Here is a 61,561-nt window from a genome sequence, read left to right as displayed (position 1 = left end):
CCTTTGCCTTGTTAGCCTTCCCCAAATCAATTACCTCAAACCTCTCTGTGATTGAACTGGGGGATTCCCTCCTTAAACCTTTCCACCTCTCTAAATCAATGTCAGTACTGAGAGAATGCTGCACTGTCGGAGGTTCTGTATTTCGAATGAGAGGTTAAACTGGGATCCCATCTGCCCTCTCATAGGTACATATTATATTTATAGCAGAGAAGGCTATTCGGTCCATCATGTCTATGCCAACTAAGAACAATCCAATCTAACACCACCTACCAGCGCCTGGTCTGTAGGGTACATCACCTCAAGTTTATATCCAAGATACTTTGCTGCACATAACTTTAAACCTCCTAATTGTCCTGAAGGAGCGATTCATGCTGATCGACTGACCATGGTCAGTGCTGCATGTCCTGGAATCAGAGACCAAAAATGTTTATGGAGGCTCCTAGTATGTACATATAAGTGGACTAAAAATGTGTGATATATAGTACTGTACCTCTTAATGAGAGATATAGTGGGAAGGGGTGTATGAAGAAGGACATTATTTAGACAACAAGTGGTCATAAACTGGAACTGACACCTACAAGAGTGGTGGAAGATCAATTGTTTTAAAATGAAATTGGATGGGCACTTGAAAGAAATAACCATGCAAGGATACAAGAATGTAGAGGACGAATTGGGCTGAGTGGATTATTCCACAGTGAGTCAGCATGGACTCAAATTGACAACTGGACTCTTTCAGTAGGAGAAATATATAACATAGCAATAGTATTACATAATGAGATGAAAAAAGAACTTTCTTACAGAACCATAAATTATATACTTAAAAAGTACCTTATGACAATATTAAACATATCTCTGTCCTATATTAATTTAATGTTCCCTTAAATATCGGCCATCTCTTGGGGAAACCATTCCTTTAATTGTAAACAATTAGGAAGGAGGCCAGCCTAATTTAGCCAGACAAATAAATGTGTCAAGTTGAAGGAGCTAAGGATGTCAATGTCTTTAAGAGAGAGAGAGCGAGACCTCGGCCTGCCTTCTCAGAGTCTGGAATCCCTCCCTGGAATCACTTCATTTCCCTTCAGTTCCTGCAAGTCACCAATTTATCCCCAGAATGAGACAAGAAATGGAAAGGGGGAAGCATTGATCTCCTCACAGATGTTGCCCAGAGGAGGAAGTTTTAGTCTGTAGCTCACTGTCCAACTTCCGCATTGTGACGTCCACAATGGAACTCTGCCTAAATCAGCCAATAGGAATCACTCTGATCCGCGGTGACGTTCTCGGGTTCCAGTCCGCAGGCCAGCGCGCGGACACGGGAGCCCCGCCCCCACCTATTGTCCCCGCTCCCCCGACTCCTCCAGCCATGGTTTCCAGGCAACCGCCTGACGGCTCCGGCCAGAGCGAGAAGCCACTTGGCGAATTCCCCCCTCCCCCCCCCCAACTGACTGCGGCGACTGCTTGGTCCTTAAAGAGATCGCTCCAGACAGCTCAGGTCAGCAGCGCTTTCTGCACATGCGTGCTGGGCTGGCAGGTGGGGAAGGGAGTTTAGTCTTTATTTTCTCTTTACCCTTTATTTTCTCCCACATCATTGAGTTTGATTTTAAATAGCACCACATTTGTTTTTAGCTTCACAAACGAGGATATCAATGGACTGGTCAGGTGGGCAGAGCAGTGGCAAATGGAATTCAGCCCGGAAAAATGTGAATTAATGCACTTGGGGAGGGCTAACAAGGCAAGGGAATACACTGTGAATAGCAGGACCATGGAAAGTACTGAAGGCCAGAGGGACCTTGGTGTGCATACCAGAGGAAATTGTGTGGGAACAGGTAGACAAACCAGTGAAGGTGATGCTCTGGCAAGGAACCAGTCGAGAGTAGTCCCACCAGCTGGGTGATAGTGGAGAAGTGCAGGAGGATTGTGTGGTCAACCATGTCGAGGCTGCAGACTGGTCTAGAAGAACAAGGAGGGTTACTTAACCTTTGTCACAGTCACAGGGGATGTCATTTGTGAAGAGCTGTTTCCGTATTGTGGCAGAGGCTGAAATCTGCTGGAAGGGATTCAAATACGGACTTCCGGGAATGATGGACAGATAATTGGGCTTTTTTTGGACAGATAATCTCGGACTTTGGAGAGGAAAGGCAGTTTGGAAATGGGGCTTTAGTTTGCAAGGACAGTTGAGACAAGGGTCTGTGTTTTAAGGAGGTGGCAATGGCAGAAGATTTAAAGGAAAGCGGGAAAACAACTGAAGAGAGAGAACTGTTAACAAGATCAATTTACATGGGAATAGGGTTGATGGAGCAGGAGGTGGGTCTCATGAGCAAGATGAGCCCTGAGAGGGTATGAGGGGAGATGGGAGAGAGCCTAGAGAAAGAGGGACGTTCTTGGATCGGAGGGGACGGGGGGGAGGGGGGGGGGGGGTAACTTTAAAGGCAATTTGTCCCAGTGAGCTAGTGGAAGGGTGGAAAGCAGCACAGGCAGCTGATCAGATTGTCTCAATCTTAGTGACAAAGAAGCTCCAGGAGCTCCTCACACTTGTTGTTTGGAGGTGAGGATGGAGGAGACAGGGGAGCAGGAGAGCACTTCAAAAGGAACTAACTTGTTTCAGAGACAATAAAAAGACTCAACACACTTTGTTTAAGACAAAGCTGATTTATTTGACTCCTATCCAGAATATTAACCACCATAACTATGGTGGAGTTTATTAACATCAGCAGAGACAGACCACAAAGAACATAATTCAATCCTGGATGTTATTTACAGCAAAATCCAATCACTCATGAACTTGCTTGGATCTGAGCAGGTTGTTGAATTAATGAACCCCTCCTCACACTCTGTGCAGGTGAATGGCCTCTCCCCAGTGTGGATTCACTGGTGTTCAGCAAGTTAAGATGATCTCCTGAACTCAGTCCTGCATTGAGAGCACCTGAATGGTATCTATTCAGCGTGAATCTGTTGATGGGACATGAGTCTCCGGGAGCTTTTATAGCATTTCCTGCAGTCTGGGCATTTAAAAGGTCTCACCCCAGTGTGAACCTTCTGGTGTCTCTGCAGGTTGGTTGAACTAATGAATCCCTTCCCACACACGGGGCAGGTGAACAGCCTCTCCCCAGTGTGTACTCGCTGATGCCTCAGCAAGCTGAATGACTGAGTGAATCCCTTCCCACATGCTGAGCAGGTGAATGGCCTCTCCCCAGTGTGAACGTGCTGGTGCGTCAGCAGGTTGGATGAACTACTGAATCCCATCCCACACTCGGGACGGGTGAACGGTCTCTCTTCAGTGTGAACTCGCTGGTGTCTCAGCAGGCTGGATGACTGAGTGAATCCTTTCCCGCACTCCGTGCAGATGAACGGCCTCTCCCCAGTGTGAGTTCTCTGATGTTCAGTGAGGTCAGATGATCGCCTGAACCCAGTTCCGCAGTGAGAGCGCCTGAACGGTCTCTCATCAGTGTGAACACGTTGATGGTACATCAATTCACCGGAACTTTTATAGCCCTTCCTGCAGTCTGGACATTTATAAGGTCTCTCCTCAGTGTGAACACGCTGGTGTGCCATGAGGTGGCATTTCCGAGTGAATCCCTTTCCACATCTGGTGCAGGTGAATGGCCTCACCCCAGTGTGAACATACTGATGCCGAAGCAGATGGGATGAACGAGTAAATCCCTTCCCACACTCAGAGCAGATAAACGGCCTCTCTCCAGTGTGAAAGTCCAAATGAGATTCCAGCTTAACAGGACAATTGAATCCCTTTGCACAGTCCTCACATTTCCATGGTTTCTCCGTGGTGCGGGTGTCCTTGTGTCTCTGCAGGTTGGATGAAAAGTTGAAGCTTTGCCCACAGACAGAACACGTGTTCAGTTTCTCTCCGCTGTGAACGGTGCTTTTTCCCTCCATGTTCACTATCTGATGATGATATTCAGATTGCGATAAACTGGGAGACTGTCAGATCCTGACATGATGTTTAGTTTGAGTTTCCCGACTGCAAATCCTCCTCTTCTAATACCCTGTGAAATTGATGTAAAACAGAAAAAAGGGCGTGAGTGAAAATCCACAAAAACACAAAGGCAGGTTGTGAAATTGAGCTGAATGAATCAGTAATTTGTGGGACCAGGACTAGGAAAAAGTGACCATGAAAACTGCTGGATTGTCATAAAACTTAACTGGCTCACTAATGTCCTTCAGAGAAGGGAACAGGCCTCCCAGTCTGGGTCTACACAAGGTTCTGGCCTCTCTGGGGGGAGAGAGACGAGAGAGAGAGAGAGAGATAGGAGAGTGAGGGGGATAAAGGAGAGTGACTTTATGTATCCACAACTCAATCAGAACTTCAACAGAACTTCCCAAATCCTCAATCCAGAAGGGCCAAGGGAGCAGGTGTATGTGGATTGTTGTAAACCTAACTTGTTCACTAATGTCTTTCAGGGAAGGTAACCTGCCACTCGGTCTGCATCACCTCCAACTCCAAGTTCCCCTCCAATTCACAAACCGTTCTGACTTGTCCGGCAGCCACTACTGGATGAGCAGAAATTTCCTCCATTTACATATTGGAAAGACTGAAGCCATTGTCTTCAGTCCCTGCTATTCCACTCCCTGGCCGACAACTCCATCCCTCTCCCTGGCAACTGTCTGAGGCTGAACCAGACTGTTCACAACTTTGGTGTCATATTTGAACTCATGATGAGCTTCCAACCACATATCTGCATCGTCACCAAGACTGCCTATCTGCAACTCGGTGACATCGCCTGACTCCACCCGAGTCTAAAACCCTCATCCATTCCTTTGTTACCTCTAGACTTAACTATCCCAACACACTCGTGACCGGTCTCCCATATTCAACCTCCCTGTAATCTTGAGCTCATCCAAAACTCTGTTGCCTACGTGTTTCCTTGCATCAAGTCTTCTTCACCTATTACCCTGTGCTTGCTGCCTACAAAGGTTCTCATCTAAGCACCAAACTTTAAAATTCTCATCCTTGTTTTCAAATCCCTCTATGGCTATGATCATCCCAATCTCTGTAGTCTCCTGCAGCCCCACAACCCTTTGAGATCTCAGCACTCATCTAATTCCTGCCCCTTGAGCATTTCTGATTTGATTTGCTCCACCATTGATGGCTGTTCTTTCAGTTGCCAAGGCCCCAAGCTCTGCAGTTCCCCCTTAAACCTCTCTGCCTCTCCATCTCACTTTCCTCCTTTAAAATACTCCTTAAAACCTACCTCTTTGACCAAGCTTTTGGTCACCTGCCCTAATATGTCCTTATGTGGCTCAGTGTCAAATGTTCCTTTATAACACACCTGTGAAACACCCTGGAAAGGTCTATTACATGAAAGGCACTATATAAATACACATTATTGCCATTGATTTGGACATATATCACTGTTCCTTCATCATCACTGGGTGAAAATCCTGTAACTCCTTACCTAACAGCATTGTGGGAGCACCTTCACCACATGGACTGCAGTGGTTCAAGAAGGTCAAACATCATCTTCTCCACAGGTAATTGGGAATGGGTAATATCTGCTGCTGGTCTTGTTAGTGATACCAAAACCCCAAGAATAAATTTTCAAAATATGTATATGTATAATAAATTAAAAGCATCTATAGAAATATTTATTCCAAAAACAAAAACAATATGTAATCTTTTACATTCTTGGACAGTGTCCATTTAACAACCTGATCTCCCTGGAATCCACCTCCCTCGACAATTTCACATTGGAAATTTCTGGGTTCCAAAGAACTCAGGGTTAAATCCAGCAGCTTCTCCTTCATCTCCACTCCAGTTTAAACTAATGCAACAAAGGCTTTCAAAAGGGAATTGGATAAGAACCTGAAGGTAAAAGTTGGGCTATGCGGAAAGGGCAAGGGAATGCAACTAGCTGATTTGCTCTTGCAGAAAGCCAGCATGGGCATGACAGGCTGAATGGCCTCCTGTATTGTAATCACACAATGATTATGTGAATAAGCACCTACCATGGAGGCCAGGGGCCAAACTCTGCAACCAACACCCAATCAGTTCTTAATTGGTCCATCTCTGCTTTTAGATTCAATTCTGTGAGAAACATCTGCAATAAAACAAAAGGAAAATAATGCAGCCACTGGGAATCTAAAATAAAAAGAGCAAATGCTGGAAGTACTCTGCAGGTCAGGCAGTAACTATGGAAAGAGCAACAGAGTTAATGTTTCAGAGTGTGCAAAATGAATTATGGGGAATAAAAATGGACCAGAGTTTGATGGTCAATATAAGCTTAGAAGCGGAAGAGAAATGATCTCTCGTGAAGGAGAAAACAATTCCTGACTGCGGGGAAAAAAAGCTGGTAAATCACCCAGTGAATAGCTGGGTGGGGGTTTTTTGTGGGGGGGGGGGGGTGTGGTGGCAGCAGTGGAAACCTCATTTGGCCACAGTTGGTGGAAATAACAGCAAAATATCAAACATGGTTATCAGGGAGGGCAGAGGTGAAACAGAGCAATGGATGGACATGGATTGAGATCCACAATAAAGGAGTCACATCAGCCCCTGAGCCATGGAACCAGAGCTCAGCACTAAAAACTCTAAATTGTCAAGAATGCTCAATAACACTCACCTCTGAAACAATTTCACTGTTTTCAAATTTAAAATCTCCTGCTGCATTCTGAAGCTGGAAAGATATCAGAAGCACTGGAGTCAGAGAACAACCTGGCAGTCTTCAAATCTTCTAATACCCTGTAAAAGAAGATCACAAAAGTCATGTGTCAGTCGAGGTTCGACATTCAGAGGAGACAATTCTTTTGGTTTTCTTAATTTGACTTGTTGTTGTTAAATCCTCCCCTTCAGACCCCAAGGAAAAGGAGTTTCCAACATCCATCACTGTCAGTCCAGGATAAGAATTCACACCACTCTCCCCTGGCTGTGTTTTCTACCAGTGTGATACATGCACAGTTGTATGCTGATGGCAGACCCAGGTTAGCGACTGCCATCTTTATAGGGGGCAATGTGCGGCAGGGCATATTTGCTGTTCTCCCTGTCAGAAGGAGGAGAGAATATTGTGAATTTCTATCCTGAACTGACACTGATGGATTTTGGAAACTCCTTTTACAGGGATTTTGAAGGGGAGAATATGCAGATGGAAAAGTAAAATATTTTCCTTGTGGGATCTTTTACTACAGCCATGTTGAAAACTTTGTCTCGCCGTCACAATAATGTGCATGGATTGTAGATTGCTGTGAGTGTTAGACTATACTGCCCCTCCTCATTCTTCTCCCTTCTCCCACTCCAGGTTCCAGGTTGCAGGCTCCAGCTGTGAAGTCATTGGATTTCTGGAGCAGTGCGCATGTGCAGATGGGTATTGGTGGCCATCTTGGAATGACAGGAGACACAACATTCCCTCCTCCTGCTGCAAGGGACAGTGATGATCACGCATGCCCTCTGCTGCACATCGCTTCTAAAGATGGCGGCCGTGCATGCGTCCTCCTGCCCTTCACCGGCTGTGTTTGCTACCAATGCTGTGCATGCGCAGTTGTACTGTCTGACTCCGTTAAGGCATTACAAGTGGCAGGGTCAGCAGCAGCCAGGAGCAGAGATGCTTATCAAACAGTTATTAGGACATTTTCCCCTAAGTTTTGAAAGATATTTTAAGCAAATGCATACACTGTAAGAAAACACCAGGCAAGACCCAGTCTCCAAACCAGTAAAATCTGACATTGGGCCCAAAGTTGCCCCCACTTGGGAGTTGAGGGACAAGAAGAGTTGGCACCAAAGATGAATTGAGGCCTGGGCCAGATCAGCCATGATCTTATTGAATGGTGGGGCAGGCTTGAGGGGCCGAATGGCCGACTCCGGCTCCTGATTCTCATGTTCACAGCTCCCTCAAACCAGAGGAGGTTCCTCAGTGACGTCATGGGCCATTGTCCCGGCTCCGAACCAGAGACACCCACTGCGCATGCGCCCCTTGCCCCAAGATGGCGGCCGTTAACTAGGGCTTGTTCCGGGTAAAAGCGCCGGAGCTGCAAACTCGGGACATGGAGGTTCTAATCCAGGATTTCGGCCTACACCTAGTGTTTACATGAGACCTCACCTCCCTCCCCCCCCGGCTCCATTCCTCCCAACCCCCCCCCACCGACTCTCACCCTCTGAATAAAAGCGTCTCCCGCACTCGCAGGCCTCTGAGCAAAGTGACACTGCGCAAGCTCCAGATACAGCCAGCCACTGCGCCTGCGCACTGCGGGGGGGGGTGGGGAGAGAAATCCTGTCGAGTGAATAGGGCAGTCACATTCGCGAGGATTGCTGGGTAACAGCACCGCCATTGAAACTCCAAACAGGCCACAGGTTATTTTCTGCTACCCAACTGAGATGAATTAATTTAACAGGTTACACTTTGGGATCAAATCAATGAGCAGGACTCTGATAAAAAAAAGCAAAATACTACGGATGCTGGAAATCTGAAACAAGAACAAAAATTGCTGGAAAAACCCAGCAGGTCTGTGGAGAGAAAGACTGAAGAACAGACATACGGACTTGAAACGCTGACTCTGTCTTTCTCTCCACAGATGTTGGGAGTTTTTCCAGCAATTTTTGTTTTTGTTTCAGGAGGGCTCTGATCTGTTTGGGAAGCTATCAAAATATTTGGTCCTTGTAAAACATTGGGCAGGAAGAGAATCAGAAACTAAAACGGGACAAGAAACTGACTTTAACTTAGACAGGGAGAGAAGGAAGAAAGGAAACCCTGGGAGGTTTTGTGAAACCACCTTCACGATTGCTCATTAAATCTCTACACAGAAAGTTCTGGACACAAGGTTAATGTCTGTTATTCTGTATAGTTGAATTAGGGTGATTCAGATTAATATTTTGTCACGATGATTCTGATAATTCCAGTAGCTTTAGTATGTTATCTATGGTATGTAATCGAGAAATTAGGGAAACAAGCTCGTGTAGAAATAATTACGTTAGTCAGAAACAGTTGTGAGGATATTTCCTTCTCAAAGGGGAGTGTTGTAAGAGATGTATCTTTAAGAATATTACAGAATTATTATAGAATCAGCAGGTATTGCATAAGACTGTCTGACACAAGGTTGTTACTTTGACTTTGCTGTCTCTCTCTCTCACTTTGAAAAAACAGTTCTTAGCAGCCAGAGCCAGGGACAAACAGAGATAACAGCCAAGAAGAATCAAGACAAGTGTCTGGCAGGAGTTAACAGGTGGCATACCAAGCACCAGATAAACTGCAAGATGATCTTGAAGCAAAGTGATGGACAAGGGTGGAGGGGAGGGGGTGACACCATGGCTACCTCGCCTCAGGTTACTGACCAGATGGGGAATCGAACAAGTGATTAACATGGTGTAAACTACCAGCCCCTAGAAATAAAGTATTTTAACGGGTGCTCAGAGGGAAAGGGGGCAGTCCTCATTGGCAGAAACATTCCTAACTTCCTAACCCCTCAGTCAGCTCGAGAAGACAGAACAAAAGAGAAAGCAGCTGCAAACATCGAACAAGAGACTGCTGTCAAAACCACTCTCACCTGTCACGGGTCAGGTGTAATTTTATATCCATTTAGTTTATGATCATATTTAATCTGGTTCTTCTTAATAAACTACTTAATAATTAATAAACAACTTTAAAATCACTGAGGAACTTGAACACTTTTTTTGTTTAATCGATGACTCCCGAACCTTAATCTTACAGAGATGGGGATGGGGGAGAGGGAGAGCATTTCAAAAGGAACTAACTTGTGTTACATATATTTTAAATAATCAACACACTTTGTGTTTAACACAAAACTGATTTATTTGACTTTTGCTGTAGGGGACCCACACTAAGTCCAGTAGTTGAGAGTGATTAACAGGCTGGGTTTTGTGTTTATTGACCCTGGGAGTGCTACAGATACCTTCCCAGGATCCCAAGACCAGGAGAGACATTCTGGAAGGTATGGGGAGCTGGGAGTTGTCCATGAGAGTAACCAAAGGTATGAGAACTGAAATAATCTTGAGTTAGAAAGGAAACAAGACCCAAAAAAGCAGCAGTCAGTAACAGGACATCAATTATTCTCCTCTCATTTTAGAGAAATTAAGGACACGACACTCCATGTTTCAAACAAAATGAATATCTTGAGACCTGTCAAATGAATCAAACTTCAGCCCAGTTACGTGGTTATTAACATCAGCCCAACTGTCAGAATGAACCTGGTTGTCCTGTATGTGATTAACAGCAGTGGTAACAGCAAAATCCAACCCCTTTGTTCAATTGTGAACTCGCTAGTGTCTCATTAAGTGGGATGAATGAGTGAATTCCTTCCTACCTACGGAGCAGGTGAACGGCCTCTCCACAGTGTGAACTCACTGGTGTCTCAGCAGAACACCTGTGATTTTAAAAGTCTTCTCACATTTTGAACATTTGAAAAGTCTGTAATCAGTGTGAACAAGTTGATGTGAATTGGGGTGAGCTAGACCAGTGAATCCCTTCCCACATACGGAGCAGGTGAACAACCTCTCTCCAGTGTGTACTTGCTGGTGTGTCAGTAGGTGGGATGAACAGGTGAATCCCTTCCCACATATGGAGCAGGTGAATGGCCTCTCCCCTGTGTGAATGCACTGGTGCATCAGTAGATCCCTTGTAGTTTTAAAGCTCTTCTCAGTTAGAACATTGGAAAGATTTCCTATCAGAGTGAACTCGCTGGTGCAGCTTGAGGTTGGTCAAACAAATAAATCCCTTCTGGCAGATGGAGCAGGTAAACAGCCTCTCCTCAGCGTGAACTCGCTGGTGTCTCAGCAGATCACTGCAGTTTTAAAGCTCTTCTCACATTCAGAACATTGGAAAGGTCTGTTATCAGTGTGAACAAGTTGGTGTGAGCTGAGGTGAGATAGTCGAGTGAATCCCTTCCCACACACGGTGCAGGTGAATGCCCTCTCCCCGGTGTGAACTTGTTGGTGTTTTATGAGGTTCAGTGATTGTCTAAACACTTTCCCACAGTGAGAACAACTGAACTGTCTCTCAGTGTGAACAAACTGGTGCTTGACCTGGTCCTCTCATCTTTTAAAGCTCTTCTCACAATCAGAGCAGTTAAACAGCCTCTCATCAATGTGAACTAGCTGGTGTCTCAGCAGCTGGGATAGAAAATTGAATTTTTTCCCACACACAGAGCAAGTTAATGGCTTCTCCCCGCTGTGAGTCCTCTGGTGTATATGTAAGCTGGATGATAATGTGAATCCCTCCCCACACACTGTGCAGGTGAACGGCCTCTCCCTGATGTGACTGCATCGATGGATCTCCAGCTGGGATGGGTAATTGAATTCCTTCCCGCTGTCCCCACATTTCCATGGTTTCTCCATGGTGTCTGTGTCCTTAAGTCTTTCCAGGTTGGACAATCAGTTGAAGCCTCGTTCAAACACAGAACACAGAATGCGTGTATGGTTTCTCCACACAGTGAATGATTCTGTTTGTTTTCAGGCTGTGTAACTGATTAAAGCTCATCCCACAGTCAGTGCACTGGAACACTCTCATTCAGGTATGTGTGTGTCTTGGTGCTTTTCCTGTTGTTTGAAATCTTTCCCCACAGTCAGAACAGACAAACATTTCTCCTTCCACATTCAAAAGCCGATGATATTCAGGTCTTGATGAACTGAGTCATTCTGTCAGATTTTGATATGATTTTTGGTTCGAGTTACCGATCGAGTTACCTTCTAAAGCCCTGTAAAAGGAGATTACAATAAACATCACTGACAGTCCAGAACAGAAATTCAAAACAGACAATCCTAGTTCCTATGGAACATTTTTCCTCTCGTTCCCCCAAAGCTGTAAATCCCCAACCCACACACACACACTCCCTCCTCCCTAGGCTAAAATCCAAATAAGGTGTTGGATAATTAATTCTTTCAACAAATCCTACAGAGATAGCAAAATGTTCAATAATTCACTTCATTCGTGACTCGTGACAAAACTTTACACAATCAAATGTCTGAATGTGTGTTCCCTTGCTGAAATGTGGGTAAACCTCTGTCTAGACTTCAGCAGAAAACTCCAGAATCCCACCTCTCAAAGGCACTGCCCAACCACATGGAAGTAAATGTATAATGGAGTTCAGGAGAAAAGATAACATCTGCAAATAAGCTATGGAACAAATACACTATAAGACAGCCTGATCACCAACTGTATAAAACTCATAAATAGGATATAAATGATTGAGAGTTTAATGAACTCAAGTTGACAACATATGATCGAAAATGCACAGTGCAGTAGACCTTTCATTTCTATTCTATAAATTAAGGAGTCCTGCATTTTGTAACATACTGTAATGACTTTATGCTGAAATGATCATAATTGTGCAATCCTTTAACTGATTAATATTTTCACTTTATTTTAATATTGCCTATAACTACGTCATGAATGATGATTACTTGTTTTATTTGTATCATCATCACAATTCAGTACCTGCCACTGTGATGACGTTTCCATAAATCAATTATCTATCAAACCAAACCAATTATCTGAATCACCCTGACTGACCATACAGAATATCAGATGTCAATCTTGTGTCCAGAACTTACTGTATGGAGATTTAATGAGCAATCGTGAAAGTGGTTTCTCCAATCCTCCCAGGGTTTCCTTCCTACTTCCTTCTTTCTCTCCCTAACTAATTTAAACTCAGTCTCTTGTCCCGTTTTGGTTTCTGCTTCTCTTCCTGCCCAATGTAACCCTGAGCTCATTTTACAAGGAGCCATTTGTTAACAGTTTCCCAAAAAGAGATCAGATTCCTCATTGATTTGAGTCCAAAGTGTAACCTCTTATTTACTGTCCCCCCTCCCCCATCCTCTGACGTGAACCATCCTCCACTCGCTGACCCAGGATGGCGGCCGTTAACCTGGGCCTGTTCCTGGGAGGGAGAAGCCCCGCAGCTGCAAACCAGAAGCTGACAATTATTCCTCAGGGTTTCCGGATCCACAGTGTTTCCAAATCCTCCCCGTCCAGCTGCCGGCTCCATCGCTCCCTCTACGGTTGCAGAAGCGACAAACAAGTGGCTCTCCGTGGTCATGACTGACACTGTGCATGCTCCAAACATTGGGGAGCACTGAGCCTGTACACTGGTCTCCTGTGGTGTGGATAGGGGACATTCTCTACCATGGGGAATGCTGGGTAAAAGCCCCACCATTGTGATTCACAATTCAGGTTCTTGTGATTATTTTGTGGGAACGAGGTGGAGACTGACCATAACCCCAATAAAGTCAGGAACTTGACGTTCTGTAACCTACAAGGTTACAGACGAGAACTGGATAGTGGGATTGGGCTGGCACAGACATGATGGGCCATATGGCCTCCTTCAGTCCTGTAAAGTTTCATTTTCACTTTCCATCGTTGAAGATGTTGAAGACTGAGATTTAGACTGAGACAGAATTTTGGTCTCTCAGGGAATCGAGGATCATGGGGAACAGGCAGGAAAGTGGAATTGAGGCTGAAATCAGCCATGATCGTTTTGAATGGCAGAGCAGGTCATCCAGTCTAATCCCGCTCCTAGCCCTTATAGAAACAAAGAGACTAGGAGCAGGAGTAATCCATTGAGCCCTTCGAGCCTGCTCTGCCATTCATTATGATCATGGCTGATCATCCAGCTCAATAGCCTGCTCCCGCTTTCTCCCCATACCCTTTGATCCCTTTCACCCCAAGAACTATATCTGACTCCTTCTTGAAAACATACAATGTTTTGGCCTCAACTACTTTCTGTGGTAACAAATTCCACAGGCTCACCACTCTCTGGGTGAAGAAATTTCTCCTCATCTCAGTCCTAAATGGTCTACCCTATATCCTCAGACTGTGACCCTTGGTTCCGGACTCCCCCAACATCAGGAACATCCTTCCTGCGTCTACTCTGTCTAGTTCTGTTAGAATTTTATAGATTTCTATGAAATCCCCCCTCATTCTGCTGAACTCCAGCGAATATAATCCTAACTGACTCAATCTCTCCTCATATGTCAGTCCCGCCATCCCAGGAATCAGTCGGGTAAACCTTTGCTGCGCTCCCTCCATAGCAAGTACATCCTTCCTCAGATAAGGAGACCAAAACTACACACAATATTCCAGGTGTGGTCTCACCAAGGCCCTGTACAATTGCAGGAAGACATTCCTGTTCCTGTACTCGAATCCTCTGGCTATGAAGGCCAATATACCTTTTGCCTTCTTTACCGCCTGCTGCACCTGCATGCTTACCTTCAGCGACTGGTGTCCGAGAACCCAGGCCTCATTGCGCATTTCCCTCTCTCAATTTATAGCCATTCAGGTAATCACCTGCCTTCCTGTTTTTTGCTACCAAAATGGATAACCTCACATTTATCCACATTATGCTGCATCTGCCATGCATTTGCCCACTCACTCAGCTTGTCCAAATCACACTGAAGCATCTCTGCATCCTTCTCAAAGCTTACCCTCCCACTCAGCTTTGTGTCATCTGCGAATTCGGATACATTACATTTAGTTCCCTCATCTAAATCATTAATATATATTATGAATAACTGGGGTCCAGCACCGATCCCTGCGGTACCCCACTAGTCACTGCCTGCCATTCCGGAGAAAGACCCGTTTATTCCTGCTCTTTGTTTCCTGTCTGCCAACCAGTTTTCTATCCATCTCAATGCATTACCCCGAATCCCATGCGTTTTAATTTTACATGCTAATCTATGTGGGACTTTGTCGAAAGCCTTCTGAAAGTCCAAATAAACCACATCCATTGGCTCCCCCTCATCAACTCTACTAGTTACATCCTCGAAAAATTCCAGTAGATTTGTCAAGCATGATTTCCTTTTCATAAATCCATGCTGACTCTGTCCAATTCTGCTATTGTTTTCCAAGTGCTCAGCTATTAAATCTTCTACAATGGACTCTAGAATTTTCCCAAGTACCAATGTCAGGCTGACTGGTCTACAATTCTGTGTTTTCTCTCTATCTCTCTTTTTAAGTAGTGGGGTTACATTAGCTACCCTCCAATCTGTAGAAACTGTTCCAGAGTCTATAGAATCTAAGATGACCACCAATGCATTCACTATTTCCAGGGCCACTTCCTTTAGTACTCTGGAATGTAGATTATCAGGCCCTGGGGATTTATCGGCCTTCAATCCCATCAATTTCCCCAACACTATTTCCCTAATAATACTGATTTCTTTCAGTTCACCCCTCTCACTAAACCCTGTGTTTCCCAACATTTCTGGAATGTTTTTTGTGTCCTCCTTTGTGAAGAAAGAACCATTTAGTTGGTCAGCCATTTCTTTGTTCCCCATTATGAATTCTCCTGTTTCTGACTGTAAGGGACCTACATTTGTCTTCACCAATCTTTTTCTCTTCACATACCTACAGAAACTTTTACAGTCAGTTTTTATGTTCCCGGCAAGCTTACTCTCGTACCCTATATTCCCCTTCTTAATCAATCGCTAGGTCCTCTTTTGCTGAATTCTAAACTGCTCTCAATCCTCAGGCCTATTACGTTTTCTGGCCAATTGGTATGCCTCTTCCTTGAATCTCATACTATCTCTAATTTTCCTTGTAAGTCATGGTTTGGCCACCATTCTTATTTTACTTTTGCACCAGACAGGAATAAACAATGGCTGCAGTCCACCCATGCACTCTTTGAATGTTTGCCATTGCCTATCAACCCTCATCCCTTGAAGTAATGTTTCCCAATCCATCATAGCCAACTCACGCCTCATACCATCATAGTTTCCTTTATTAAGATTCAGGGCCCTAGTCTCAAAATCAATTACATCACTCTCCATCTTGATGAAGAATTAATTCATATTATGGTTGCTCATCCCCAACGGGCCACGCACAACTAGATTGCCAATTATTCTTTTCTCATTACATAATACCCAGTCTAGGATGGCCTTTCTCTAGCTGGTTCTTCAACGTATTGATCCAGAAAAACATCCCGTACACAATCCAGGAATTCCTCCTCTACGGTATTGTTACTGATTTGATTTGCCCAATCTATATGCATGTTAAAGTCACCCATAATTACAGATGTTCCTTTATTGCATGCCTCTCTAATTTCCTGTTTAATGCCATTCCTAATATCACCACTACAGCTTGGGGGTCTATATACAACCTCCACTAACATTTTTTGCCCCTTAGTGTTTCTCAGCTCTACCCATACAGATTCCACATCGTCGGAGCTCATATCTTTCCTTACCATTGCGCTAATTTCCTCTTTAACCAGCAATGCAACTCCGCTTTTTCCTTTTTGTCTGTCCTTCCGAAATACTGAATACCCCCAGATGTTCAGTTCACATCCCTGGTCAACCTGTAGCTATGTCTCCGTAACCCCAGCTATATCATACCTGTTTACATCTATTTGCGCAGTTAATTCATCCACTTTATTGTGAATGCTCTTCGCATTAAGGCATAAAGCCTTAAGACTTGTCTTTTAACATTACTTGTCCCGTTCCCACTATTTTTCACTGAGGGTCTGTTTGATTCTTGCCCTTGATTTCTCTGCCTATCACTTTTCTCATTCCCCTTTCTGTCTTTTGTTCTTGTCCTTGATTCCCCTTCCTCTGACTTCTTGCATAGGTTCCCATCCCCCTGCCATTTTAGTTTAAACCCTTCCCAACCACTCTAGCAAATGTTCCTCCAGGACATCAGTCCCGGTCCTGCCCAGGTGTAACCCGTCCCACCTCCCCCAGAACTGGGTCCCAATGTCCCAGGAATCTGAAACCCTCCCCTTCAGACCATCTCTTCGGCCACGTATTCATCTGACATATCCTGCTATTTCTACTCTGACCAGCAAGTGGGACTGGTAGTAATCCTGAAATCACTACCTTTGAGATCCTACTTTTCAACTTATTTCCTAACTCCCTATATTCTGCTCTTGGGACTTCATCCCTTTTTTTGCCTATGTCGTTTGTACCAATGTGTACCAGGACCACTGGCTGTTCACCCTCCCCCTTCAGAATGTCCTCCAGCCGCTCTGAGACATCCTTGACCCTAGCACCAGGGAGGCAACATACCATCCTGAAGTCTCGTTTGCGGCACAGAAATGTCGATTTATTCCCCTTCCAATTGAATTAATTATTGCATTCCCACACTTTTTACTCTTCACCAGTGCAGCAAAGCCAACGAATTTGGCTGTTGCTGCTTTCTCCTGAGAGGCCATTCCCCTCAACAGTATCCAAAGTGGTATATCTGTTTTGCAAAGCAATATCCACAGGAGATTCCTGCACTGCATGCCTAGTCTTCTTGCTCTGCCTGGTGGTCACCCATTCCCTTCCTGCCTGTGGACTCTTAGCCTACGGTGTGACCACCTCTCAATGATACTCTCCATCTCACGGATGCTCCAGTATCCCCAGCTGCCGCTCCAGCTCCAAAACCCGGGCTTCCAGGAGCTGCAGCTGGAGCCACACCTCTCACGTTTCTCTTCCCTTCTCTTAGGTTCTTACAACAGCTCTGCCTGCTTTCATCTAAACTCATTTATTTGACAGATACCCAGAATATTAAACTTCACCCCAGTTACAAGGGTTACTAACAGCAGCAGAAACAAAGGAATCATTAACAGCAGAACCCACCTCTGCAGTCACTTGTGAACTCGCTGGTGTGTCAGCAAGTGAGACGATCGAGCAAATCTCTTCCCACACGCAGAGCAGGTGAACGGCCTCTCCCCAGTGTGAACTTGCTGGTGTGTCAGCAGATTCGATGACTGAGAAAACCCCTTCCCACACACAGAGCAGGTGAATATCTTCTCCCCTGTGTGAACCCGCTGATGTGTCACCAGGTTGGATGATGAAGTGAATCCCTTCCCACACACGGAGCAGGTGTACGGCCTCTCCCCGGTGTGAACTCGCTGGTGTTGAATGAGGTGAGGCGACTGTCTGAATCTCTTCTCACATTGAGAACAACTGAATGGTCTCTCGTTAGTGTGAACAAGCTGGTGTTTAATTAGGTCCGGTGAGATTTTAAAGCCTTTCCCACAGTCAGAGCATTTAAAAGGCCTCTCGTCAGTGTGAACTCGCTGGTGTAACTGAAGGCTGGACATCAGAGTGAATCCCTTCCCACACACGGAGCAGGTGTACGGTCTCTCCCCAGTGTGAGTGCGTCGATGAGCTTCCAGCTGGGATGGGCAAGTGAATCCCTTCCCACACTCCCCACATTTCCACGGTTTCTTTGTGGTCTCAGTGTCTTTGTGTCTCTCCAGGTTGGACGATCAGTTGAAGCCTCATCTGCAGACAGAACATATGTACAGTTTCTCCCTGCTGTGAATGTTGTGACATTATTTCAGGCTGTGTAACTGGTTAAAGCTCTTTCCACAGTCAGTGCACTGGAACACTCTCACTCGGGTGTGTGTGTCTCGGTGCTTTTCCAGCCACACTGATGCTTGAAATCTTTTCCCACAATCAGAACAAACATTTTTCCTTCGACATTCAAAGACTGATGATATTCAGGTCCTGATGAATCGAGTGACTCTGTCAGATTGTGATGAGATGTTTGGTTTGAGTTTCCCATCTTCAAATCATCTCTTTCTGATATCCTGTAAATACAGTTGACAAAAGTTATCACCATCAGTCCAGGATAGAAATTCAGATCAGACAATTCTAGTTTCTATAGAACATACTTTCTTCTCTCAAGCACGTTGTCTAATTAAATGAAAAGAGCCCAAAATCAGCATCAAAGCCCCAACAAGAGTGAAGAGAACCTTCCTAACTAAACCAGAATGTTGTTTCCAGTGTCTCCGAGACACTCTGTACCTTAAGGTACCCACCAGTGGTGGAAAGTATCAGCCGTATGAGTGGACACCACATGCTCCCTCTCCAGAGCCACCCAGACATGGACAAGACCATGGAAGGGAGGCCAGAAGCCTCTAATGGGGTAGAAACAAAAAATTCTGGAAAAACCCAGCAGGTCTGACAGCATCTGTGGAGAGAGAAACAGTTAATGTGACAAGTCCATATGACTCTTCTTCAGAGCCAGTGAAGTTGATGAGAGCCAAAGTATTTGGGAGATTTGTCTTTGAGAGGACAGCCACATTCCTGATTCTGTACCGAGAGGCCCAGAATGTGCTGCAAACAGCGAAAGTGAAAGTTGTTGAGCTTCCTTTCCTGATCACTGTAAATCGTCCACGTTTCACTGACAGACAACAATATGCTGAGGACACAGGCCTCATAAACCAGCATCTTGGTGCTGAGAGGCAGCTTGATGTGAGTCGGCCAAATGGGGAGCCGCTTTCCTGATGTGTGTATCGAGTTCTGCATCAAGAAATAGATTGTCTGTCATTGTGGACCCAAAGTCACAGATTTCACTGGCCACTTCCAGTGTGATCAAGAACGGACACCCAGTCCCCAAACCACAGTTTTCTTGATGTTTACAGTAAGGGAGAACAAGTTACAGACACAGGAGAGACAGTCCATGAGTCTTTGTAGCTGAGTTTCTGTGTGAGTCACAAGCATGACATCATCAGCATCGAGGAGGTCTGTGATCGAGACAGGCTGTATTTTGTCTTCACTTTCAGTCTGGACAGATTGTGGAGTTTGCCGTCTGACCGAGTATTCAGGGAAACTCCTTCCATATCTGCAGGGAAGGCCAAGGTCAGGAACATCGAGAAAAAATTGCCAAACAAATTGGGGACTCGGACACAGCCCTGTTTCACTCCATTCTACACCCTGAAACTGTCAGAAGTGGAGCTGCCAAACTGTACAGTACAAGGTATGTTGTCATGAAAGGAGTCGATGAGACAGAGGAACTTTGGTGGACAAAGTTTTTGTTGCAATCTCCTCTGTCCCCTTTGTTTTTGTAAATTGGGATTATTTTTGTGTCATGCATGTCCTGTGGAACGGATCCGACCTTCCAGCAGAGTTCATGAATTAAGGGGAATGATCACAGATGGTGTTTTTAAAAAGGGACACTGCAGCCCCGAGTATCAGTGACATCTCCAGAATATTAAGCTCCATCCAGTTATAGGAGTTGTGAACATCAGCAGAAACAAACTTGACATTGTCAGACTATCAATCCTGAATATGATTAACAGCAGTGATAACAGCAGAATCCAACCCCTGCAGTCACTTATGAACTCGCTTATGTGTCACTAGGTTGAAGGACCGAGTGAATCTCTTCCCACACACGGTGCAGTTGAATGGCCTCTCTCCAGTGTGAACTCTCTGATGTGCCAGGAGAGCAGATGAACACCTGAACCTCTTTCCACAGTCTGTGCAGCTGAATGGCTTCTCCTCAGTGTGAATTTGCTGGTGTGACTCAAGGGCGGATGATACAGTGAATCCCTTCCCACATACAGAGCAGGTGAATGGTTTCTCCCCAGTGTGAACTCGCTGGTGTGCAATGAGGGTGGATGACTGCCTGAAACTCTTTCCACAAGAAGTGCAGCTAAACGGCTTCTCCCCGGTGTGAACTCGCTGGTGTCTCAGCAAACTGGATGACTGAGTAAATCCCTGCCCACACACAGAGCAGGTGAATGGCCTCTCCCCAGTGTGAACTCGCTGGTGTTCAGCAAGGGCGGATGAATGCCTGAAACTCTTTCTACAGGAAGTACAGTTGAATGGCTTCTCCTCAGAATGAATTCGCTGATGTGACCTAAGGCCGGATGAATGAGTGAATCCCTTCCCACACACAGAGCAAGTGAATGGCTTCTGCCCAGTGTGAAGTCGCTGGTGTATATTGAGGTCAGATGAAGACCTGAACCTCTTTTCACAGTAAGTGCAGCTGAACGGTCTCTCCTCAGTGTGAATTCGCTGGTGCAACATAAGACAGGATGTCTGAGTAAATCCCTTCCCACATACAGGGCAGGTGAATGGCCTCTCCTCAGTGTGAATTCGCTGGTGTGACATGAGTTTGGTTGTCTGAGTGAATCCCTTCCCACACACGGAACAGGTGAACGGCTTCTCCCCAGTGTGAATGCGTCGATGGATTTCCAGCTGAGATGGATAATTGAATCCTTTACCACAATCCATACATTTCCATGGTTTGTCCATGGTGTCGGAGTCCTTATATCTCTCCAGGTTGGACAATCAATTAAAGCCTTGTCCACACACAGAACACATGTACTTCCTCTCCCTGCTGTGAATGGTGTGATGTTTTTTCAGGTTGTATAACTGGTTAAAGTTCTTTCCACAGTTAGTGCACTGGAACACTCTCACGCGGGAGTGTGTGTGTCTCGGTGCTTTTCCAGTCACACTGATGTTTGAAATCTTTTCCGACAGACAAGTATTTCTCCTTCCACGTTCAATTGCCGATGATATTCAGGTGCTGATGAATCAAGTGACGGTTTTAAATCTTGATGTGAAGTTTGATTTGAGCTTCCCTCTGTAAATCTTCCCCTTCTAATATCCTGCAAAAGGAGTTTACAAAACGCTTAACTGTCAGCACAGCCTAGAAATTCAGAACAGACAACTCTAGTTTCAATGGACCATTTCTTCCTCTCGTTTCCCCAAAGGTGTAAATCCCCGTCCCACACACTCTCCCTCCTCCCTGGGCTGAAATCCAAAGCCATCTCACCATCTCCTCCATTTCTTTCCTCCACTCCCAGTTTTCTCCCTCCCTCTCCTCTGCCTGGGTTCAGTTCTCCAGCTCCTGTCTGCAGACTGACAATAAAATCAATGAGTCTTATTGGGGGTTTGGGGCCTCCAGCGGGTGTTTCCAAATCCTCCCACCCACCGCCTCGCTCTGACTCCGCTTCTCCGTGACAAACAGGAGCCTCTTCCCGCAAGGCCATCAATCGCATTGCGCATGCTCCAGACTCTTCGACACTGCGCCTGCGCACTGGTGTCCGGCCTCAACGGCCATACTACGCATGCTCCAGCTCGCAGGCCTAGCCTGATTGACAGCAGCTCCGGACCAATAGAAAAAGGGAACGAGACTGGAGGACCGAATTTGAGTGCCTGGTTCTTCAATCAATCGGAGTGAATGAGGGGCGGGACTGAGCCCGGATCTCCTTCATTGGCTGAAACTCTGCATCATTTTCAAAGCTAATTTGTCTCAAACTCCAGAAGAAAACTGGACCTTTCTGTTTGTAGCTTTAAACAGATGATAAAGTGGAGCAAACATTTCAACATTTGTTAGTGAAAATTGGGAACATGTTGAAACAATGCACAAACAATTCAAGGGTTGACTTAAAGTGATAACTGGGCAGACAGGGAATGTCATCATTAGAACAAGGAGAGTCCCTGGTTTCAATAAATGAGCCGACAGAGGAGTTAAGACAGATTACAGAGAAAGTCTTCTCTTTGACAGGATTTCCTTTTGGCTCTTTCACCATGTTCACCTTCATTGTTTTCCATTTCCCTCCTGGTATTTGACAAGATGTTCACCAAAACTCAAACATAACCATTAACACTCCCGCTGTCTTGTGTCCATGACGTCTTGTCAAATTTATCCTTGGCTCCCATCTGTCCTGACCTTCTACTTTGCTTCACCTGTTCGCACTGGGGAGAGGCCATTCATCTGCTCCGAGTGTGAGATGGGATTCATTCAGTCAAGCACCCTCATTTCACTCCAGCTTGTTCACACTGATAAGAGAACATTTAAATGTTCTGACAATGACCAAGAGCTTTAAATACAAAAGGGAACTGCTGAGCCACCAGCGCACTCAAACTCGGGAGAAGCTTTTTACATGATCCGTATGTGGGAAGCCATTTAATCTATTATCTACCCTGCTGAGATGATAGATTATCAATGAATTCACAAGTGACTGCAAGCCCTGGATTCTGTTCTTATTTCTGCTGCTAATCCACTGAACTGAGGGCTAAGCTAAGTTTACAGTTGGGGTTGATGCTGCTGTTGTTAATAACCATATAACTGGTTTCATATTCATATACATGTTGAATAAAGTAAAGCAGGAGGGGTCACTTTTTAAGAAGCTTACTTCCAGTAATGTAAACTACCATGATCAATCTTCATGTTGCATTGGTCTTCCCGAAATTTCTCCATCCCTCATCTCATAGCAAATACAGTATTCGGATCTGTTTCTGCTAAAGTTAATAAACTCTCAGTTATATGTGTCAATATTCTGGATAAAAGCCAAATAAATACATTTGGTGTTAAACAGATGGAATGATGAGTCATTTTAATATCTCCAATGCAAGTTAGTTCCTTTTGAAGTGCTCTCCCTCTCCCCGTCTCCTCCATCCTCACCTCCAATCAAAAATGCGAGGAGCTGATTCGCTTCATTGTTTCCAAGATTGAGACCATCTGATCAGCTGCCTCTGCCACTTTCCACCTTTTCACTCGTCCACTGGGCCAAACTGCTTCTCCAGATCTGACCAGCCCTAGCTCTGAACAAGCATCTTTCTTTAGTTTCTCTTCTACCTTCCTTTATACTTTCATGAGCTTAACTTGTCCAAGAGACACACTTTCTGCTCTGTGGTCTCCATTCCCACTAAACCGCTGTCCACCCAGAAGAGTTTTGGATGAGCGTAAGTTTATGGAGGGTGGAAGATGGGAGACTAATCAAGAGAGCATTGGAATAGCCAAAACTGGAGGTAACAAAGGCATGGATGAAGATTTCAGCAGCAAATTGGCTCAGGTGGGATGGAGACAATTGATATGACAGAGCTGGAAGCAGGTGATCTTAGTGATAGAGAGGATATGTTGTTGGTAGCACGATACTCAGCTCAGGTTCAAATAGGAGGCGAAGGTTGCAATTTGTCTGGTCCAGCCTCACAGTGTGGCAAGGAGAGGGATGGAGTCGGTGCTGGGTTTATGGTGGGATTTCATGGCCTGAGTGTTAATTCACCTCTTGGGCTGCAACTGCATAGACCTGAGTATTAATTCACCTCTGCCCCATAGGACTTCATTACAGAAACAGGCCATTTAATCCAATCTCAATTTGTTGATAAAAAATTCTGTTGACCAATTGGTTCGCCATGATGGTGATACAATGCAATATTTCTCAAGTGGCCAGAATGTGCCCCATCAATGACGACAGGAGCCCAGTGTGATTACTCAGCACCGGGTTGTACTCTGAGCATGTGCAGTACAAGGTGGATGTGGAATATGCCGATCAGGAGTTGGGAGGAGGTGACACCGAATTACAGAGAACACTGAGTCCAGAATCAGAACACCTGATTCACCTAGATAAAAGCAAAAAACTGCAGATGCTGGAAATCCAAAACAAGAACAAAAATACCTGGAAAAACTCAGCAGGTCTGGTAGCATCTGCGGAGAGGGATACAGTTAACGTTTCAAGTCCAAATGACTCTTCATCAGAACTAAGGAAAAATAGAAAAGAGGTGAAATATAAGCTTATTTGAGGTGGGGTGGGACAGGTAGAGCTGGATAGAGGGCCAGTGATAGGTGGAGATTGCCAAAAGATGTCATAGACAAAAGGACAAAGAGGTGTTGAAGGTGGTGATATTAGCTAAGATATGTGCTAATGGTGACATTAAGGGTAGAAAGCAGGACGAGCAAGGTACAGATAGCCCTAGTGGGAGTGGGGTGGGGGAAGGAATCGAAATAGGCTAAAAGGTGGTGATAAAACAATGGATGGAAATACACAAAAATAATGGAAATAGGTGGGAAAAGAAAAATATATATAAATTATTGGAAAAAGGGGAATCGGAAAGGGGGTGGGGATGGAGGAGAGATTTCATGATCTGAAGTTGTTGAACTCAATATTCAGTCCAGAAGGCTGTAAAATGCCTAGTCGGAAGATGAGGTGCTGTTCCTCCAGTTTGCGTTGAGCTTCACCGGAACAATGCATCAAACCAAGGACGGACATGTGGACACGAGTACAGGGTGGAGTGTTGAAATGGCAAGCGACAGGGAGGTCTGGGTCATGCTTGCGGACTGACCGAAGGTGTTCCGCAAAGCAGTCACCCGGTCTGCATTTGGTCTCTTCAATGTAGAGGAAACCGCATCGGGAGCAGCGAATGCAGTAGACTAAATTGAGGGAGGTGCAAGTGTATTGCTGCTTCGCTTGAAAGGAGTGTTTAGGCCCTTGGACGGTGTTTGAAGTTCCACATTCCCATCTACCCCCGATAACTATTGATTCCCTTGCCTAACAAGCATATATGTACCTCAGGCTTAAAAGTACTCAGTGACCCTGCCTCCAACTGCCTTCTGAGGCATATGAACAAACATACGTACAAGGAGCAGGATAGGCCATTCAGCTTATCGAGCCTGCTCTGCCATTCAATAAGATCATGGCTGATCTGATTGTAGCCTGAAATCTGCATCCTGCCTACTCCCAATAATCTATCACTCCCTTGCTTACCAAGAATCTATCCACCTCGACCTTAAAAATGTTCAAAAACTCCGCTTCCACCATCTTTTCAGGAAGATTGACTCACAACCCCCTGAGAGAAATTTTTTTTGCCTCATCTCCATTTTAAATGGGTGACCCCTAATTTTAAAACAGTGCTCCCTAGTTCTGGAATCATCCACAAGAGGAAACGTCCTTTCCACCAGGGAGATTCAGTTCATCTGCTCCATACGTTGGAAAGGATTCACTTGTGCATCCAGCCTCATCTACAGAAAAATTCAGTAGGTCTGGCAGCATCTGTGGAGAAAGAAACAGAGTTAATGTTTCGAGTCCAATATGACTTCTTCCTCAGTTCTGAATTGATATATCTAGAATATAAATCTAGTCTAAGCTAAGGTTACCATGACAACTATCAAAAATTGTTCTAAACCCCACCTGGTTCACTAATGTCCTTCAGGGAAGGAAATCTGCTATCCATACCCAGTTTGGCCTACCTGTGACTCCAGACCCAGAGCAATGTGGTTCACTCTTAACTGCCCTTTAAATTGGGTGAAGAAGAGGAGGAGGCGTTGCATTATTAGTTAAGGAGTCAGTTACTGCAGTTAGGAGAGATGATATCTTGGAGGGGGCATCGAATGAAACTTTGTGGGCAGAGCTTAGGAATAAAAAAGGGGCAGCCACATTGTTAGGTGTTTATTATAGACCCCCAGATAGTAAGCGGGAAATTGAGGGACAAATATGTGCAAAATTTGCGGAGGTGTGTAAAAACAATAACAATTGGGTAATTATATTAGGTGATTTCAACTTTCCCAACATTAATTGGGATGGACATAGAGTTAAGGGCTTGGATGGAGTGGATTTTTAGAAATGTGTACAGTTAGGTCAATATGTAGAGGGTCCAACAAGGGATGGCACGGTGCTGAACCTAATTCGAGGGAATGAAGCCGGACAGGTGGCTGAGGTGTTGGTGGGGGAGCATTTTAGTGATAGCGATCACAACATAGAAAAATGACAGCACAGGAGGAGGCCATTCAGCCCATCTTGTTCATGCCAGCCTGAGGACACCCAGGTGCCCTTTCTAATCCCACCTTCCTGCACTCGGCCCATAGCCTTGCAGCTAACAGCACTTAAGGTGCAGCTCCTGGTACTTTTTATAAGAGTTTAAAGTTTCTGCCTCTACCACCAACTTGGGGAGTGAATTCCAGACATCCACTACCCTCTGCATAAAAAAGTTCTTGCTCATGTCCCCACTACACCTTCTGCCACTTATCTTGAATCTATGTCCCCTGGTTCTAGAACTCTCCTCCAAACGAAACAATTTATCCTGTCCGCTCTATCTATTCCCCTCATAATTTTGTACACCTCAATCAAGTCACCTCTCAGCCTTCTTTGTTCTAAGGAAAATAACTCCAACCTATCCAATCTCTCCTCGTAGCTACAATTTTCTAACCCTGGCAACATTCTTGTAAACCTCCTCTACACTCTCTCCAGAGCTATTATGTCCTTCCTGTAATGTAGTGACCAGAAGTGCACACAATACTCCAGTTGTGGCCTCACCAGTGTTTTATACAATTCCAACATAATATCCTTACTTTTATATTCAATACCTCTGCCAATGTAGGAGAGCATTCCATATGCCTTCTTTACAACCTTGTCTACTTGAACTCCTGCCTTCAGGGACATGTGTACTTGTACGCCAAGATCTTTCACTTCGTCTACCCCTCTTAGTATATTCCCATGATATAGTTTATGTTTGTTATGGACAAAGAAATAGACAAGTTACAAAAAAATGTTTTGGATTGGGGGAGAGTGGATTTTAGTAAAATAAGGCAGGATCTGGCCAAGGTAGACTGGGAACAGCTACTTGTGGGGAAATCTACAGAGGAGCAGTGGGGGGCGTTCAAACAGGAAATGGGGAGGGTACAGGCTCAACATGTTCCCTCTAGGGTGAAAGGAAGGAGTACCAAGCCCAGAGAACCATGGATAACCAGAGATATTCAGGTTACAATGAGATGGAAAAGAAAGGCTTTTAGCAGGTACAAGGGGAGCAAATCAGCAGAGGCATTAGTGGAGCACAGAAAGTGCAGGGTGGAGCTTAAGAAAGCAATTAGGAGAGCAAAGAGGGGATATGAGAAAGCTCTGGCTGGTAAAAGTAGGGAAAATCCCAAGATATTCTATAAGTATATCAATGGGAAGAGGATAACAAGGGAAAGAGTAGGCCCCATAAGGGACCAAGGGGGAAATCTATGGATGGAGCCAAATGACATCACGAGAGTGTTGAATGAACACATCACATCTGTCTTCACCCAAGTGAATGAGGATGAAGGTATGGACCTTGGGGAGAGAGACTGCGAGGTTCTTGAGCAACTTGATATCAGGAGTGACAAGGTATTGGAGGTGTTGGCAGGTTTAAAAGTGGACAAATCTCCAGGTCTGGATGATTTGTGTTCCACGCTGCTGAGGGAGGCAAGGGGGGAGATCGCAGGGGCTCCAACCCAAATTTTTAATTCCTCTCTGGCCATGGGGGAGATGGAGGACATTGGAGAACAGCTAATGTGGTTCCAATATTTAAGAAGGGTTGTTGAGATTCATCAGGGAACTACAGACCAGTGAGTCTCACGTCAGTGATAGGGAAACTATTGGAGAAAATTCTGAAGGAGAGAATCTATCTCCACTTGGAGATGTAAGGTTTGATCAGGGATAGTCAGCATGGCTTTGTCATAGGGAGGTCATGCCTAACAAATTTGATTGAATTTTTTGAGGAGGTGACCAGGTGTGTAGATGAGGGTAGTGCAGTTGATGTAGTTTATATGGATTTCAGCAAAACCTTTGACAAGGTCCCACATGGGAGACTTATAGAGAAGGCAAATGCAGATGGGATACAGGGTGATTTGATAAGGTGGATTCAAAATTTGCTTAGTTGTAGGAGGCAGAGGTTGACAACAGATGGATGATTTAGTGACTGGAAGCCAGTGTCCAGTGGCGTACCACAGGGATCTGTGCTGGGTCCCCTAGTATTTGACATTTATATGTACGACATAGATGACTATGTTGGGGGTGGGGGAGGGGGGGGATGATTAGTAAGTTTGCGGATGACACAAAGATTGGCCAGGTGGTTAACTGTGAGGTTGAGTGTCTTGGGCTACAGGAAGATATAGACAGGATGGTCAAATGGGCAGATAAGTAGCAGATGGAATTTAACACTGAAAAGTGTGAGTTGATACACTTTGGAAGGAGTAACTTGACAAGGAAGTATTCAATGAACAGCATGACATTAGGAAGATCTGAACAAAGAGACCTTGGCATGTGTGTCCATAGATCTCTGAAGGCAGAGGGGCATGTTAGTGGGGTGGTGAAAAAGGCATATGGGACACTTGCCTTTAACAATCAAGGCATAGATTACAAAAGTAGGGAGGTCATGTTGGAGTTGTATAGAAGCTTAATGAGGCCACAGCTGGAGTACTGTGTGCAGTTCTGGTTGCCACATTATAGGAAGGATGTGATTGCACTGGAGGGGGTGCAGAGGAGATTCACCAGGATGTTGCCTGGGATGAAACATTTAAGTTATGAAGAGAGGTTGGATAGACTTGGGTTGTTTTTGTTGGAGCAGAGAAGACTGAGGGGTGACCTGCTCAAGGTGTACAAGATTATGAGGGATATGGACAGGGTGGATAGGGAGCAGCTGTTCTCCTTAGTTGAAGGGTCAGTCACGAGGGGATATAAGTTCAAGGTGAGGGGCAGGAGGTTTAGGGGGGATGTGAGGAAAAAATGTTTTTACCCAGAGGGTGGTGACGGTCTGGAATGCGCTGCCTGGGAGGGTGGTGGAGGCGGGTTGCCTCACATCCTTTAAAAAGTACCTGGATGAGCACTTGGCACGTCATAACATTCAAGGCTATGGGTCAAGCTTTGGTAAATGGGGTCACGTAGGTAGGTCAGGTGTTTTTCATGTGTCGGTGCAGGCTCGATGGGCCAAAAGGCCTCTTCTGCATTGTGTGATTCTGTGATTCTGTGAAGTCACTCAGCTATATTCAAGAAGGTGGCTCACCAGCACCTTCTCAAGGTTAATTAGGGATGGACAACAAATTCTGGCCTTGTCAGCGATGCCCATATTCCATTGAAGAATAAAGAGAGAAATCACATTCAGGAATGAACTATGTTCATTCTGACAGATGGAGATTATTGATTAGTTGGAATGAATTGTCGATTTCTCTTTGATAAGAGACCAATTGATGTCCTGTTACTGATTTCTCCTTTCTTACTCCAGATTATTTCAGTTCTCAAATCTTCAGTTACAAGCTCCCCAAACCTGCCATTGAATTTCCTTTCTCACTACTGTTTTATTACCTCATGTTATCCCTGCTGTCTGTCCCAAATCAATGCATTTCACTAACACATGTTGAAATGTTTGCTCCACTCCCACAGGGTTTCATTTGTTTAATGTCACAAATAGAAAGGTACAGTTTTCTCCTGGAGTTTGAGACAAATCAGCTTTCAAAATTGGCAGAGTCTCAGCCAATGATGCAAATCTGGCCTTAGCCCCACCCCCTTATTCACTCCAATTGGCTGGAAGACCACGGGGCACCCAATCCGTTCTCCAGTCCTGCCCCCTCTTCCTATTGGTTTGGAGCATTTTCTTTACTCACTTGCAGGATGCGGGGCGTCACTGGCTGGACTAGCAACTATTGCCCATTCCTAATTGCCCTTGAGAAGGTGGTGATGAGCTGCTTTCTTGAACAGCTGCAGTCCCTGTGGTGTAGGTACACCCACAGTGCTGTTAGGGAGGAGTTCCAGGATTTTGACCCAGCGACAGTGAAGGAATGATTATATATTTCCAAGTCAGGATGGTGAGTGGTCGTGTGTTTGGAAGGTGCTGTCCAAGGAGCCTTGGTGAATTTCTGCAGTGCATCTTGTAGATGGTACTGACTGCTGCCAATGTTCGTCGGTGGTGGAGGGAGTGAATGTTTGTGGAAGGGGCGCCAATCAAGCTGGCAGCTTTGTCCTGGATGGTGTCAAGCTTCTTGAGTGTTGTTGGAGCTGCTCATGGAAAGTATTCCATCACACTCCTGACTTGTGCCTTGCAGATTGTGGACAGGTTTTGTGGAGTCATGAGGTGAGTTACTTGCCACAGAATTCCTAACCTCTGACCTGGTCTTGTAGCCACAGTATTTATATGGCTAATCCAGTTCAGTTTCTGGTCAATGGTAACCCCCAAGCTGTTGATAATGGGGGATTCAGCGATGGTAATTCCATTGAGTGTCAAGGGGCAATGGTTAAATTCCCTCTTTTTGGAGATGGTCATTGCCTGGGACTTGTATGGTGGACATGTTACTTGCCACTTCTTAGCCCAAGCCTGTATGTTGTCTAGGTCTTGCTGCATTTGGACGTGGACTGCTTCAGTAATTAGGAGCTGCGAATGGTGCTGAACATTGTGCAATCATCAGCAAACATCCCCACTTCTAACCTTATGATGGAAGGAAGGTCATTGATGAAGTAGCTGAAGATGGTTGGGCCAAGGACACTACTCTGAGGAGCTCCTACAGTGATGTCCTGGTAGTGAGATAATTGACCTCCAACAACCACAACCACCTCCCTTTTTGCTAGGTTTGACTCCACCCGGGGAGAGTTTTCCCCCTGATTCCCATTGATGCCACACTCAGTCAAATGCTGTCTGGATGTCAAGGGCAGTCACTGTCTTCTCACCTCTGGAGTTCAGCTCTTTTGTCCATGTTTGAACCAAGGCTGTAATGAGGTCAGAAGCTGAGTGACGCTGGCGAAACACAAACCGAGTGTCATTGAGCAGGTTATTGCTAAGCAACCACTGCTCGATAGCACTGTTGATGCCCCTTCCATCACTTTATTAATGATTGTGAATAGATTGATGGGGTGGTAATTGGCCGGGTTGGATTTGTCTTGCTTTTTGTGTACAGGACATACCTGCCCAGTTTTCCACATTGCCAGGTAGATGCCAGTGTTGTAGCTGTACTGGAACATCTTGGGCAGGGGCACTGGAAGTTCTGGAGCACAAGTCTTCAGTATTCTTTCTGGAATATTGTCAGGTCTCATAGCCTTTGCAGTATCCATTGCCTTCTGCCATTCCTTGATATCACGTGGAGTGAATCAAATTGGCTGAAGACTGGCATCTGTGATGCTGGGACCTCTGGAGGAGGCCAAGATGAATCATCCACTCGGCACTTCTGACTGAAGACTGTTGTGAACACTTCACCATTATCTTTTGCACTGATATGCTGGGCTCCTCCATCAATGAGGATGGGGATGTTTGTGGAACCTCCTCCTCTGGTGAGTTGTTTAATAGTCCACCACCATTCATGACTGGATGTGACAGGACTACAGAGCATAGATCTGATCCATTGGCTGTGGAATCTCTTATCTCCGTCTATCACTTGCTGCTTATGCTGTTTGACATGCAAGTAGTCCTGTGTTGCAGCTTCACCAGGTCGACACCTCATTTTTAGGTATGCCTGGTGCTGCTACTTACATGCCCTCCTGCACTCTTCATTCAACCAGAGTTGATCCCCTGACTTGGTGGTAATGGGAGAGCAAGGGATATGCAGGGCCATGAGGTTACAGATTGTTTTCGAGTACAATTCTGCTGCTGCAGATGGCCCACAGTGCCTCATGGCTGCCCAGTCTTGAGTTATTAGATCTGTTCGAAATCTATCCCATTTAGCACGGTGGTAGGTCAGGTGAGAGACCAATGGTGGGAGCCTCTTTCTCTGCTGTCCTATTCGGGCTTCTATGATCTATAATAATATAATGATTCATAGTAAATACAATATGATAGAACCACAGAGCACAGATGGTGGCATTCAGCCCATTGTGCCTGTATTGTCCCTGGAAATGTTACCAATCTGTCCCACTCCCCTGGTCTTTTCCAATAGCCCTCCAAATCTTTCCTTATTAAGTAAAAGTCCAAATCATTTTTGATCGTTACTATTGGATCTGCTTCTAACAGTCATTCAGACAGTGTGTTCCTGATCATGATAACTCTTTGATTAAAATACTCTCCCCTCATCTTCACTTTGGACTTTTGCCAATTATTTTGAAACTGTGTTCTGTGGTCACTAACCATCCTGCCAATGGAAACAATTTCTCCCTAAACAGAGGAGAACTCCTAAAAAAAAAATCAACATTGCTATGAAATCATTCCCTAACCTCTCTGTTCTAAAGAGAACAATCCCAGCTTCTCCAGTCTCTCCACATAATGGAAACCCCTCATCCCCATTAACCATTCTGGTAAACATTCCTTACACCCTCTCTGAGGCTTTGACATCTTTCCTAAAGTGTGGGACTCAGAATTGAACCCAATATTTCACTTTAGGATTAGCCCCAGGTTTATAAAGATATTGGATAACGGACTTGTTTTTATACTCCATGCCTCTATTGATAAATCCAAGGTCCCCATTAGCTTTTGTCAAACAGTTTGATCAACTTCTCCTGTCTTTTTCTAGGATTTGTTCACTTACACTCCCAGGTTACTCTGTTCCTGCACTCTGTTTAAAATTGTACCATTTAGTTTATACAGCCTCTCCTCATTCTCCCTTCTCCTGGTACAGTGGGACCAACATGTGTGCTTTAACTAGCAGCACCAAAAAAACAACTTGACTAATTGGTTATTCATCTAATCGCTGTTGTTGGAATCTTACCTTGTGCAAACTGATTGTCATGAAACAGTAGTAACTTGTATTCATAGAATATGTTTGTTGTAATAAAACTTTGCAAGTTGCTTCAGAGGAGTTTCATAAAGCAGAATTAGACACCGAGTCACTCAGGTTGATATTAAAGTCGATGGCCAAAAGCTGGATTTGAGAGGCAGATTGTAACAAGCATCTTTAATCAGGAGAAACTCAGCAGGTCTGGCGGCATCGGCAGAGAAGAAAAAGTTGACGTTTCGAGTCCTCATGACCCGCTGATGCTGCCAGACCTGCTGAGTTTTTCCAGGTAATTCTGTTTTTGTTTTGGATTTCCAGCATCTGCAGTTTTTTGTTTTTATATCTTTAATCAGGAGAGTGGCCGAGAGGTTTAGGGAGGGAATTTCAGAGCTTCATCCACTTGGTGATCCATGTGTAAAAGTTGAATATGATTGCACTTTTTGTGATGGCGATTTAGAAATGTTTTGTAATGTTCTTTCAGATATTTTATGAATAAAGTATATTTTTCGAAAAAAAATTTCAGATCTTCATCACCTTACCCTCGTGTGGCTGTGGTGGGGAAGAGACTGTTATTCACCTCCTTCTGGAAGGTGCCTTTGGAAAGAAGGTCTGTAGAGAGATACAGTGGCTTTTGTCCAAATTCATCTTGAGCAATGCTGTGACACAGGACTCTGTGCTCTACGGGCTGTTCCCAGGGACACACGGTGAGACAAACATCAACTGCAGCTGCAGGATCATCAACTCGGTGAAAGATGCTCTTTGGTCTACCTGAAACTTGTTGGTCTTCCAGTACAAAGAGTTGTCCCCAGCCGAGTGTTGCAGACTGGCACATTCCAAGGTCTAGGACCAGAGGCTGAGGGACACACTAAAGATTGGGGCAGCCACTGCAAAGGCTCAATGGGGAAAGGTCACTGTCTAAGACCTTTCTGCCATAGTGCACCGAGATGCTGGGAATTGTATGGACCCCTTGGGCTGTACGGCTCACAATGAATATATGTAGTGAATACTAAATGTATTATAATTGTACCTCAGAGTGCAATATGATGTATGTCGATAACTCCAATACCATTGCACTTGTCTGTCTGTAATGACCATAATAAAATGACTGTAATATTCATTGATTGTATTGAAGCACCTTGCGATCCATGTGCAAAAGTTGAATCTGATTGCACTTTTTGTGATGGCCAACTAGAAATGTTTCATGACGTTCTTTCAGGTGTTTTATGAATAAAGTACATTTTTCAAAACAAGTAAATAAATTTCAAAGCTTCATACCTAGGCCCTGCCTAGGTTGGGTAATTAAAATCAGGGATGCTGTAAGAGGATAGAATGAGGGGAGTGCAGATATATCAGACAGTGTGAAACTGGAGATTATGGAGATAGGGAGGTTTGAGGTCATGGATGGATTTGAAAACAAGAATGTAAATTTTAAAATTGAGGCATCACTTGACCAGGAGCCAGTGTCAGTCAGTGAGTGATGGGTGAACAAGACTTGGTGTGAGAAAGCACATTGGCAGCAGATCTCACGTTTCCATGTAGGAGTGGGGTGAACGTGAGAGGCTGGTCAGAAATGCATTGGAATCGTCAAGTCTAAAGGTAACATGGGCATGGATGAAGGTTTCAGCAGCAGATGAGCTGGGATGGGGTGGAGACAGGCAACGTTATGGAGATTGAAATAGCTGGTATTCGTGATGGTTAGCTATGTGGTCAGAATGTCATCTTGGGTTCAAATTGGGCTTCGGTCTTCCCAATTATTAATTGGGGAAATTTCTGCTCATCCAGTACTGGATGTTAGATAAGCAGTTTGATAATTTAGTAACAGTGGAGAGGTAGAGCTGGGCATTGTCAGTGTACATGTGAAAACTAACACAGTGCTTTTGGATGATGTCACCTAGTGGCAGCCTGTAGATGAGGAATAGGAGGGACCAAGGATAGATCCTTGGAGGACACCATGTACAAGGACTTTGGAGAGGAAAGGGAGGTTGGAGATGGGGCAGTAGTGTGCAAAAACGGTGGGTTAAAGAGTTTTTTTTAGGATGGATGATGACAATGAATTTAAAGGTGAGACGGACAGTATCAAAAAAGAGCGAGCTGTTAACAATATCAACTAACATGGGGAGGATGGATGGCTAACAGTTTAGCGAGAATAGGATCAAGGGAGCTGAAGGCAGGTCTCATGGACAAAATGAGCACTGAAGGAGATAGAAGATAGGAGAAAGACTGGAAAAAGATGCAAATTCAGGGCTTAGATAAGGGGAAACTTTACAGACAGTTTGTCTCGTTGAGCTAGTGGAAAGGAGGGAAGCAGCAGAGGCAGCTGATCAGCTTGTCTCAATCTTAGTGACGAAGAAGCTCCACGAGTTCCTTATACTTGTTGTTGGAGGTGAGTGTGGATGATACTAGGGAAATGGAGAGCACTTCAAAAGGAACAAACTCATGTTAGTTCATGAAAAAGATTCAACAGACTGTGTGTTGAACACAAAGCTCTTTTATTTGGCTTTTATCCATAGTATTAACTACAATAACTGGCCGAAAGTTTATTAACATCAGCAGAACCAGACCCCAATGAACAATGGTTCATCCCAAATATGATTAACAGTAAAATCCAATCACTATAGTTACTTGTGAATTTGCTGGTGTACCAGCAGGTTGGATGACTGTGTGAATCCTTTCCCACACTCAGAACAGGTGAACGGCCTCTCCCCAGTGTGAGTTAGCTGGTGTATCAGCAGGGTGGATGACTGAATGAATCCCTTTCCACACTTGGAACAGGTAAACGGCCAGCCTCTCCCCAGTGTGAATTCGCTGGTGTGTCAGCAGGGTGGATGTCTGACTGAACCCCTTTCCACATTCAGCACAGGTGAATGGCCTCTCCCCAGTGTGAGTGCGCTGGTGTGTCAGTAGGTGGGATGACCGAGTGAATCCCTTCCCACAGTTGGAGCAGGTGAACGGCCTCTCCCCAGTGTGAACTCGTTGGTGTTCCAGAAGGGTGGATGACCGAGTGAATCCCTTCCCACACTCAGAGCATGTGAATGGTCTTTCACCAGTGTGAACTCGCTGGTGTGTCAGCAGGTTGGATAACCGAGTGAACCCCTTCCCACAGTCAGTGCAGGTGAATGGCCTCTCTCCAGTGTGAGTGCACTTGTGTGTCAGCAGGTTGGATGAACAAGTGAATCCCTTCTCACAGTCAGAGCGGGTGAGTGGCTTCTCCCCAGTGTGAACTCGCTGGTGTTCCTGAAGGGTGGATGACCGAGTGAATCCCTTTCCACACTCAGAACAGGTGAACGGCCTATCCCCAGTGTGAATTTGCTGGTGTGCCAGGAGGTGGGATGACTGAATGAAACCCTTCCCACAGTCGGAGCAGGTGAATGGTCTCTCCCCAGTGTGAGTGCGCTTGTGTGTCAGCAGGTTGGATGAACAAGTGAATTCCTTCCCGCAGTCGGAGCAGGGAAACAGCCTCTCCCCAGTGTGAACTCGCAGGTGTTCAAGCAGAGTGGATGACCGAGTGAATCTCTTCCCACATTCAGAGCATGTGAATGGTCTCTCCCCAGTGTGAATTTGCTGGTGTACAGTGAGGTCAGATATTGTCTTGAACCCAGTCCCACAGTGAGAGCACCTGAACGGTCTCTCGTCAGTGTGAACACGTTGATGGCCAGTCAGTTTCCAGGAACTTTTAAAGCACTTCCCGCAGTCTGGGCATTTGAAGGGTCTCTCGACAGTGTGAACTTGTCCATGTTGCAGCAGGTGGGATGAACAAGTGAATCCCTTCCCACACTCAGAGCAGGTGAAGGGCCTCTCCCCAGTGTGAACTCGCTGATGACTTTCCAGCTCTGATGGGTAATTAAATCCCTTCCAACAGTCTCTGCATTTCCACAGTTTCTCCCTGTTGTGACTGCATTTATGTTCTGACAGGCCAGATGATTGGCTGAAGCCTTGTCCACACACACAACACGTGTACGGTTTCTCTCCACTGTGAATCATGCTTTCTCCTTCTATGTTCAAAATCCGATGGTATTCAGGTTATGATAAATTAGGCGACTCTGTCAGATTTTGATGTTATTTTTGGCCTCAGCTTCCCGACTGCAAATCCTCCCCTTTAACGCCCTGTGAAATTGATTTAAAACAGAATAAGAGACAGAACCCACAAAAACTCAAAGGCAGATTGTGAATCTGGTAACTTGCGATGATGTCACTAGGAAAAAGTGACCATGAAAACTGCTGGATTGTCATAAAAACCCAACTGGTTCATTAATGTCCTTCAGAGAAGGGAACCTGCCACCCAAACTGGTCAACACGAGACTCCAGCCTCGATGGGAGAAGAGAGTAAGAGAGAGAAGCTGTGGGGTGGGAGAGGCAAGGGGTGAAGAAGAGGGATTTTACATATCTACAAATCAACCAGAACTTTCACAGAATCTCCCAAACCCTCAACCTCCATCACCTAGAGGGACAAGGATAGCAGGTGTATGTGAACACCACCATCTCCAAGTTTCCCCTCCAAGTCACACACCGTCCTGACTTCTCTGACATCCAGGACTGGATCAACAGAAATTTCCTCCATTTAAATATTGGGAAGACCAAATCCATTGTCTTCAGTCCCCACTACAAATTCCACTTCCTAACCCTCTTGCCAAAAACTGACTGAGGATGATCCAGAATATTCACAACAATGGAGAAATATTTCACCCCAAACTGAGCTTTCAACCACATATGGAATTGTATAAAACACTGGTGAGGCCACAACTGGAGTATTGTGTGCACTTCTGGTCACCATATTACAGGAAGGACGTAATAGCGCTGGAGAGAGTGTAGAGGAGGTTTACAAGAATGTTGCCAGGGTTAGAAAAGTGTAGCTACGAGGAGAGATTGGATAGGTTGGGGTTATTTTCCTTAGAACAAAGAAGGCTGAGAGGTGACTTGATGGAGGTATACAAAATTATGAGGGGAGTAGATAGAGTGGACAGGATAAAATTGTTTCCCTTAGTGGAGAATTTTAGAACCAGGGGACATAGATTCAAGATAAGTGGCAGAAGGTATAGGGGGGACATGAGGAAGAACTTATTTACACAGAAGGTAGTGGATGTCTGGAATTCGCTGCCCAAGTTGGTGGTAGAGGCAGAAACTTTAAACTCTTTCAAAAAGTACCTGGATCTGCACCTAAATTGCTGTAAGCTGCAGGGCTATGGGCCGGGTGCAGGAAGGTGGGATTAGAAAGGACACCTGGGTGTCCTCAGCCTGGCATAGATAAGATGGGCCGAATGGCCTCCTTCTGTGCTGTAACTTTTCTATGGTTCTATATCTGCATCATCACTATTACAGTATGCTTCCACCTCAGTAACATTGCCTAACTCCACCCCAGTCTCAGCTCATCTGCTGCCTCCCACATTCAACATCCCTGTGATCGTGAGGTCATCCAAAGCTCTGCTGCCCGTGTACCCACTCAGACCAAGTCTTGTTTACCCTTCACCCCTGTGCTCACTGACCTACAAGGCTCCTGATTCATAAAATTCCTGTGCAACACCTTGGAAAGGTCAAATACATGAAAGGTGTTTTACAAATACAGATTGCTGTTGTTGATTTTGAACATTTCATCATTACTCGGTGAAAATCCTGTAACTCCTTATATATCATTGTGGGAGCATCTACACCAGATGGACTGCAGCAGTTCAAAAAGGTCAAACATCATCTTCTCCACAGGTAACTGGGGACTGGTAATATCTGCTGCTGGTCTTGTTATTGAAAGGGCAGGAGATGGGATTAGCTGATTGGCTCTTGCAGAGATCCAGCACAGGCAGGATGGGCTGAATGACCTCTGTCTGTATTGTAACCAATCAGTGATTCAATGACTCGATGAAAAAGGAGCTACACTCAAGGCCAGGGAACTAACTTCTACAACCAACGCTTCCCCTGCAACAAACCAGCTTTAAATTAGTCTGTTGGTGATTCTAGACTCAGTTCTGTGAGCAACGTCTGCAACAAAATAATAGCAAAATACTGCAGCTGCTGGAAATCTGAAACAAAAAGAGCAAATACTGGATATACTCAGCAGATCAGGCACTAACTGTGGAGAAACAGAGTTAACATTTCAGTGTGTACAGAATGAATTACAGGGAATAAAAATGGTGCAGATCTTGATGGAAAATATAAGCTCTATAAGGACTATAATGCAGGAAAAACAATTCCTGACTCTGAAAGATACTCTGGGAAGATAAAGCTGGTAAACTAACAGCACATGGTCAGAGGATGGACAGCGGTGGGAACCTCATTTCGACATGGTTGGCAGAAGTAACAGTAAAATGCTAAACATGTCTAAAACACATCCATTATTGGAGACAGAGGAAGTTAGACCATGGCAGAGAGATGATCAAGGAGATTAGGCAGAGCTGAAATGGAACAATGGATGGACATGGATTCAGATCCACAGCAAAGGAGCCATGCCAGCCCCAGAGCCATGGAACCTCACACAGACAACAGTGCAGAACACTAAAAGATCTAAATTGCAGATCAACAGTCAAAATACTCACTTCTGAAACAAATTTTACTCTTTTCAATATTAAAATCTCCTGCTGGAGCCCGCAGCTGAAAAGATATCAAAAGTACTGTGTCAGAGAAAAATCTCCCAGCTGAGGAAATATCTGGGGAGCGGAATGATGTCACCCGTGTAATTGTCGGTGTGTGATGACATCACAGACACAAACACAGAACAACTGGGTCTGTGCAAACCAGTGATCACTGCACATTAGGAAGGATGTGAGGGTCCTTGAGAGGGTGCAGAGGAGATTTACTAGAATGGTTCTGGGATGATTGTTTTTAGTCATATTGTTAGGCTGGTAAAACTGAGGTTGTTCGCCTTGAAACAAAGCATTGGAGGGGGAGCAGAGGAGATTCACCAGGATGTTGCCTGGGATGAAACATTTAAGTTATGAAGAGAGGTTGGATAGACTTGGGTCATTTTCGTTAGAACAGAGAAGACTGAGGGGCGACTTGATTGAGAGGTACAAGATTATGAGGGGCATGGACAGGGTGGATAGGGAGCTGCTGTTCCCCTTAGTTGAAGGGTCAGTCACAAGGGGTCATAAGTTCATGGTGAGGGGCAGGAGGTTTGGGGGGATGTGAGGAAAAACTTGTTTACCCAGAGGGTGGTGACGGTCTGGAATGCGCTGCTTGGAGGGTGGTGGAGGCGGGTTGCCTCACATCCTTTAAAAAGTACCTGGATGAGCACTTGGTACGTCATAACATTCAAGGCTATGGACCAAGTGCTGGTAAGTAGGATTAGGTAGGTAGGTCAGGTGTTTCTCATGTGTCGGTGCAGACTCAATGGGCCAAAGGGCCTCTTCTGCACTGTGATTCTGTGAAAGGGAGATTTGACAGAGGTGTACAAGTTTATAATAGAATTAGGTAAAGTAGGCAAAGGAAAGCTGTTCCCATTATTTGACTGTAAAAGGATTGTGGGCACAGATTTCAAATTTTCCACAAGACCTACAGGGAGGATGTGAGGAAGAAATTTTTTGCAACGAGTGGTAATAACCTGAAACTTAATGCTTACACTTAAATGCTGATCAAATCCAGGTCCTACATTTGAACATATGAATTAGGAGCAGGAGTAGGCCACTCAGCCCCTCAAGCCTGCTCTGCCACTCAATAAGATCTGAATGTAACCTCAACCCCATTCCCACCTACTCCCAGTAACCTTTCACCCCCTTATTTATCAAGAATCTAACTAGCCCTGCCTTAAAAATATTCAAAGACTCTGCTTCCACCACCTTTTGAGGAAGGGTTCCAAAGACTCACCACCCTCTGAGAAAAAAATTCTCCCCATCTCTGTCTCAAATGAGCGACCCCTCGTTCTAGATTCTCCCACAAGAGGAAATATCCTCCCCACGTCCACCCTGTCAAGATCCCTCAAGATTTCAATTAAGTTGCCTCTTACTCTTCTAAATTCCAGTGGATACAAGCCTAACCTGTTCAACCTTTCCTCATTAGACAACCCACCCATTCCCGGGTATTTGTCTAGTAAAGCTTCTTTGAACTGCTTCTAATGCATTTACATCTTTCTTTAAATAAGGAGACCAGAACTGTACATAATATTCCAGATGTGGTCTTACTAATGCTGTGTACAACTGAAGCATAACCTCCCTATTTTTGTACTTAATTCCCCTCACAATAAATAATAACATTGTTAGCTTTCCTAATTACCTGCTGTACCTGCATATTAGCCTTTTTGTGGTTCATGCACGTGAGACACCCAGATCCCTCTGAATCTCAGAGTTCTGAAATCTCTCACCATTTAGCTAAGCTTGCTTTTTTCTTCCTGCCAAAATGAACAATTTCACATTTGCTGACATTATATTCCATTTGCCAGATCTTTGCCCACTCACCTAACTTATCTCTGTCATGTAGTCTCCTTGCAACTTCTTCACAATTTACTTTCCTACCTATATTTGTCATCAGCAAATTTAGCCACCATTCCTTCATCCAAGTCATTTACATAAATTGTAAAATGTTGAGGCCCCAGCACTGATCCCTGTGGCACACCACTCATCATATCCTGCCAAACAGAAAAAGACCCATTTATGCCAACTCTCTGCTTCCTGTTGGCTAGCCAATCTTCTATCCTTGCCAATATGTTACCCCCCACACCATCAGCTTTTATTTTCTGCAATAACCTTTGATGTGGCACTTTATCAAATGCCTTCTGGAAATCTAAATACAGTACATCCAGCAGTTCTCATTTATCGACAGCAGATGTGGCTCATTCAACAAACTCCAATAAATTGGTTAAACATGATCTCACTTTTACAAAATCATGCTGACTCTGCCTGATTGCCTTGAATTTTTCTAAGTGCCCTGCTATAATATCTTTAATAATAGCTTTTTATGTTTTCCCAATGACAGATATTACACCAACTGACCTGTAGTCTCCTGCTTTCTGTCTCCCTCCCTTTTTGAATACCATTTGCTATTTTCCAGTTCAATGGAACCTCCCTGAATCTAGGGAATTTTGGAAAATTAAAACCAACGATCTCACTAGCCAAAACAAAAACAGAATTACCTGGAAAAACTCAGCAGGTCTGGCATCGGCGCAGAAGAACAAAGTTGATGTTTCGAGTCCTCATGACCCTTCAACAGAACTAAGTAAAAATAGGAGAGGGGTGAAATATAAACTGGTTTACCCCACCTTAAACCAGCTTATATTCCACCCCTCTCCTATTTTCGCTTAGTTCTGTTGAAGGGTCATGAGGACTCGAAACGTCAACTTTGTTCTTCTCCACCGATGCTGCCAGACCTGCTGAGTTTTTCCAGGTAATTCTGTTTTTGTTTTGGATTTCCAGCATCCGCAGTTTTTTGTTTTTATTTTGGATCTCACTAGCCACTTCTTTCAAGGGTGAAGTCCATCAAGACCTGGGTATTTTTCAGCCTGCAGCCCCAACAATTTGCTTAATACCATTTCCCTGGTGATTGTAATTTTCCTGAGTTCCTCCTCCCTTCCATTTCCTGATTTACAATTATTTCCGGGATGTTACTTGTGCCCTTGATACTGAAGATTGAAGCAAAATACCTGTTTAATTCATCCATCATCTCCCTACTTTCCATTATCAATTCCCCAGCTGCACTTTCTATAGGACTAACAGTTACTCTTTTCCTTTTTAAATATCTACAGAAACTCTTACTATCCGTCTTTATATTACTAGCTAGCTTTCTCTCATACTCTAATTTTTCCCTCCTTATTAATCTTTTTATCGTCCTTTGCTGTTCTTATATTCTTTCCAATCTTCTGACCTGCCACACATCTTTGTGTGATTACATATTTTTTCTTTAAGTTTGATACAGTATTTAACTTTTTTGGTTAACCACGAATGGTGGGCCCTCCCCTTGGGAGATGGGACGGTAGTTTGCAAAGATGGTGGGGTAAAGGTTTGTTTCTTCTCAGGAGGGTGATGATGGTGAACTATAAGGTGAGTGGGACAGAGAAGAGAAAGAGAACCATTAACAATATCAGCTAATATGGAGAAAATGGATGGTCAACAGTTTAGTGAGAATAGGGTCAAGGCAGTAGAAGGCAGGTCTCATTAATAGGATGAGTTCAGAGGGCAAGAGGGGAGATAGGAGAGAAAGAGAGCACTTCAAAAGGATCTAACTTGTATTAGAGATGTTACAAAGACTCGACACACTGACTGTTTAAAATAAGGCTGATTTATTTGGCTTTATCCAGAATACTAACCCCTATAATTGGCATGGAGTTTAACATCAGCAGAAACAGACCAAATGACATAGTTCAGTCCTGGTTGTGAATAACAGAAAAATCCAATCACTGTAGTTACTTGTGAACTCGCTGGTGTCTCAGCAGGTTGGATGAGGTAGTGAATCCCTTCCCACACTTGGAGCAGGTGAACGGTCTCTCCCCAGTGTGAACTCGCTGGTGTGTCAGCAGGTTGGATGACTGAGTGAATCCCTTCCCACAGTCGGAGCAGGTAAATGGCCTCTCCCCAGTGTGAACTCGCTGCTGTGTCAACAGGGCAGATGACTGAGCGAATCCCTTTGCACACTCGGAGTGGGTGAACGGCCTCTCCCCAGTGTGAACTCGCTGGTGTGCCAACAGGGTGGATGACTGACTGAATCCCTTCCCACAGTCGGAGCAGATAAACGGTCTCTCCCCAGTGTGAGTGCGCTGGTGTGTCAGCAAGTTGGATTTCTGAGTGAACCTTTTCCCACAGTCGGAGCAGGTGAAAGGTCTCTCCCCAGTGTGAATGCGCTGGTGTACAGTTAGTTGAGATGAGTGCCTGAACCCAGTTCCACAGTGAGAGCACCTGAACGGTTTCTCATCAGTGTGAACACGTTGATGAAGCATCAGATCCACGGAACTTTTAAAGCATTTCCCACAGTCTGGACATTTAAAAGGTCTCTCCCCAGTGTGAACTCGCTGGTGTGTCAGCAGATGGCATGAGTGAGCAAATCTCTTCCCACACTCAGAGCAGCTGAACGGCCACTCTCCTGTGTGAATTCGCTGGTGCACATTGAGGACAGATAATGTCTTGAACCCAGACCCACAGTGAGAGCACCTGAACGGTCTCTCGTCAGTGTGGACACGCTGATGGGCCGTCAGTTCCTGGGAACTTTTAACGCACTTCCCACAGTCTGGACATTTGAAAGGCCTCTCGTCAGTGTGAACTCGTCGGTGTTTCAGCAGCGTAGATGAACAAGTGAATCCCTTCCCACACTCAGAGCAGGTAAACGGCCTCTCCCCAGTGTGAACTCGCTGATGATTTTCCAGCTCTGATGGGTAATTAAATCCCTTCCCACAGTCCCCACATTTCCATGGTTTCTCCCCATTCTGACTGCATTTATGTTTCAACAGGCCAGATGACTGACTGAAGCCTCGTCCACACACAGAACAGGTGTACAGTTTCTCTCCACTGTGAACAGTGCTTTCTCCGACCATGTTCAAATTCCAATGATATTCAGGTTACAATAAGCTGGGCAACTCTGTCAGATTCTGATGTTTGGTTTCAGTTTCCCGAATGCAAATCCTCCCCTCTTAATACCCTGTGAAATTGACTGAAAACAGAGAAAAGGGAGTGAGAGAGAACCCACACAAACACAAGGGCAGGTTGTGAAATTGAGCTGAATGAATGTGGGAATTTGTGGGGCCAGCACGAGGAAAAAGTGACCATGAAAACTGCTGGATTGTCATAAAAACCCAACTGGTTCACTAATGTCCTTCAGGGAAGGGAATCTGCCACCCAGTCTGGGCCTACACAAGACACTGGCCTAGATTGGAGAACATAACAAGAGAGAGAAGGGTTGGGTGGGAGAGACAAGGGCTGAAAATGAGGGATTCCAACTCAACCAGAATTTTGACGGAAGCTCCAAAACCCTGAAGCTCCACCACCTAGAAGGGCCAGGATAGCAGGTGTATGTGAACACCATCACCTCCATGTTCTCCTCCAAGTCACACACCGTCCTGACTTGTCTGACATCCAGCACTGGATGAACAGAAATTTCCTCCATTTAAGTATTGGGAAGACCAAAGCCCACTCAGTCCCCACTGTCTTCAGTCTTCAGTCCCCACTACAAATTCCACTCCCTGGCCACTAACTCCATCCCTCTCCCTGGTAACTGTCTGAGGCCAAACCAGTCTGTTCACAACCACTGGGTCATATTTCACCCAAAAATTAGCTTCAAACCACATATATGCATCATCACCAAGGCCGCCCATTCCCACCTCAGTAACATCGCCCGACTCTGCCCAAGTCCCTGCTCATTTTTTGCTGAAACTCTCATCCATTCTTTTGTCACCTCTCGACTTAACACTCCCAGCCGTCCTCCCACAGTCAGCCTCCCTGTAAACATGACACCAAGTCATGTACCCCCATCACCCCAGTACTCGCTGACCTACAAAGGCTCCTGATTAAGAAGAACCTAAGTTTTAAAATTCTCATCCTTATTTTCTTATCTCGTATCCTTATATCCTTATTTCTCCATGGCCCCTCCTTATCTCTGTAATCTCCTCCAGCCTCACAACCCTCTGAGATATCTGCACTCCACTAATTCTGACATCCTGAACATTCCCGATTTTAATTTAACCCTGAAAAGTGTGAGGTGATACACTTTGGAAGGAGGAATTTGACAAAGAAGTTTTCAGTGAACGGCATGACACTAGGAAGTTCTGAGGAACAAAGGGACCTTGGTGTGTGTGTCCATAGATCTCTGAAGGCAGAGGGGCATGTTAGTGGGGTGGTGAAAAAGGCATATGGGACACTTGCCTTTACCAATCAAGGCATAGATTACAAAAGTAGGGAGATCAACTTGGTGAGGCCACAGCTGGAATACTGTGTGTAGTTCTGGTCACCACATTATAGGAAGGATGTGATTGCACTGGAGAGGGTGCAGAGGAGATTCACCAGGATGTTACCTGGGATGAAACATTTAAGTTATGAAGAGAGGTTGGATAGACTTGGATTGTTTTTGTTGGAACAGAGAAGACTGAGGGGCGACCTGATCGAGGTGTACTAGATTATGAGGGGCATGGACAGGGTGGATAGGGAGCAGCTGTTCCCCTTGGTTGAAGGGTCAGTCTTGAGTTCAAGGTGAGGGGCAGGAGGTTTAGGGAGGATGTGAGGAAAAACGTGTTTACCCAGACAGTCTGGAATGCACAGCCTGTGAGGGTGATAAGGTGGGTTGCCTCACATCATTTAAAAAGTACCTTGATGAGCACTTGGCACATCATAACATTCAAGGCTATGGGCCAAGTGCTGGTAAATGGGATTAGGTAGGTAGGTCAGGTGTTTCTCACATGTCGGTGCAGACTCAATGGGCCGTGTGATTCTGTGAATTGTTCCACCTTTGGTGGTCAAGCCTTCAGCTGCCAAAGCCAAAAGCTGTGGAATTTCTTCCATGAACCTCTCTGTCTCTCTACTTCACTTTCCTCTTTTAAGATACTCCTTAAAAACTATGTTTGACGAAACTATTGGTCACCTGCCCTAACATCTCATTATGTCGGTTTAATGTTGCTGTATAACACTCCTGTGAACACACATTGGAATGTTCTACTACATGAAAGGTGCTATATAAATACACATTGTTGTTGATTTGGACATAAACAGCTGTTCCTTCATCATCATTGGGTGAAGACCCTGTGACTCCTTACCTAACAGCATTGTGGGAGCATCTTCACCACACGGACTGCAGCGGTTCAAGAAGGTCAAAAATCATCATCTCCACAGGTAACTGGGAATGGGTAATATCTGCTGCTGGTCTTGTTAGTGAAAGGGCAGGCGAGTGGGACTAGCTGATTTGCTCTTGCAAAGAGCCAGCACTGGCGGGACAGGCTTAAATAACCTCTGTCTGTTTTGTAACGATTCCATGATTCCAAGACTCAATGAAACAGGACATACACTGGAGGCCAAGGACAGACTTCAGCCATCAACGCCTACCCTGCAACAAATCGTCTCTGACCTGGTCCGACTGTGTTCCCAGATTCGGTTTTATGATCAACACCTGCAATAAAATAATAGCAACAGACTGCGGCTGCTGGAAATCTGAAAGATAAAGAGGAAATGTTGGAAATTCTCAGCAGCTCAGTCACTATCTGTAGAGAGAGAAAAAGAGTTAACGTTTCAGGGTGTGCAGAATGAATTACAGGGAATAAAAACGGTGCAGAATTTGATGTTCGAAATAAGCTCAGAAGTGGAAGAGGAATGGACTATAGCGCAGGAAAAACAATTCCTGATTATGAAAGATACTGTGGGAAGATAAAGCCAGTAAGTCAGCAGCACATGGTCAGGGGATGGGTGGCCGTGGAAACCTCATTTAGACAGTCGACAGAAATAACAATGCAATACTAAACAAAGCTAATATACACCCATTAATAGAGACAAAGGAAGTTAAACAATGAGATAGGTGATTGGGGAGGGCAGAGGTAAAAGTAACACAGACACAGATTTAAGATTATCGGTAAGATCAACAGGGGGGATGTGTTAAGGAGTCAGTTACTTTAGTAAGGAGAGATGATATCTTGGAGGGGGCTTCGAATGAAGCTTTGTGGGTAGAGCTTAGGAATAGAAAAGGGGCAGCCACATTGTTAGGTGTTTATTATAGACCCCTAGATAGTCAGCGGGAAATTGAGGAGCAAATATGCACAATTTGTGGAGGTGTGTAAAAACAATAACAATAAGGTAAATATATTAGGTGATTTCAACTTTCCCAACATTAATTGGGATAGACATAGTGTTAAGGACTTGGATGGAGTGGATTTCTTGAAATGTGTACAGCAGAATTTTTTAGGTCAATATGTAGAGGGTCCAACAAGGGACAGTGCAGAGCTGGACCTAATTCTGGGGAATGAAGCCAGACAGGTGGCTGAGGTGGTGGTGGGTGAGCATTTTAGAGATAGTGACCACAACATGGTACAGTTTAAGTTTGTTATGGACAAAGAAATCGACAAGTTGCAAAATGTTTTGGATTGGGGGAAAAGTGGATTTTCATAAAATAAGGCAGGATCTGGCCAAGGTAGACTGGGAACAGCTACTTGTGGTGAAATCTACCGAGGAGCAGTGGGGGGCATTCAAAAAGGAAATGGGGAGGGTACAGGTTCAACATGTTCCCTCTAGGGCGATAGGAAGGAGTAACAAGCCCAGAGAACCATGGATAACCAGAGATATTCAGGCTATGATGAGAAGGAAAAGAGAAGCTTTTAGCAGGTACAAGGGGAGCAAATCAGCAGAGGCATGAGTGGAGTACAGAAAGTACAGGGTGGAGCTTAAGAAAGCAGTTAGGAGAGCAAAGAGGGGATATGAGAAAACTCTGGTTGGTAAAAGTAGGGAAAATCCCAAGAAATTCTATTAGTATATGAATGGGAAGATGATTACCAGGGAAAGAGTAGGCCCCATAAGGGACCAAGGGGGCAATCTATGGGTGGAGCCAGAGAACATCACTAGAGTGTTGAATGAATGCTTCACATCCATCTTCACCCAAGAGAATGAGGATGAAGGTATGGAACTCGGGGAGAGAGACTGCGAGGTTCTAAAGCAAATTGATATAGGGAGCAACAAGGTATTGGAGGTGTCGGCAGGCTTAAAATTGGATAAATCTCCAGGTCTAGATGATTTGTGTGCCAGACTGCTGAGGGAGGCAAGGGAGATCATCACAGGGGCTCTGACCCAAATTTTTAATCCCTCTCTGGCCACGGGGGAGGTGCCAGAGGACTGGAGAACAGCTAATGTGGTTCCGCTATTTAAGAAGAGTTGTAGAGATACACCAGGGAACTACAGGCCAGTAAGTCTCACGTCAGTGTTAGGGAAACTATTCAAGAAAGTTCTGAAGGAGAGTATCTATCTCCACTTGGAGAGGCAAGGTTTGATCAGGGATAGTCAGCATAGCTTTGTCCGAGGGAGGTGATGCCTAACAAATTTGATTGACTTTTTTGAGGAGGTGACCAGGTGTATAGATGAGGGTAGTGCAGTTGATGTAGTTTATATGGATTTCAGCAAAGCCTTTGACAAGGTCCCACATGGGATACAGGGTAATTTGATAAAGTGGATTCAAAATTGGCTTAGTTGTAGGAGGCAGAGGGTAATGACAGAACGATGCTTTAGTGACTGGAAGCCAGTGTCCAGTGGCGCACCACAGGGATCTGTGCTCGGTCCCCTAGTATTTGTCATTTATATAAAACGACATAGTTGACTATGTGGGGGGGGGGGGGGGAGGAAGAAGAATTAGTAAGGTTGTGGATGACACAAAGATTGGCCGGGTGGTTAACAGTGACGTTGAGTGTCTTGGACTACAGGAAGATATAGACGGGATGGTCAAATGGACAGATAAGTGGCAGATGGAATTTAACCCTGAAAAGTGTGAGGTGATACACTTTGGAAGGAGGAATTTGACAAGGAAGTATTCAACAAATAACATGACACTAGGAAATTCTGAGGAACAAAGGTACCTCGGCGTGTGTGTACATACATCTCTGAAGGCAGAGGGGCATGATAGTGGGGTGGTGAAAAAGGCATATGGGACACTTGCCTTTAACAATCGAGGCATAGATTACAAAAGTAGGGAGGTCATGTTGGAGTTGTATAGAACCTTAGTGAGGCCACAGCTGGAGTACTGTGTGCAGTTCTGGTTGCCACATTATAGGAAGGATGTGATTGCACTGGAGGAGGTGCAGAGGAGATTCACCAGGATGTTGCTTGGGATGAAACATTTAAGTTATGAAGAGAGGTTGGATAGACTTCGGTTGTTTTTGTTGGAGCAGAGAAGACTGAGGGGTGACCTGATCGAGGTGTACAAGATTATGAGGGGCATGGACAGGATGGATAGGGAGCAGCTGTTCCCCTTAGTTGAAGGGTCAGTCACAAGGGGACATAAGTTCAAGGAGAGGGGCAGGAGGTTTAGGGAGGATGTGAGGAAAAATGTTTTTACCCAGAGGGTGGTGACGGTCTGGAACGCGCTGCCTGGGAGGGTGGTGGAGGCGGGTTGCCTCACATCCTTTAAAAAGTACCTGGATGAGCACTTGGCACAGCATAACATTCAAGGTCAAGGGCCAAGTGCTGGCAAGTGGAATTAGGTAGGTAGGTAGGTCAGGTGTTTCTCACGTGTCAGTGCAGACTCGATGGGTCAAAGGGCCTTTTCTGCACTGTGTGATTCTGCGGGGACGAAATTTCACAAAGTGAGTGTTAATGACCTGGAACTCAATACTTAAACTCAAAGGCTGATGAATGGAGTGACTCGAGTCAGATCTTAATGTGATGTTTAGTTTTAGTTTGCTGTGTGTATATCCTCCCCTTCTAACCCCCTGCAAAAGGAGTTTCCAAAACCCATCCCTGTCAGACCAGGATAGAAATTCACAATATCCTCTCCTCCTGCTGACAGGGGTCAGGGACGACCGCGCATGCGCACTGCTGCAAATTGACCCGGTAAAGATGACGGCCGTTAACTCGGGCCTATCGCTGGAGACGCGATCCCACAGCCTCCGTCGCACAGATTCTAACTCGTCATCAGTAGCTTCTTATTCTGAGTTCAGAGCCGCTTCGTGTACTTACGAGCCCGCCCGTCCACCCACCGGCTCCGTTTCTCCCTCTACTCCGCAAATTCTCTTACCGCCTGAAGCTGAGACAAACAAGAAGCTTTCCGTCGCCATTACCCGCAGTGCGCATGTACCAGAACAATTTTCGGGGAATGATTGACGACGGTTCCGGACCAATAGGAATAGGGGGCGAGGCTGGAGGGCCGAGCTTGAGCCGCTGGCCCTCCAACCAATTGGAGTGAATGAGGGGCGGGGCTGAGCCTGGACCTCCCTCATTGGCTGAAACTCTGCATCATTTTGAAAGCTGATTTGTCTCAAACTCCAAGAGAAAACTGTATCTTGCTGTTTATGGCTTTAAACAGATGAAACCCTGTGGCTGTGGAGTAAACATTTCAACCTTTGTCACTGAAATGTGGGAACAAGATGAAACAATGCACAAACAATTGACTGACTTTATCTGTATAAAATAAAGGGGGAGCCTTTAATGGTGGTGCCGAAACACAGGGACCTCGGTGTACATGTCATTGATGGTGAGAGGGCATGTTGAGAGAGCAGTTAATAAAGCATTTTGTATCTTAGGCTTTATTAATGGGGGCATTGAGTACAATAGTATGCAGGTCATGCTGAGACACTATTTAAGCTTCATTTGGAGTATGCGTCCAGTTCTGGGCACCATACTTGAGGGTGGATGTGAATGTATTGGAGAGAGTACAGAGGAGAATACACAAGAATGCTTGCCAGGATGAAGAACTGTAGCTATGAGGATAGATTGGGACTGTTTTCATTGGAGAAAAAGAGGCTGAGAGGAGACTTGATAGAGGTATTCAAAATCCTGAGGGGTATGGACAGGATAAATAATGAAACTGTTCCCACTCAAGAGAACATCAAGAACTCGAGGGCACACATTCAAAATAATTGGCAAAAGGATTAAGAGTAATGTGAGGAATTTTTTTCCCCCAGAGAGTGGTTGGAGTCTGGAACCTGAAAGGGTGGTGGAGGCAGGATGATTGAGGTATTCAAAAGGGAATTGGATTGCTACCTGAAAAGAGACGATGGGCAAAGTTACAGGGATAAGGCAGGGGAGTGGGCGAGGTGGAATGCTCTTTTCAGAGAGCCAGTACAGACTCAATGGGCTGAATGGTCTCCTTATGCACTGTAAAGATACTGTGAATAACTGGGCGGACAGGGAATGTCACTATGAGAACAAGGAGAGTCCCTGGTTTCAATAAATGAACCGGAAGAAGGGTTAGGATAGGTTCAAGAAAAGATTAATACTGTCATCTTTCAGAGAAACACATGATAAAGGAACAACTGATTACAAAGACAATCTCTTGTCGTTTGTGTGTGATGGGGGTGTGCTGGACCACGTTTAAAGGAATTAAATGATATATGTTGTCTGTATTGGACAATCACATGAAAATGTGAATTCAGATGAGGATATGGATTGGTGTTAGGTGGCAAGATCTGGATCTGTGTATTACTCCAGGAAGCCTTAAAATCAGAGTGACAGTATTTCAGAACCTAGGTTCAAAATACACAGGGGACAAATTCACCCCCAAAATGCCTGTGACAATTCTATCATGGGAGCAGCCACTGGAAGAAAAATTACCCCCGTATGTGGGAGACAGAACCTGTGAGGATCAGCACCTCCAATCACAGATTCTGTCTCTCGTGACTTTGCTGCTTCTCCAGGCAGAATCTGTGATTGGAGGAGCAGCTTTGCCATCTATTTTGAGGAAGGAAGCTTACTGGCTGGCTACTTGAGTCAGTGATGTGTGGAGGAGCTGTTTCTCCCTGGGATGGAACTAGAAGGCTTCAGAGCACTGTGAGCCTCATAAAGATTGAATCAACCTGCAGAGAAGCACAGAACTCTCTCCATTCTGCCAAGTGAGCCTCGATTATTTTTATATAACTCAGGAGGTGGGTTGAAACACCCACAAGTGTACAGTACAGGTATTTGATTAACCAGGTATTGTGAACTCACTGGCTAATCACATATGCCAAATTAGAAGTTGAGATATATTTGTCAAGGTTTACATTCTTAAACAGTTATGTGCTGGTTAATGCTCACAGACAACATACAGAACCCCCGTTCTGAGCTGATCTCAGCTGGTATAGTGATGTTACTGATGAATTTTGAATGTAAATACGCACACAATGAAGATCAGAAAGACAAGAGTTTTTTCCTGCTCCACCATCTGATCCAAAAAACATTCTGTGTTTATTTACCAAATATATAAGTGCTTTATGATTTGAACAGTATCCAATAAAATGACTAAAACCCGAAACCAAGGATCAAAAGTATCTGGTTAACTTAATTTCAGCAAAATGGAATGTGTTCAATCTACTTTGGTGATTGCAGCTGGTCCTGTTTTTATCCAGAAAGAGGTTCACTTGACATAGAAGATTAGAAAGTGTCTTTATTTGATGATAGGTGAATATAACTGTCAGGGGATTTGATATAAACCCCGCCAAGTGCTACTCTTTTCCAAACCAGTTTTCCAAAGAGAAAAGGGACACAGACAGACAGTCGGCAGCAACTTCAGCTTATCTATAGACAGTGAAAACAATGTCAATCAGTCATTCAGTGAGATCATACACGAGGCAGATCCTTTCTGCAATGTGTTTATTTTTAGAAATACAGAACTTATAAACTTCCCAAGGCATCTTCCCATGTAAGTGCAGGAAATTCAACATCTGCACTTTCACCTCCTCCTTTCCTGCTGTCCAGGGGCTGTTCATTCCCAATAAGTTACCTTGTATCAAATGGTTGGAATTTTCAAGAAGGAAATGGAGTATGGGAGATTAATTTAAAATAAGTTAACAAAAACATCTTATTTATAGATTCCAAGTTAAAAGATTTAATACATACAGTGTGGGGTATTTGTGCTGTTATCTATTGAAAGAGGGGACCCCCCGAAAAGATCAATGTAAATACACAAGATAATGTTACTGTGTGACTGGAGCACCTAATAAAGGAGTTAGTGAGAATGAAAAAGGAGCCCCTGAAATCCAACTCGTTGTTCTTCAAAATCAAAGAATAGCCCTCAAGAAAATCTCAAGAGCCATCGAAGAAAAAAATATTTTGACACCTGCAGCTGTACCTTTGAGATACTGAATGGTTGATTTTGCACCATATATCAATTTAAGATTCAAAAAGAAGTTCATAATGTTATTGTAAGTGGGTTCCTCTTGAGAGTTCTTGAACTAAGGAGAAAAATCACAGATGGTGCTTTTAAAAAGGGACACTGCAGCTTCAAAAGTCAGTGACATCTCCAGAATATTAAACTCTGCCCAGTTATTGGGCTGTTAACATCAGCATTAGGAATCAAAATGTTGTCAGATGATCAATACTAAACACGACTAACAGCAGAAATAACATCAGAATTCAATCCCTGCAGTCACTTATGAACTTGCTGATGTCTCAGGAGGCATCGTGACTGAGTGAATCCCTTTCCACACAGAGAGGGTCTCTTCTCAGTGTGAGTGTGTTGGTGGTTCAGCAGGTTGAAAGACTTTGCAAATCCCTTCCCACACAGTGAGCAAGGGAATGGTCTCTCCCCAGTGTGAACTCGCTGGTGTGCAGTGAGATTTGATGACCGATTGAATCCTTTCCCACACACGGAGCAGGTGAACGGTCTCTCCCCAGTGTGAACTCGATGATGTAAAATGAGGTTGGAAGACTGCCTGAACCTCTTTCCACAGAAAGTGCAGCTGAATGGCTTCTCCTTAGTGTGAATTCGCAGGTGTCTCAGCAGGGTGGGCAAAACCGTGAATCCCTTCCCACACGTGGAGCAGGTGAATGGTCTCTCCCCAGTGTGAACTCGCTGGTGTAATGCTAGGTTGGATGACTGAGTTGAATCTCTTCCCACAATCAGAGCAGGTGAACAGCCTCTCCCCAGTGTGAGTGTGTTGGTGTGCAGTGAGGGCAGGAGAATGCCTGAATTTCTTCCCACAGGAAGTGCAGTTGAATGGTTTCTCCTCAGAGTGAATTCGCTGGTGTGACCAAAGGCCAGATGACTGAGTGAATCCCTTCCCACACACAGGGCAGGTGAACGGCCTCTCCCCACTATGAACTCGCTGGTGTAATGATAGGTTGGATGACTGAGTGAATCCCTTTCCACACTTGGAGCAGGTGAATGGCCTCTCCCCAGTGTGACTGCGTCGATGGTTTTCCAGCAGGGATGGGTAACTGAATCCTTTCCCACAATCCTCACATTTCCACAGCTTTTCCATTGTGTGGGTGCGTTTGTGTTCCTATAGGTTGGACAATCACTTGAAGCCTCATCCACACAGAACATGTGCACAGCTTCTCCCTCCTGTGAATACTGTGATGTTTCCTCAGGCTGTGTAACTGGTTAAAGCTCTTCCCACAGTCAGTTCACTGGAACACTCTCTCTCGGGTGTGTGTGTCTTGGTGCTGTTCCAGTCACACTGATGTTTGAAATCTTTTCCCTCAGACAGAACAGACAAACATTTCTTCTTCCACATTCAAAGGCGGATGATATTGAGATCCTGATGAATGGACTGACTCAACCAAAACTTGATATGAGGTTTGATCTGAATTTCACTTCTGCAATTCTTCACTTCGAAGCGGCTGTGAAAGGAGTTCACTAAAATTATCACCGTAGGTCTTTTTCTTTTCTCTTCCAGTGCCTACTGGCATATGATGTCGACAAATCATGTGCTTACATCTGTTTCCATAGCTACTTTGTCCTGGAACAGTTTGCTAACTTGTCACCAGAGGCAATTGCGTGAGGGCGCTATTACACATCAAGCACAGCTGACCAGGGGACTCTCCCACTCTTACTGCCTGTCGTTGGTGTTTTGGAATGATTTACAGGTTCATAAGCAACCTGTTTGGAATCCATTGTATGAACACATCGTCCGAGGCCATCAAGTCCTGAAGTAGAACCTGGAGCTTCAGCTCAGAGGCAGGGACACTACTCAATGCGCCACAAGATCTTCCCCATCCCTGTAAGAACAGAACAGGAATTCAAAACGGACAATTCTAGTTTCTCTCAAACATAATTTACCTCTCTTGTTCCTCCAGAGCTGTGAATCCCTGTCACACAAGCTCTCGCTCCTCCCTGTGCTGAAATCCAAACCCATTGCACCATCTCCACCATTCCCTTCCTACACTCCCAGTTACTTCCTCCTTCTCCTTTGGTCTGACTGGGTTCAATTCTCAAGCCTTTGTGTGCAGAGTGAGAACAAAATCAATGAATGAATCATTTTCTCTCCTGGTCCCTGGGACCCTGAAGCCCCACCCACTCTCTGTTGCTTCACCAGGATGGCTGCACATAAAGCATAAAGACCCCGAGCTGCAAACGCACGACCTGCAGGTTCTTATTGGGGGTTTGGGGCTTCCAGTGGGTGTTTCTGAATCTTCCCTGCCCACCTCCCAGGGTTTCCTTCTTCCCACAGATCAGATCCTCATAGATTTGAGCCCAAAGTGTAACCTCTTATTTAATGTCCCCCCTCCCCCATCCTCTGATGTGAACCATCCTCCACTCGCTGACCCAGGATGGCGGCCGTTAACCTGGGCCTGTTCCCGGGAGGGAGAAGCCCCACAGCTGCAAACCAGGAGCTGACAATTATTCCTCAGGGTTTGCGGATCCACAAAGTGTTTCCAAATCCTCCCTGTCCAGCCGCCGGCTCCATCGCTCCCACCCCCCGGGCCTGTCGCCGCGGGGTAAGCACAGGGCCTGGGGCCTACCCCAGAAGTTGCTCCAGTTCCCAGTCCAGCCACGGTTTCCATTCCTACCCTGTGCTCACAATCTCCTCCCGCCTTCCGAACCGTCCATTCCTCCTCACTCTGTCACCATGACTGATACTGAGCATGCTCAGAGCGCACACCCACACTGCACCTGCACACTGGGAGCGGGATCACCGGCCGCCATCTTGGGAGAGGATGGCGGGTCTTTTTTCAGGGAGCCAGGATCATGAAGGGCCATAATATAAAAGCAAAAAACTGCGGATGCTGGAAATCCAAAACAAAAATACCTGGAAAAACTCAGCAGGTCTGGCAGCATCTGTGGAGAGGAGCACAGTTAACATTTCGAGTCCGCATGACCCTTCAACAGGACTAAGGAAAAATAGAAAAGGTGAAATATCAACTGGTTTAAAAGGTCGGAGGGAGGTGAGACAAGAACAGCTGGATAGAGGGCCAGTGATAGGTGGAGATAACCAAAAGATGTCAGAGACAAAAGGACAAAGAGGTGTTGAAGGTGGTGATATTATCTAAAGGAATGTGCTAATTAAGGGTAGAAAGCAGGACGAGCAAGGTACAGATAGCCCTAGTGGGGGTGGGGTGAAGGGAAGGGATCGAAATAGGCTAAAAGGTAGAGATAAAACAATGGATGGAAATACATTTAAAAATAATGGAAATATGTAGGAAAAGAAAAATCTATATAAATTATTGGAAAAAACAAAAAGGAGGGGGAAATCGGAAAGGGGGTGGGGATGGAGGAGAGAGTTCATGATCTAAAGTTGTTGAACTCAATATTTGGTCCAGAAGGCTGTAAAGTGCCTAGTGAACGGCCAGCTTGGTGAAGGCAGGGGAGTGAGGGCGGGGCTTCCTCCCCGGTGACAGGTCCGGGTTACCCGGGCAACTGGCCGCCGCCATCTTGTGCTGAGGGTTTTCCATCCGGGTCTTTGTGAAGGACAATGAGCTGGAGTCAGTTTGAAAACTGTTCAGAGGAAGGTCTGAAATCAGATTTACATCCAGATTCCTGTAAGGACAATAAAGTTTACATCAATTATGTGTTTAAAATGAAATCAGAATGCTGGAAATACTCAGTTCTGAAGAAGAATCATATTGGATTAGAAATGTTAAATCTGTTTCTCTCTCTTCACAGAAGCTGCCAAACCTGCTGAGGATTTCCAGAACTTTCTGTTTTTATTTCAGATTTCCAGCATTCACCATATTTTACTAAAATTATGTTTTTCTAAAAATTTGTTGTATGACTATTTAAGAGTAAAATAATTGTTACCATTTAAATGTACAAATCAGTGATATTTATTTGTCTAACTGAGACTCGGCTGTTCAGGAACAATGTCAGAAATCACTTGACAGAAAATATAGTGGAAATCTGGAATTCTGTTGAGATTTCGTCAGTTAACAATTTAAAAACTGAGATTGCTGGACATTTGTGAGGCAAGAGTATTAAGGATTATGTATCGTGGGTGGATTTAATGTAGAAATCAGGCTCCTACACACTGGAGCTCAATGTCTGAGGTTGAACTGATTCTGGTTTTGCTTTGAAGGTGGTGTAGGTTTCCCGTCTGTTCTGTTGATTGTATCCACACCCATGGGTAATTTTCTAAAGCTGAGATGCAGAGAGGAAAACGGAGAATGGGGCTGGTGCAATGATGCAGCCTTGTCTGATCCCATTCTTCACTGAGATAGGGTCTGTGGTGGTTCCGTTGATGAGGATCACGGCTGTCATATCATCATGGAGTAGGCAGAGGATGGTGGCAAATTTCTGAAGACAGCCACATTTGAGGAGGATATGGATAAGATGTGCTGTTTGACAATGTAAAAGGCTTTAGTGAGGACAAAAAAGGCTAAGGACAGTGTTTGGTGCTGTTCCATGCAATTTTCTTGGGTTTGCTGGTGCAGTGAAGATCACGTCTCTGGTGTCTTTCGATGGGGTAAAACCGCACTGTGAATCTGGAAGGAGCTCTTTGGCCACTAAGAGAAGGTGATTGAGGAGAATCCTTGTAATGATTTTCCCTGTGGCAGGCAGCAGGGAGACTCCTCTGTAATTACCGCAATCAGACTTGTCTCCCTTCCTGAATATCATCACAATCACAGTGTCCCAGAGATTCCCCAACATGGACTCTTTGCTGATGAGGGATATGATGTTGAGCAGCCGGGCCAGGATTGTAACGCCACCGTGTTTCAGAATTCCGGCAGGGATTCCATCTGCTCCAGAGAGGTCTTCTTGTTTTTCAACTGTCAAATGGCTTTTTCATTTTCATGCTGGACCGTGGTAGCACCAAGACTGAGCCAAACGGGGTATTGAGGAATGGAGTTGAAGACCTCGAAGTCAAAGACAGAGTCTTGGTTGAGGAGTTCTTCAAAATGTTCTCTCCAGTGGCACTGGCTGACTCTCTGTCCTTGATGAGCTCCCTCCGTGCTTGGCTGTCAGTGAGGTTGGCCTTTAAGTGCTTGAGCCATAGGTTGTCTTGACAGTGCTAGGAAACCACAAATGTTGTTTCTGTTGGATCTCCTGTGCACTTTCTACCCACCATCTGTTATTTGTCTTTTCGGTTTTTACCAGCTATCAGTCCCAGTCCCACACCCAACCCCCAGCGCCCCCTGTTCCATTGATTAAGAATAATGATGAAACCATAGAAAATGTGGACCATTTTCTGTATCTTGGGAGCTTCAAGTCGATGAAGGCAGACATAGACGACAACATTCCTCATTGCCTCCAGTGTTCCAGCTCAGCCTTCGGCAAAATGAAGAATAGATTATCTGAGGACCAGAATGTCAAAACTGGGACTCAGGTCATGGGTTACTGGGCAGCAGTGATCCCTGTGCTCCTACAGGCTTCAGAGACTTGGACAACCTACATCACGTACCTCAGAGCACTGGTGAAGTACCACCAGTGATGCCTTCACAAGATCCTCCAAATCCAGTGGCAAGAAAGGCAGTCCAACAGCCACCTTGCCCGGCATTGAGGGGCTGATCACTCAAGACCAGCTCTGCTGGGTGGGACATTTGTTTGTATTCTGGACACCAGACTCCCAAAGCAACTGTTCTACTTGGAACTCAGTCACAGCAGGAGACTTCCAGGAGGACAGCGGAAAAGCTTTAGAGAATGATGTGATTGCACTGGAGAGAGTGCAGAGGAGATTCACTGGGACATTGCCTGGGCTGGAGCATTTCAGCTATGAAGAAAGACTAGATAGGCGGGGATTGTTTTCCTTAGAGCAGAGAAGGCTGAGGGGGGATCTGATTAAGCTGTACAAAGTTATGAGGGGCATGGATAGGAAGAAACTTTTCCCCTTGGTGGAGGGGTCAGTAACCAGGGGGCATAGATTTAAGGTGATGGGCTGAAGGTTTAGAGGGGATTTGAGGAATGTATTTTCACCCAGAGGGTGGGGGGATGGGGGGGGGGGGCATCTGCAACTCACTGCCTGAAAGGGTGATAGAAGCAAGAAACCTCACAACATTTAAGAAGTATTGAGATAAACACTTGAAATGCCATTGCATGCAAGGCTATGGGCCAAGTGCTGGAAAATGGGATTAGAGTAGATAGGGACTTGATGACTGGCACGGAAGATCAAGCATTGAACTTAACAGCCATCTCAGAACCCAACAAAATCAGAATGGAAGCAAGTCACCTTCAAACCCGAGGGACTGCCTAAGGAATAGGCAGTTTGGGCAGATCAGGGAGGTGGGCCTCCCTTCCTGGTGACAAGCCCTGGTTACTCCAGCTGCTGGTGCCCATTTGAGTGAGGAAGGCAGGGCTTGTTCAGCCAGCAGGGTGCATGTGCAGCCATCTTGGTGAAGGGCCATCGAGTAGGCAGGATTTCAGGGTCCCAGTGACCAGGAAAGAAAATTATTGACTCATTGATTTTACTCTCAGTCTGCAAACAGGGAATGGTGAACTGAACCCAGACAGAGTAAAGAGAGAGAGAAAACTGGGAATGGAAGAAAGAAACTTAACTGGATTCTGTGCAGGCAAGAGACAAAGTGTGTGAGATGTGGAGCAAAAATGAAAAATGTTCCACAGAAACTAGAACTGTCAGTTCTGAATTTCTATCCTGGACTTACAGTGATGACATTTGTAAACTCCTTTCACAGGGCATTAGAAAGGAAGGATTTACAGACTGGAAACTCAAACCAAACATCATGTCAAATCTGACAGAACCACTCGATGCATCTGGACCTGAATATCATTGCCTTTAAATGTGAAGGAGAAATATTTGTCTGTTCTGTCTGTGGGAAAAGATTTCAAACATCAGTGTGACTGGAAAAACACTGAGAAATACACACCTGAGTGAGAGTGTTCCAGTGCACAACTGTGGAAAGACCTTTAACCAGTTAGCCTGAAAAAGCATCGCATTGTTCACAGTGGAAGAAACTGTACATTTGTTGTGTGTGTGGATGAGGTTTCAACTAATCACCCAACCTGGAGAGACACATGGACACGGGGACCATGGAGAAACCGTGGAAATGTGAGGACTGTGGGAAAGGATTCTATTATCCACACCAGCTGGAAATGCATCGATGCAGTCACACTGGGGAGAAGCCGTTCATCTGTTCTGTGTGTGGGAACGGATTTACTTGAACATCCTGCCTCATGTTACACCAGCGAATTCACACTGAAGAGAGGCCGTTCAGCTGCACATACTGTGGAAAGCGGTTCAGGCGGTCATCCCATCTCACTGCACACCAGCGACTTCACACTGGGGAGAGGCTGTTCACCTGCTCTGTGTGTGGGAAGGGATTCACTCATTCATCCGGTCTTCAATCACACCAACAAATTCACACTGAAGAGAAGCCATTCAACTTGACTTCCTGTAGAAAGAGGTTCAGGCATTCATCTGCCCTTGTTGAACACCAGTGAGTTCACACTGGGGAGAAGCCATTCACCTGCTCTGTGTGTGGGAGGGGATTTGCTCGGTCATCCACCCTGCTGACACACCAGCGAGTTCACACTGGGGAAAAGCCATTCAGCTGCACTTCATGTGGGAAGAGTTTCAGGCTGTCATCCGCCCTCACTGCTCACCAACGCACACACACTGGGGAGAGACCGTTCACCTGTTCCGTGTGTGGGAAGTGATTCACTCAGTCTGGGAGCCTGCAATTACACGAACGCACTCACACTGGGGAGAAGCCATTCACCTGCTTCGTATGTGGGAAGGGATTCACTCAGCCTGGCAGCCTGCTGAGACACCAGTGAGTTCACAAGTGACTGCAAGAATTGGATTCTGCTATTATTGCTGCTGTTAATCACATCCAGAACTGATAGTCTGACAATATCTGGTTTGTTTCTGTTGATGTTAACAACCCTATAACTGGCTGGAGTTTAATACTCTGGAAATGTCACTGATTTTTGGGGCTGTAGTGTCCCTTTTTAAAAACACCATCTGTGATCTTTCCCCTTAATTCAAGAACCTTCAACAGGAACTCATTTACAATAAAATTATGAACTTTTTTTTCAATCATAAATTGGTCTTTGCAAGTTCAGTGTCTGACAGGTTCCACTGATTATCATCT

General features: G+C 45.1%; 2 protein-coding genes and 1 pseudogene across 8 annotated transcripts; all 3 read right to left on the bottom strand.

Moving 5' to 3' along the window:
* Window positions 1–2,659: 2,659 nt before the first annotated feature.
* On the bottom strand, window positions 2,660–11,642 carry LOC121270416 (zinc finger protein 239-like). 5 transcript variants are annotated; one of them, XM_041175730.1, is made up of 4 exons: window positions 10,258–11,642; window positions 6,570–6,688; window positions 5,959–6,050; window positions 2,660–3,998 (listed from the first exon to the last, which is right to left on the bottom strand). In XM_041175730.1, the coding sequence occupies exon 4, from the start codon at window positions 3,886–3,888 to the stop codon at window positions 2,932–2,934; it is 957 nt and encodes a 318-aa protein (XP_041031664.1). In that variant the 5' UTR covers window positions 3,889–3,998; window positions 5,959–6,050; window positions 6,570–6,688; window positions 10,258–11,642; the 3' UTR covers window positions 2,660–2,931. The 5 variants fall into 5 exon arrangements, with proteins under 5 accessions (XP_041031664.1, XP_041031665.1, XP_041031666.1 ...); XM_041175731.1 differs by lacking the exon at window positions 10,258–11,642 and adding an exon at window positions 8,092–8,164; XM_041175732.1 differs by lacking the exon at window positions 10,258–11,642 and adding an exon at window positions 7,613–7,648.
* Window positions 11,643–17,974: 6,332 nt separating this feature from the next.
* LOC121270423 (gastrula zinc finger protein XlCGF8.2DB-like) lies at window positions 17,975–21,643 on the bottom strand. 3 transcript variants are annotated; one of them, XR_005941522.1, is made up of 2 exons: window positions 21,591–21,643; window positions 17,975–18,456 (listed from the first exon to the last, which is right to left on the bottom strand). XR_005941522.1 is itself a non-coding variant. In XM_041175745.1 (2 exons), the coding sequence occupies exon 1, from the start codon at window positions 20,906–20,908 to the stop codon at window positions 19,982–19,984; it is 927 nt and encodes a 308-aa protein (XP_041031679.1). In that variant the 5' UTR covers window positions 20,909–21,287; the 3' UTR covers window positions 17,975–18,456; window positions 18,674–19,981. The 3 variants fall into 3 exon arrangements, 1 of the variants encoding a protein (XP_041031679.1); XR_005941521.1 differs by having other exon boundaries at window positions 21,432–21,640; XM_041175745.1 differs by lacking the exon at window positions 21,591–21,643 and adding an exon at window positions 18,674–21,287.
* A 13,651-nt stretch (window positions 21,644–35,294) lies between these two features.
* LOC121270447 lies at window positions 35,295–50,522 on the bottom strand (annotated as a pseudogene).
* Between the last annotated feature and the right edge of the window lie 11,039 nt (window positions 50,523–61,561).

The sequence above is a fragment of the Carcharodon carcharias genome, chromosome 27 (genome assembly GCF_017639515.1).
Source record: "Carcharodon carcharias isolate sCarCar2 chromosome 27, sCarCar2.pri, whole genome shotgun sequence".
Lineage (NCBI taxonomy): Eukaryota > Metazoa > Chordata > Chondrichthyes > Lamniformes > Lamnidae > Carcharodon > Carcharodon carcharias.
Note: the sequence above shows the minus strand (reverse complement) of the source record. Positions and strands in the feature narration are given on the sequence as shown.

Coding starts and splice junctions, on each gene's coding strand:
- LOC121270416 (XM_041175730.1), bottom strand. CDS start 3,888: ATGGAGGGAAAAAGCACCGTTCACAGCGGAGAGAAACTGAACACGTGT.
- LOC121270423 (XM_041175745.1), bottom strand. CDS start 20,908: ATGGACAAACCATGGAAATGTATGGATTGTGGTAAAGGATTCAATTAT.